At 38.2% G+C, this 72,089-nt stretch overlaps 3 protein-coding genes and 1 non-coding gene across 4 annotated transcripts; 2 read left to right on the forward strand and 2 right to left on the reverse strand.

Annotated features, from left to right (window-relative positions):
* Positions 1-21,434: 21,434 nt before the first annotated feature.
* LOC144631758 (sodium-coupled monocarboxylate transporter 1-like) lies at positions 21,435-37,274 on the reverse strand. The gene is made up of 15 exons (XM_078490310.1): positions 36,824-37,274; positions 35,157-35,222; positions 34,124-34,175; positions 32,917-32,984; positions 32,239-32,393; positions 31,201-31,341; positions 30,346-30,475; positions 29,606-29,694; positions 28,812-28,921; positions 28,146-28,216; positions 26,816-26,902; positions 26,256-26,494; positions 24,091-24,191; positions 22,719-22,858; positions 21,435-21,901 (listed from the first exon to the last, which is right to left on the reverse strand). Exons 1-15 carry the CDS (start codon positions 37,163-37,165, stop codon positions 21,833-21,835), a joined length of 1,860 nt encoding a protein of 619 aa, XP_078346436.1. The 5' UTR covers positions 37,166-37,274; the 3' UTR covers positions 21,435-21,832.
* A 1,182-nt stretch (positions 37,275-38,456) lies between these two features.
* Positions 38,457-51,212, reverse strand: LOC144631751 (sodium-coupled monocarboxylate transporter 1-like). The gene is made up of 15 exons (XM_078490299.1): positions 50,658-51,212; positions 48,045-48,110; positions 47,733-47,784; positions 47,326-47,393; positions 46,343-46,497; positions 45,843-45,983; positions 45,118-45,247; positions 44,604-44,692; positions 43,957-44,069; positions 43,305-43,375; positions 42,775-42,861; positions 42,046-42,296; positions 41,527-41,630; positions 40,494-40,639; positions 38,457-39,276 (listed from the first exon to the last, which is right to left on the reverse strand). The coding sequence occupies exons 1-15, from the start codon at positions 50,997-50,999 to the stop codon at positions 39,145-39,147; spliced, it is 1,947 nt and encodes a 648-aa protein (XP_078346425.1). The 5' UTR covers positions 51,000-51,212; the 3' UTR covers positions 38,457-39,144.
* A 680-nt stretch (positions 51,213-51,892) lies between these two features.
* On the forward strand, positions 51,893-51,967 carry Trnat-ugu (transfer RNA threonine (anticodon UGU)). The gene has a single exon. It is a non-coding gene; the product is annotated as a tRNA-Thr (tRNA).
* Positions 51,968-68,612: 16,645 nt separating this feature from the next.
* LOC144633131 (uncharacterized) lies at positions 68,613-69,449 on the forward strand. The gene is made up of 2 exons (XM_078491927.1): positions 68,613-68,630; positions 69,009-69,449. The coding sequence occupies exons 1-2, from the start codon at positions 68,613-68,615 to the stop codon at positions 69,447-69,449; spliced, it is 459 nt and encodes a 152-aa protein (XP_078348053.1).
* Positions 69,450-72,089: the final 2,640 nt, after the last annotated feature.

A 72,089-nucleotide genomic window follows, 5' to 3' on the forward strand; every position in this document is an offset into this window, starting at 1 on the left:
CTTCAAGATTTTAACTCCGGTTAACTCCGGTTGACTCCCGTTAAAATTTTGAACTTCAAGATTTTGACTCCCTTTAAAATCTTGAACTTCAAGATTTTCAATCCCGTGAAAATCTTGAACTTCAAGATTTTGACTCTCGTTAAAATCTTTAACTTCAAGATTTTGACTCCCGTTAAAATCTTGAACTTCAAGATTTTGACTCCCGTTAAAATCTCGAACTTCAAGATTTTGACTCCCGTTAAATTCTTGAACTTCAAGATTGTGACTACCGTTAAAATCTTGAACTTCAAGATTTTGACTCTCCTTAAAATCTTGAACTCCAAGATTTTGACTCCCGCTAAAATCTTGAACTCCAAGATTTTGATTCCCGTTAAAATCATGAACTTCAAGATTTTGACTCCGGTTAAAATCTTGAACTTCAAGATTTTGACTTTAGTTGAAATCATGAACTTCAATATTTTGACTCCCGTTAAAATCGTGAACTTCAAGATTTTGACTCCCGTTAAAATCTTGAACTTCAAGATTTTGACTCCCGTGAAAATCTTGAACTTCAAGATTTTGACTCCCGTTAAAATCTCGAACTCCAAGATTTTGAATCCCGTGAAAATCTTGAACTTCAAGATTTTGACTCCCGTTAAAATCTTGAACTTCTAGATTTTGACTCCCGTTAAAATATTGAACATCAAGATTTTGACTCCCGTTAAAATATTGAACTTCAAGATTTTAATTTTAGTTATCTTCAACTTCAAGATTATGACTTCTGCGAAAATCTTGAACTTTAAGATTTTCACTCCCCTTAAAATCGTGAACTTCAAGACTTTGACTCCCGTTAAAATCTTGAACTTCAAGATTTTTAATCCCGTGAAAATCTTGAACTTCAAGATTTTGACTCCCGTAAAAATCTTGAACTTCAAGATTTTGACTCCCGTTAAAATCTTGAACTTCAAGACTTTGACTCCCGTTACTTCAAGATTTGGACTCCTGTAAAAATCTTGAACTTCAAGATTTTGACTCCCGTTAAAATCTTGAACTTCAAGATTTTCCTCATGGCTACAATCTTGAACTTCAAGATTTTGACTCCCGTTAAAATCTCGAACTTCAAGATTTTGACTCCCGTTAAATTCTTGAACTTCAAGATTTTGACTACCGTTAAAATCTTGAACTTCAAGATTTTGACTCTCCTTAAAATCATGAACTCCAAGATTTTGACTCCCGCTAAAATCTTGAACTCCAAGATTATGATTCCCGTTAAAATCATGAACTTCAAGATTTTGACTCCCGTTAAAATTTTGAACTTCAAGTTTTTGCCTTCGGTTAAAATCTTGAACTTCAAGATTTTGACTCCCGTTAAAATTTTGAACTTCAAGTTTTTGCCTTCGGTTAAAATCTTGAACTTCAAGATTTTGACTCCCGTTAAAATCTCGAACCTCAAGATTTTGACTCCCGTTAAAATCTTGAACTTGAAGATTTTGACTCCCGTTAAAATCTCGAACTTCAAGATTATGACTTCTGCGAAAATCTTGAACTTTAAGATTTTCACTCCCCTTAAAATCGTGAACTTCAAGACTTTGACTCCCGTTAAAATCTTGAACTTCAAGATTTTGACTCTTGTGAAATCATGAACTTCAAGATTTTGACTCCTGTGAAAATCTTGAACTTCAAGATTTTGACTCCCGTTAAAATCTTGAACTTCAAGATTTTGTCTCCCGTTAAAATCTTGAACTTCAAGATTTTTACTCCCGCTAAAATCTTGAACTTCAAGATTTTGACTCCCGCTAAAATCTTGAACTCCAAGATTTTGACTCCAGTTAAAATCTCGAATTTCAAGATTTTGACTCCTGTTATATTCTTGAACTTCAAGATTTTGACTCACGCTAAAATCTTGAACATCAAGATTTTTACTCCCGCTAAAATATTGAACTTCAAGATTTTGACTACAGTTAAAATCTCGAATTTCAAGATTTTGACTCCTGTTAAATTCTTGAACTTCAATATTTTGACTCCGTTAAAATTTTGATCTTCAAGATTTTGACTCCCGTTAAAATCTTGAACTTCAAGATTTTGACTGCCGTTAAAATCTTGAACGTCAAGATTTTGATTCCCGTTAAAATCATGAACTTCAAGATTTTGACTCGCGTTAAAATCTTCAACTTCAAGATTTTCCCTACGGCTACAATCTTGAACTTCAAGATTTTCACTCCCGTTAAAATCTTAAACTTCACGATTTTGACTTTAGTTGAAATCATGAACTTCAAGATTTTGACTCCCGTTAAAAACTTGAACTTCCAGATTTTGACTTTAGTTGAAATCTTGAACTTCAAGATTTTGACTCCCGTTGAAATGGTGAAGTTCAAGATTTTAACTTCCGTTAAAATCTTGAACTTGAAGATTTTGACTCCCATTAAAATCTTGAACTCCAAGATTTTGACTCCAGTTAAAATCTTGAACTTCAAGATTTTGACTCCAGTTAAAATCTTGAACTTTAAGATTTTGACTCCGGTTAAAATCTTGAACTTCAAGATTTGGACTCGCGTTAAAATCTCGAACTTCAAGATTTTCACTCCGGTTAAAATCTTGAACGTCAAGATTTTGACTCCCGTTAAAATCTTGAACTTCAATATTTTGACTCCGTTAAAATTTTGAACTTCAAGAATTTGAATCCCTTTAAAATGTTGAACTTCAAGAATTTGAATCCCTTTAAAATCTTGAACTTCAAGATTTTCACTCCCGTTAGAATCTTGGACTTCAAGATTTTCCCTACGGCTCCAATCTTGAACTTTAAGATTTTGACTCCCGTTAAAATCGTGAATTTCAATATTTTGTCTCCCGTTAAAATCTTGAACTTCAAGATTTTGACTCCTGTGAAAATCTTGAACTTCAAGATTTTGACTCCCATTAAAATCTTGAACTCCAAGATTTTGACTCAAGTTAAAATCTTGAACTTCAAGATTTTGATTCCAGTTAAAATCTTGAACTTCAAGATTTTTACTCCGGTTAAAATCTTGAACGTCAAGATTTTGACCCCCGCTAAAATCATGAACTTCAAGATTTTGACTCCCGTTAAAATCTTGAACCTCAAGATTTTCCCTAAGGCTACAATCTTGAACTTCAAGATTTTGACTGCCGTTAAAATCTTGAACTTCAAGATTTTGACTGCCGTTAAAATCTTGAACCTCAAGATTTTGACTGCCGTTAAAATCTTGAACTTCAAGACTTTGACTCCCGTTAAAATCTTGAACTTCAAGATTTTGACTGCCGTTAAAATCTTGAACCTCAAGATTTTGACTCCCGTTAAAATCTTGAACTTCAAGATTTGGACTCTCGTTAAAATCTCGAACTTCAAGATTTTCACTCCGGTTAAAATCTTGAACGTCAAGATTTTGACTCCCGTTAAAATCTTGAACTTCAATATTTTGACTGCGTTAAAATTTTGATCTTCAAGATTTTGACTCCTTTTAAATTCTTGAACTTCAAGATTTTGACTCACGCTAAAATCTTGAACTTCAAGATTTTCCCTACGGCTACAATCTTGAACTTCAAGATTTTGACTCCCGTTAAAAACTTGAACTTCAAGACTTTGACTCCCGTTAAAATCTTGAACTCCAAGATTTTGATTCCCGTTAAAATCATGAACTTCAAGATTTTGACTCCCGTTAAAATCTTGAACTTCAAGATTTTCCCTACGGCTACAATCTTGAACTTCAAGATTTTGACTGCCGTTAAAATCTTGAACTTCAAGACTTTGACTCCCGTTAAAATCTTGAACTTCAAGATTTTGACTGCCGTTAAAATCTTGAACCTCAAGATTTTGACTCCCGTTAAAATCTTGAACTTCAAGATTTTGACTCCTGTAAAAATCCTGAACTTCAAGATTTTGAATCCCGTTAAAATCTTGAACTTCAAGATTTGGACTCTCGTTAAAATCTCGAACTTCAAGATTTTCACTCCGGTTAAAATCTTGAACGTCAAGATTTTGACTCCCGTTAAAATCTTGAACTTCAATATTTTGAATCCGTTAAAATTTTGATCTTCAAGATTTTGACTCCCGTTAAAATCTTGAACTTCAAGATTTTGACTGCCGTTAAAATCTTGAACGTCAAGATTTTGATTCCCGTTAAAATCATGAACTTCAAGATTTTGACTCCCGTTAAAATCTTGAACTTCAAGATTTTCCCTACGGCTACAATTTTGAACTTCAAGATATCCACTCCCGTTAAAATCTTAAACTTCAAGATTTTGACTTTAGTTGAAATCTTGAACTTCAAGATTTTGATTCCCGTTGAAATGGTGAACTTCAAGATTTTAACTGCCGTTAAAATCTTGAACTTGAAGATTTTGACTCCCATTAAAATCTTGAACTCCAAGATTTTGACTCAAGTTAAAATCTTGAACTTCAAGATTTTGACTGCCGTTAAAATCTTGAACGTCATGATTTTGATTCCCGTTAAAATCATGAACTTCAAGATTTTGACTTCCGTTAAAATCTTGAACTTCAAGATTTTCCCTACGGCTACAATCTTGAACTTCAAGATTTTGACTGCCGTTAAAATCTTGAACTTCAAGACTTTGACTCCCGTTAAAATCTTGAACTTCAAGATTTTGACTGCCGTTAAAATCTTGAACTTCAAGACTTTGACTCCCGTTAAAATCTTGAACTTCAAGATTTTGACTCCTGTAAAAATCCTGAACTTCAAGATTTTGACTCCGGTTAAAATCTTGAACTTCAAGATTTGGACTCTCGTTAAAATCTCGAACTTCAAGATTTTCACTCCGGTTAAAATCTTGAACGTCAAGATTTTGACTCCCGTTAAAATCTTGAACTTCAATATTTTGACTCCGTTAAAATTTTGAACTTCAAGATTTTGACTCCCTTTAAAATGTTGAACTTCAAGATTTTCAATCCCGTGAAAATCTTGAACTTCAAGATTTTGACTCCCGTTAAAATCTTGAACTCCAAGATTTTCCCTACGGCTACAATCTTGAACCTCAAGATTTTGACTCCCGTTAAAATCTCGAACTTGAAGATTTTGACTCCCGTTAAATTCTTGAACTTCAAGATTTTGACTACCGTTAAAATCTTGAACTTCAAGATTTTGACTCTCCTTACAATCTTGAACTCCAAGATTTTGACTCCAGTTAAAATCTCGAATTTCAAGATTTTGACTCCTGTTAAATTCTTGAACTTGAAGATTTTGACTCACGCTAAAATCTTGAACTTCAAGAACTTTACTCCCGCTAAAATCTTGAACTTCAAGATTTTGACTTTAGTTGAAATCATGAACTTCAAGATTTTGACTCCCGTTAAAAACTTGAACTTCAAGATTTTGACTTTAGTTGAAATCATGAACTTGAAGATTTTGACTCCCATTAAAATCTTGAACTCCAAGATTTTGACTCAAGTTAAAATCTTGAACTTCAAGATTTTGATTCCAGTTAAAATCTTGAACTTGAAGGTTTTGACTCCCGTTAAAATCTCCAACTTCAAGATTTTGACTCCCGTTAAATTCTTCAACTTCAAGATTTTGACTCCCGTTAAACTCTTGAACTTCAAGATTTTGACTCCCGTTAAAATCTTGAACTTCAAGATTTTGACTCTCCTTAAAATCTTGAACTCCAAGATTTTGACTCCCGCTAAAATCTTGAACTCCAAGATTATGATTCCCGTTAAAATCATGAACTTCAAGATTTTGACTCCCGTTAAAATCTTGAACTTCAAGTTTTTCCCTACGGCTATAATCTTGAACTTTAAGATTTTGACTCCCTTTAAAATCTTGAACTTCAAGTTTTTGACTTTAGTTGAAATCATGAACTTCAAGATTTTGACTCCCGTTAAAATCTTGAACTTCAAGATTTTGACTCCCGTTAAACTCTTGAACTTCAAGATTTTGACTCCCGTTAAAATCTTGAACTTCAAGATTTAGACTCTCCTTAAAATCTTGAACTCCAAGATTATGATTCCCGTTAAAATCATGAACTTCAAGATTTTGACTCCCGTTAAAATCTTGAACTTCAAGTTTTTCCCTACGGCTATAATCTTGAACTTCAAGATTTTGACTTTAGTTGAAATCTTGAACTTCAAGATTTTGACTCCCGTTAAAATGGTGAACTTCAAGATTTTGACTCCCGTTAAAATCTTGAACTTGAAGATTTTGACTCCCATTAAAATCTTGAACTCCAAGATTTTGACTCCAGTTAAAATCTTGAACTTCAAGATTTTGACTCCAGTTAAAATCTTGAACTTTAAGATTTTGACTCCGGTTAAAATCTTGAACTTCAAGATTTGGACTCGCGTTAAAATCTCGAACTTCAAGATTTTCACTTCGGTTAAAATCTTGAACGTCAAGATTTTGACTCCCGTTAAAATCTTGAACTTCAATATTTTGACTCCGTTAAAATTTTTAACTTCAAGAATTTGAATCCCTTTAAAATCTTGAACTTCAAGATTTTGAATCTCGTGAAAATCTTGAACTTCAAGATTTTCACTCCCGTTAGAATCTTGAACTTCAAGATTTTCCCTAAGGCTACAATCTTGAACTTTAAGATTTTGACTCCCGTTAAAATCGTGAATTTCAAGATTTTGTCTCCTGTTAAAATCTGGAACTTCAAGATTTTGACTCCTGTGAAAATCCTGAACTTCAAGATTTTGACTCCCGTTAAAATCTTGAACTTCAATATTTTGACTCCGTTAAAATTTTGAACTTCAAGAATTTGACTCCCTTTAAAATCTTGAACTTCAAGATTTTGAATCCCGTGAAAATCTTGAACTTCAAGATTTTCACTCCCGTTAAAATCTTGAACTTCAAGATTTTCCCTACGGCTACAATCTTGAACTTTAAGATTTTGACTCCCGTTAAAATCGTGAATTTCAAGATTTTGTCTCCCGTTAAAATCATGAACTTCAAGAATTTGACTCCCGTTAAAATCTTGAACTTCAAGATTTTGACTCCCGTGAAAATCTTGAACTTCAAGATTTTGACTCCCGTTAAAATCTTGAACTCCAAGATTTTGAATCCCGTGAAAATCTTGTACTTCAAGATTTTGACTCCCGTTAAAATCTTGAACTTCTAGATTTTGACTCCCGTTAAAATATTGAACTTCAAGATTTTAATTTTAGTTATCTTCAACTTCAAGATTATGACTCCTGCGAAAATCTTGAACTTTAAGATTTTCACTCTCCTTAAAATCGTGAACTTCAAGACTTTGACTCCAGTTAAAATCTTGAACTTCAAGATTTTGACTCCCATTAAAATCTTGAACTCCAAGATTTCGACTCCCGTTAAAATCTTGAACTTCAAGATTTTGACTCCCGTTAAAATGTTGAACTTCAAGATTTTGACTCCCATTAAAATCTTGAACTCCAAGATTTTACTCCAGTTAAAATCTTGAACTTGAAGATTTGGCTCTCCTTAAAATCTTGAACTCCAAGATTTTGACTCCAGTTAAAATCTCGAATTTCAAGATTTTGACTCCTGTTAAATTCTTGAACTTCAAGATTTTGACTCACGCTAAAATCTTGAACTTCAAGATTTTCCCTACGGCTAAAATCTTGAACTTCAAGATTTTGACTCCCGCTAAAATCTTGAACTCCAAGATTTTGATTCCCGTTAAAATCATGAACTTCAAGATTTTGACTCCCGTTAAAATCTTGGACTTCAAGATTTTCCCTACGGCTACAATCTTGAACGTCAAGATTTTGACTCCCGTTAAAATCTTTAACTTCAATATTTTGGCTCCGTTAAAATTTTGAACTTCAAGAATTTGAATCCCTTTAAAATCTTGAACTTCAAGATTTTGAATCCCGTGAAAATATTGAACTTCAAGATTTTCACTCCCGTTAGAATCTTGAACTTCAAGATTTTCCCTACGGCTACAATCTTGAACTTTAAGATTTTGACTCCCGTTAAAATCGTGAATTTCAAGATTTTGTCTCCCGTTAAAATCTTGAACTTCAAGATTTTGACTCCTGTGAAATCTTGAACTTCAAGATTTTGACTCCCGTTAAAATCTTGAACTTCAATATTTTGACTCCGTTAAAATTTTGAACTTCAAGAATTTGACTCCCTTTAAAATCTTGAACTTCAAGATTTTGAATCCCGTGAAAATCTTGAACTTTAAGATTTTCACTCCCGTTAAAATCTGGAACTTCAAGATTTTGACTCCCGTTAAAATCTTGAACTTCAAGATTTTGAGTCCCGTTAAAATCTTGAACTTCAAGATTTTTAGTACCGTTAAAATCGTGAACTTCAAGATTTTGTCTCCCGTTAAAATCTTGAACTTTAAGATTTTGACTCCTGTTAAAATCTTGAACTTCAAGATTTTCACTCCTGTTCAAATCGTGAACTTGAAGATTTTGACTTCCGTTAAAATCTTGAACTTCAAGATTTTGAGTCCCGTTAAAATCTTGAACTTCAAGATTTTGACTACCGTTAAAATCGTGAACTTCAAGATTTTGTCTCTCGTTAAAATCTTGAACTTCAAGATTTTGACTCCTGTGTAAATCTTGAACTTCAAGATTTTCACTCCCGTTCAAATCGTGAACTTCAAGATTTTGACTTCCGTTAAAATCTTGAACTTCAAGATTTTGACTCCTGTGAAATCTTGAACTTCAAGATTTTGACTCTTGTGAAAATCTTGAACTTCAAGATTTTGACTCCCGTTAAAATCTTGAACTTCAGGATATTGACTCACGTTAAAATCTTGAACTTGAATATTTTGACTCCGTTAAAATTTTGAACTTTAAGACTATAACGAGCCACAAGTAACCGGAAGTTCAAAAATTCGCACGGTCTGGTTGCTATGAAGTGACGTCATAGGCCGGCTCAGAAGCTATCATCGCATGTGATTTGTGGTTTTACCGGCCGAGAGTTTTAACACTTTTGTACAATCACACGTGAAGCGGCTGTTGTCGCTGTTTGGAGGCAATCCCGTTTATTTCAAGCGGCTGGATTGTTCTTTTGACAGCTGTTGAGATTGGATTACAGATTTTCCTGACAAAGCGCGCGTTAAATTTGTCTTCATTTCGATCGAGTCCTGTTCAGAATGGATTCTGCAGCACTCCGACGAGCAAATCATGGAAATGTTACTGATTCCCCTGAATCCTTAAATATTCAGTGTTCCTGTGGATAACTTCATATGGCACATCGATTTCAGAAACCTAAAAAATGGCGGGCTTTTCATCGACACGTACACAAGAAAGAGGTATCTATAGCCTATTAATTCCCTCGGCTTTGTTTCTAAGGCCCTTTTTTTGACAGAAAATAAAAAGACACCGTCTAAAAGAAGCATATTTGGCTGGTGGACAAAACTAATTGACCGAAGATCGGCCAAAATTTGACGAACAGCGACGGCAGCCACAACGATACTAGCGCCGATCGTTTTGGTAAAACAAATACTAGGAGCTATGCAGGGTAACATTGTTGATGTATTACCAGCATACAAAATTAATATTCTACAGTAAGAAGAAAAATCCATGAGTAACAATAGTCAGGTTTAATATGTTTTTTTCTGGCTAAACCAGGATTTGATATGGAATCATTTTGGAGAAGTGTAACTTGAAAAATTATGCGATCATTATATATCCTGTCTGGTTTGCTCATCATTGCATTCCTAAGTGATTCTGGGACATACAAACTTATTTATTATATATTGATTCGTACATGATATCAAAGCTTAGGCAAGTGTTATATATCCTCCTTGGCTTGGCAAACTTAAAGTCCAGGTAACACTGCCTGCCTAGTATAAGTGTTTCCAAGATTTTGAAATTTATTTAATATTTTGATTTGCTCATAAAATCTAAGCTTTAGCAAGTATTATATATCTCCTTTGGTTTGTCCAGCTTGGAGTCCTGGCATCATTACAGGCCTGAGTGCTTCAGAGATATATAAACTGATTGAATTTAATATTTTGATTCGCACATGACATCGAGGCTTAGGCAAGTGCTATATATCCTCTTTGGTTATTCCAATTTGGAGTCCTGGCATCATTGTATGCTACCCCACTCGGGAGCCTGTTCGCAGGCTATGTATGCCTGAGTGCTTCAGGGATATATAACCTTTTTAATATTTTGATTCGCACATGACATCGAGGCTTAGGCAAGTGTTATATATCCTCTTTGGTTATTCCAATTTTAAGTCCTGGCATCATTGTATGCCTGAGTGCTTCAGGGATATATAACCTTTTTAATATTTTGATTCGCACATGACATCGAGGCTGAGGCAAGTGTTATATATCCTCTTTGGTTATTCCAATTTGGAGTCCTGGCATCATTGTATGCCTGAGTGCTTCAGGGATATATAACCTTTTTTAATATTTTGATTCGCACATGACATCGAGGCTTAGGCAAGTGTTATATATCCTCTTTGGTTATTCCAATTTGAAGTCCTGGCATCATTGTATGCCTGAGTGCTTCAGGGATATATAACCTTTTTTAATATTTTGATTCGCTCATGACATCGAGGCTTAGACAAGTGTTATATATCCTCTTTGGTTATTCCAATTTGGAGTCCTGGCATCATTGTATGCCTGAGTGCTTCAGGGATATATAACCTTTTTTAATATTTTGATTCGCACATGACATCGAGGCTTAGGCAAGTGTTATATATCCTCTTTGGTTATTCCAATTTGAAGTCCTGGCATCATTGTATGCCTGAGTGCTTCAGGGATATATAACCTTTTTTAATATTTTGATTCGCACATGACATCGAGGCTGAGGCAAGTGTTATATATCCTCTTTGGTTATTCCAATTTGGAGTCCTGGCATCATTGTATGCCTGAGTGCTTCAGGGATATATAACCTTTTTTAATATTTTGATTCGCACATGACATCGAGGCTGAGGCAAGTGTTATATATCTTCTTTGGTTATTCCAATTTGGAGTCCTGGCATCATTGTATGCCTGAGTGCTTCAGGGATATTTAACATTTTTGTAATAGTTTTGATTTGCACATGAGATCGAGGCTTAGGCAAGTGTTATATATCCTCTTTGGTTATTCCAACTTTTAGAACTGGTATCCGGCATTGCATGCCTGAGTATTTCTGGGATATACAAACTTAAAAGCTTAGGGCTTCCCCAAGTTTAGCCCTGGTATCAACATCAACATTAACCAATCAAATGACTAGTATTTCGACTCTAGACGAGACTCTACTCGCAGTCCTCGTGATTCATTCATTTGAAGTGTAAAGGAAAACTTTAAAGTAAAATGAAAAACAAAACATTTAAAAATGTATAAAAAGCGCAAAAATTGGTAAACGCGCGCCAAGAAGCCCTTCAATGTGATGGCTGCAATAAGTGGCAGCACAGGACGTGCAACAGTACGTTACAGACTGATTCAGGGGAACTTTAATATTGTTCGATCAATACAGTAGTAGGAACATCAAGAGGGGAAGAAGAAAGCGAAGCCGTTGCTGAAATCCTGTTCGCGGCTCGTTTGTACAGCTGGTGTATAAAATAAAGCATATCCTGTCTCCGGTCCAGCAGCACTGCCCCCAAAACGGCTCTTTTACTGATGAGCCACCGCGCCCTGCTTTCGTCGTTTTGGACGTTTGAAGGTCGCTAAAAATGGCTCTTTTAGGAGCCGCCAGATCTGCACAAGTCATGATCAACATAGGTTGTGTACTTTTACATTGTAAAGATTGTTATTTCTCCGCGAAAAATATGGGCCATGCATTCACATCAATAAGTTGTTTTATAGTGAGATCAGAAAAACATCAACGAAAGGATAAAAATCTAAAATTCGATCTTTGTTTAGAAATGCCAGTAGATGAAATTTCTCACCGATGAACTTCCTCCGTCAAACGCTTTGTGCTATGGGCTGCGATATTTGTTGAGAAGTGTGCAATTCGGTGTAGAAGCCTTACATGTAAGTATGGAAAACGCTTGGATAGGTGTTTCGTTCGAGTATTCTTAGAAAAACGGTAAGAAATTCTGACTGCCGAGTACGTATATAGCGCTGCCGGGTATCTAGACACAACTTGAAAAATGCATTTCTAAAGAGATAAATCCGTACGCGAGCAGTTAAAAATGAGAAAATCAAAGAGTTCGTTCAAGAAGTATTTCGCTTTTAAACTTTTTAACTCGCTCCGTGAAATAACTGGAGTAAAAGAAGACCGCTCGCATTCTGCCCAAACTAAAACTAAACGTGCCAAATATATAATGTTCCGGAACATCAAACGCCTTGTATTTCTCTGAAGCTTTTTTATGACAAAAATAGAATTTTTACACACTTTCACGTTTCAGGATTATGACACATTCGCGCTAAAGTTCGCACATTTAGTAGAATAGAAACGATTAAAAGCAGGGATATTGTTTCAATGGAATGCTGCAAGCTACTGGACTTCACGCTGAGATAGAGGAGTAAAAAACCTCTACCTCTGCGGGATCCAGAGGTCTGTTTTCGGTTGCTAAGAACTTGCGGCTCGTTATATTTGACTCCCTTTAAAATCTTGAACTTCAAGATTTTGAATCCCGTGAAAATCTTGAACTTCAAGATTTTCACTCCCGTGAAAATCTTGAACTTCAAGATTTTGACTCCCGTTAAAATCTTGAACTTCAAGATTTTGACTCCCGTTAAAATCTTGAACTTCAAGATTTTGAGTCCCGTTAAAATCTTGAACTTCAAGATTTTGACTACCGTTAAAATCGTGAACTTCAAGATTTTGTCTCCCGTTAAAATCTTGAACTTCAAGACTTTGACTCCTGTGAAAATCTTGAACTTCAAGATTTTCACTCCCGTTCAAATCGTGAACTTCAAGATTTTGACTTCCGTTAAAATCTTGAACTTCAAGATTTTGAGTCCCGTTAAAATCTTGAACTTCAAGATTTTGACTACCGTTAAAATCGTGAACTTCAAGATTTTGTCTCCCGTTAAAATCTTGAACTTCAAGATTTTGACTCCTGTGTAAATCTTGAACTTCAAGATTTTCACTCCCGTTCAAATCGTGAACTTCAAGATTTTGTCTCCCGTTAAAATCTTGAACTTCAAGATTTTGACTCCTGTGAAAATCTTGAACTTCAAGATTTTGACTACCGTTAAAATCGTGAACTTCAAGATTTTGTCTCCCGTTAAAATCTTGAACTTCAAGATTTTGACTCCTGTGTAAATCTTGAACTTCAAGATTTTGACTACCGTTAAAATCGTGAACTTCAAGATTTTGTCTCCCGTTAAAATCTTGAACTTCAAGATTTTGACTCCTGTGAAAATCTTGAACTTCAAGATTTTCACTCCCGTTCAAATCGTGAACTTCAAGATTTTGACTTCCGTTAAAATCTTGAACTTCAAGATTTTGAGTCCCGTTAAAATCTTGAACTTCAAGATTTTGACTACCGTTAAAATCGTGAACTTCAAGATTTTGTCTCCCGTTAAAATCTTGAACTTCAAGATTTTGACTCCTGTGTAAATCTTGAACTTCAAGATTTTCACTCCCGTTCAAATCGTGAACTTCAAGATTTTGACTTCCGTTAAAATCTTGAACTTCAAGATTTTGACTCCTGTGAAATCTTGAACTTCAAGATTTTGACTCTTGTGAAAATCTTGAACTTCAAGATTTTGACTCCCGTTAAAATCTTGAACTTCAGGATATTGACTCACGTTAAAATCTTGAACTTCAAGACTTTGACTGCCGTTAAAATCTTGAACTTCAAGATTTTGTCTCCCGTTAAAATCTTGAATTTTAAGATTTTGACTCCTGTGAAAATCTTGAACTTCAAGAATTGACTCCCATTAAAATCTTGAACTTCAAGATTTTGACTCACGCTAAAATCGTGAACTTCAAGATTTTTACTCCCGCTAAAATCTTGAACTTCAAGATTTTGACTCCCGCTAAAATCTTGAACTCCAAGATTTTGATTCCCGTTAAAATCATGAACTTCAAGATTTTGACTCCCGTTAAAATCTTGGACTTCTGAATTTTCCCTACGGCTACAATCTTGAACTTCAAGATTTTGACTCCCATTAAAATCTTGAACTTCAAGATTTTGACTTTAGTTGAAATCTTGAACTTCAAGATTTTGACTCCCGTTAAAATGGTGAACTTCAAGATTTTAATTTTAGTTATCTTCAACTTCAAGATTATGACTCCTGCGAAAATCTTGAACTTCAAGATTTTGACTCCCGTTAAAATGGTGAACTTCACGATTTTAATTTTAGTTATCTTCAACTCCAAGATTATGACTCCTGCGAAAATCTTGAACTTCAAGATTTGGACTCGCGTTAAAATCTCGAACTTCAAGATTTTCACTCCGGTTAAAATCTTGAACGTCCAGATTTTGACTCCCGTCAAAATCTTGAACTTCAATATTTTGACTCCGTTAAAATTTTGAACTTCAAGAATTTGAATCCCTTTAAAATCTTGAACTTCAAGATTTTGAATCCCGTGAAAATCTTGAACTTCAAGATTTTCACTCCCGTTAGAATCTTGAACTTCAAGATTTTCCCTACGGCTACAATCTTGAACTTTAAGATTTTGACTCCCGTTAAAATCGTGAATTTCAAGATTTTGTCTCCCGTTAAAATCTGGAACTTCAAGATTTTGACTCCTGTGAAAATCTTGAACTTCAAGATTTTGACTCCCGTGAAAATCTTGAAGTTCAATATTTTGACTCCGTTAAAATTTTGAACTTCAAGAATTTGACTCCCTTTAAAATCTTGAACTTCAAGATTTTGAATCCCGTGAAAATCTTGAACTTCAAGATTTTGAATCCCGTGAAAATCTTGAACTTCAAGATTTTCCCTACGGCTACAATCTTGAACTTTAAGATTTTGACTCCCGTTAAAATCGTGAATTTCAAGATTTTGTCTCCCGTTAAAATCGTGAACTTCAAGAATTTGACTCCCGTTAAAATCTTGAACTTCAAGATTTTGACTCCCGTGAAAATCTTGAACTTCAAGATTTTGACTCCCGTTAAAATCTTGAACTCCCAGATTTTGAATCTCGTGAAAATCTTGAACTTCAAGATTTTGACTCCCGTTAAAATCTTGAACTTCTAGATTTTGACTCCCGTTAAAATCTTGAACATCAAGATTTTGAGTCCCGTTAAAATATTGAACTTCAAGATTTTAATTTTAGTTATCTTGAACTTCAAGATTATGACTCCTGCGAAAATCTTGAACTTTAAGATTTTCACTCCCCTTAAAATCGTGAACTTCAAGACTTTGACTCCCATTAAAATCTTGAACTCCAAGATTTCGACTCCCGTTAAAATCTTGAACTTCAAGATTTTGACTCCCGTTAAAATGTTGAACTTCAAAATTTTGACTCCCATTAAAATCTTAAACTCCAAGATTTTACTCCAGTTAAAATCTCGAATTTCAAGATTTTGACTCCTGTTAAAATCTTGAACTCCAAGATTTTGAATCCCGTGAAAATGTTGAACTTTAAGATTTTGACTCCCGCTAAAATCTTGAACTTCAAGTTTTTTGCCTTCGGTTAAAATCTTTAACCTCAAGATTTTGACTCCCGTTAAAATCTCGAACTTCAAGATTTTGACTACCGTTAAAATCTTGAACTTCAAGATTTTGACTCTCCTTAAAATCTTGAACTCTAAGATTTTGACTCCAGTTAAAATCTCCAATTTCAAGATTTTGACTCCTGTTAATTTCTTGAACTTCAAGATTTTGACTCACGCTAAAATCTTGAACTTCAAGATTTTTACTCCCGCTAAAATCTTGAACTCCAAGATTTTGACTCCCATTAAAATATTGAACTCCAAGATTTTGATTCCCGTTAAAATCTTGAACTTCAAGATTTTGACTCCCGTTACAATCGTGAATTTCAAGATTTTGACTCCGGTTAAAATATTGAACTTCAAGATTTGGACTATCGTTAAAATCTTGAACTTCAAGATTTTCACTCCGGTTAAAATCTTGAACTTCAAGATTTTGACTCTCATTAAAATCTTGAACTTCAATACTTTGACCCCGTTGAAATTTTGAACTTCAAGATTTTCACTCCCTTTAATATCATGAACTTCAAGATTTTGACTCCCGTTAAATTCTTGAACTTCAAGATTTACACTCCAGTTAAAATCTGGAACTTCAAGATTTTGACTCCCGTTAAAATCTCGAACTTCAAGATTTTGACTCCCGTGAAAATCTTGAACTTCAAGACTTTGACTCCCGTTAAAATCTTGAACTTCAAGAATTTGACTGCCGTTAAAATCTTGACTTCAAGATTTTGACTCCCGTTAAAATCTTGTACTTCAAGATTTTGTCTCCCGTTAATATCTTGAACTTCAAGATTTTGACTCACGCTAAAATCTTGAACTTCAAGATTTTGAATCCCGTGAAAATCTTGAACTTCATGATTTTAACTCCCGTTAAAATCTTAAACTCCAAGATTTTGATTCCCGTGAAAATCTTGAACTTCAAGATAATGACTCCCGTGAAAATCTTGAACTCCAAGATTTGGACTCTCGTTAAAATCTTGAACTTCAAGATTTTCACTCCGGTTAAAATCTTGAAATTCAAGATTTTGACTGCCGTTAAAATCGTGAACTCCAAGATTTTGAATCCCGTTAAAATCTTGAACTTCAAGATTATGACTCCTGCGAAAATCTTGACCTTCAAGATTTTCACTCCCTTTAAAATCTTGAACTTCAAGATTTTGACTCCCGTTGTTATCGTGAACTTCAAGATTTTGACTCCGGTTAAAATCTTGAACTTCATGATTTGGACTATCGTTAAAATCTTGAACTTCAAGATTTTCACTCCGGTTAGAATCTTGAACTTCAAGATTTTGACTCTCGTTAAAATCTTGAACTTCAAGATTTTGACTCCTGTAAAAATCTTGAACCTCAAGATTTTGATTCCCGTTAAAATTTTGAACTTCAAGATTTTGACTCCCGTTAAAATCTTGAACTTCAAGATTTTGAATCCCGTGAAAATCTTGAACTTCATGATTTTGACTCCCGTTAAAATCTTGAACTCCAAGATTTTGATTCCCGTGAAAATCTCGAACTTCAAGATAATGACTCCCGTGAAAATCTTGAACTCCAAAATTTTTGACTCCCGTTAAAATCTTAAACTCCAAGATTTTGATTCCCATTAAAATCTTGAACTCCAAGATTTTGACTCCAGTTAAAATCTTGAACTTCAAGATTTTGTCTCCCGTTAAAATCTTACCTGAACTTCAAGATTTGACTCCCGTTAAAATCTTGAGCTTCAAGATTTTGACTCCGGTTAAAATCTTAAACTTCAAGATTTTCACTCTCGTTAAAATCTTGAACTTCAAGATTTTGACTCCCGTTAAAATCTTAAACTTCAAGATTTTCACTCTCGTTAAAATCTTGAACTTCAAGATTTTGACTCCCGTTAAAATCTCGAATTTCAAGATTTTGACTCCCGTTAAAATCTTGAACATCAACATTTTGACTCCCGTTAAAATGTTGAACTCCAAGATTTCGAATCCCGTTAAAATTTTGAACTCCAAGATTTTGATTCCCGTTAAAATCTTGAACTTCAAGATAATGACTCCCGTGAAAATCTTGAACTCCAAGATTTTGACTCCCGTTAAAATTTTGAACTCCAAGATTTTGATTCCCGTGAAAATCTTGAACTTCAAGATAATGACTCCCGTGAAAATCTTGAACTTCAAGATTTTGTCTCCCGTTAAAATCTTACTTGAACTTCACGATTTTGACTCCCGTTAAAATCTTAAACCTCAAGATTTTCACTCTCGTTAAAATCTTGAACTTCAAGTTTTTGACTCCCGCTAAAATCTTGAAATTCAAGTTTTGGCCTTTGGTTTAAATCTTGAACATCAAGATTTTGACTCCCGTTAAAATGTTGAACTCCAAGATTTTGAATCCCGTGAAAATCTTGCACTTCAAGATTTTGACTCCCGTTGAAATCATGAACTTCAAGATTTTAACTCCCGTTAAAATCTTGAACTTCAAGATTTTGACTTTAGTTGAAATCTTGAACTTCAAGATTTTGTCTCGCGTTAAAATCTTGAACTTCAAGATTTTGACTTCAGTTGAAATCTTGAACCTCAAGATTTTGACTTTAGTTGAAATCTTGAACTTCAAGTTTTTGACTCCCGCTAAAATCTTGAAATTCAAGTTTTTGCCTTCGGTTAAAATCTTGAACTTCAAGATTTTGACTCCCGTTAAAATCTCGAACTTCAAGATTTTGACTCCCGTTAAAATCTTGAACGTTAAGATTTTGTCTCCCGTTAAAGTCTTGAACTTCAAGATTTTGACTCCTTTGAAAATCTTGAACTTCAAGATTTTCATTCCCGTTAAAATCTTGATCTTCAAGATTTTGACTCCCATTAAAATATTGAACTCCAAGATTTTGAATCCCGTGAAAATCTTGAACTTCAAGATAATGACTCCCGTTAAAATCTTGAACTTCAAGATTTTCACTCCCGTTAAAATCTTGAACTTCAAGATTTTGACTCCCGTTATAATCTTAAACTTCAAGATTTTGAGTTCTGTTGAGATTTTGAACTTCAAGATTTTGACTCCCGTTAAAATTGTGAACTTCAAGATTTTGACTCCCGTTAAAAGTTTGAACTTCAAGATTTTGACTTTAGTTGAAATCTTGAACTTCAAGATTTTGACTTTAGTTGAAATCTTGAACTTCAAGATTTTGATTCCCGTTAAAATCTTGAACTTCAAGATTTTGACCCCCATTAAAATCTTGAATTCCAAGATTTTGACTCCCGTGAAAATCTTGAACTTCAAGATAGTGACTCCCGTTAAAATCTTGAACTTAAAATTTTTTACTCCAGTTTAAATCTTGAACTTCTAGATGTTGTCTCCCGTTATAATCTTGAACTTCAAAAATTTGACTCCCGTTGAAATCTTGAACTTCAAGATGTTGTCTTCCGTTATAATCTTGAACTTCAAGATTTTGAGTTCTGTTGAAATTTTGAACTGCAAGATTTTGACTCCCGTTAAAATTTTGAACTTCAAGATTTTGACTCCCGTTAAAATCTCGAACTTCAAGATTTTGACTCCCGTTAAAATCTTGAACGTTAAGATTTTGTCTCCCGTGAAAGTCTTGAACTTCAAGATTTTGACTCCTTTGAAAATCTTGAACTTCAAGATTTTCATTCCCGTTAAAATCTTGATCTTCAAGACTTTGACTACCGTTAAAATTTTGAACTTCCAGATTTTGACTCCCATTAAAATATTGAACTCCAAGATTTTGAATCCCGTGAAAATCTTGAACTTCAAGATAATGACTCCCGTTAAAATCTTGAACTTCAAGATTTTCACTCCCGTTAAAATCTTGAACTTCAAGATTTTGACTCCCGTTATAATCTTAAACTTCAAGATTTTGATTTCTGTTGAGATTTTGAACTTCAAGATTTTGACTCCCGTTAAAATTGTGAACTTCAAGATTTTGACTCCCGTTAAAAGTTTGAACTTCAAGATTTTGACTTCAGTTGAAATCTTGAACTTCAAGATTTTGACTTTAGTTGAAATCTTGAACTTCAAGATTTTGATTCTCGTTAAAATCTTGAACTTCAAGATTTTGACCCCCATTAAAATCTTGAATTCCAAGATTTTGACTCCCGTGAAAATCTTGAACTTCAAGATAGTGACTCCCGTTAAAATCTTGAACTTAAAATTTTTTACTCCAGTTTAAATCTTGAACTTCAAGATGTTGTCTCCCGTTATAATCTTGAACTTCAAAAATTTGACTCCCGTTGAAATCTTGAATTTCAAGATGTTGTCTTCCGTTATAATCTTGAACTTCAAGATTTTGAGTTCTGTTGAAATTTTGAACTGCAAGATTTTGACTCCCGTTAAAATTTTGAACTTCAAGATTTTGACTCCCGTTAAAATTTTGAACTTCAGATTTTTGACTCCCGTGAAAATCTTTAATTTCAAGATTTTGACTTTAGTTGAAATCTTTAACTTCAAGATTTTGACTCCCGTTAAAATCTTGAACTTCAATATTTTGACTTTAGTGTTAATCTTGAACTTCAAGATTTTGATTCCCGTTAAAATCTTGAACTTCAATATTTTGACTTTAGTTGTAATCTTTAACTTCAAGATTTTGACTCCCGTTAAAATCTTGAACTTCAATATTTTGACTTTAGTTGTAATCTTGAACTTCAAGATTTTGACTCTCGTTCCAATTTTTTGAACTTCAAGATTTTGACTCCTTTTAAAATGTTGAACTTGAAGATTTTGACTTTAGTTGAAATCTTGATTTTCAAGATTTTGTCTCCCTTTAAAATCTTGAACTTCAAGATTTTGACTCCCGTTAACCGTACCACATTCCTTTCTGAGCCGAGATCAGCAGCATGATCGAGAAAACGACATAGTCGTCGATACCGAAGCGATCATCAACCATTTCTTACGCAGTTTAAAACTCGCTTGTGACCAAATGAAGTTTTCAGGGCTTAATTTTTTCAGTTATATACCTTGAGCTAGGGTAATAGAACACCCGAGGGCCAAATTCCATAGAACTTTTAGTTTAAAAATATCCACACGCGACATGTGACAAGTGGTATTAAATTATTCCACAGTAACTATGTCTTTATAGTGACGGCGAGTGATGAATTAATTCGAGACTTTGTGAGACGGCGAGACTGATATCTTTTCTGCTAGCCCGAGAATTTCTGGGCCTTTCAAAAGAAATGAGAAAATGCGTCCCGGAAAAATTCGAGACAACGAGACCCCTGAAACTCAGGGCTAAAATTCTGTAAGACACGTATTTCTTAAGGACCGTTGACTTCCCCTGTATTTGGGTTTGATTAATCCTCCTAAAAAGTGCGCAATGGTTTCTGGAATAATTTTGGCGAACAGTAAGTTAATGCAGGAGCACTCTGTTTAGTGTGCTTAAGTTATTTTCTCTCTTTTTTTGTCGAAGCCTGTTTCTTGACAAAGTTACAACTTTGGAGACAATCTTTAGCTAAGCATTGCAAAGGTAATGAGCCGAGGAATCGATACTTAAGCCTTGTTTCCACTTGCAACGCAAGCACAAGCGCTAGCACAGACGCAAGCAAAACAGCTCTTATTTCACCGTAAAAAATGTAAAATGTAATTTATTTACCCACGTAACACCGAAGAGCTTAAAGCTCGTTGAGACATGTACGTGCATCGAAGATCGAATTGGAATTTGGAGTGTTGGTTTTTGTGGAGGGAGGAAAACCGGAGAACCCGGAGAAAAACCCTCGGAGCAAGGACGAGAACCATGACACCGAACCGGAATCGAACCCGGGCCACATTGGTGGGAGGCGAGCGCTCTCACCACTACGCCACCCCTGCTCCCTAAAACGGCCTCGGCGCAAGCATAAGCACAAGCACATGGAAAAGTGTCTTCGTATTGCCCTGGCTACACTTGTTGAATGTATTTTATTTATACTGGCTAGGTCAGGTAATCTTAGACGAAGCTAGTCATTTAAACTGAAATTAAAAGAAACAAAAAAATAGCCAAGAAGAAAATGGGTGGATTAAATAGAATAGAATAATCCCATAAATTGCTATGCTGAATAACTTTATTTGACAATCTTTGTTTAACAGCATTTGCTAGAGAACAGACGGAAAACTTGTGATCGTTTGTTGAAACCGACTACTTAAATGAACAGGGTTTAGCTACAACTTTAATATTCATGTGGCCTTTTAACTCATTCAGGACCTTTTAAGCGTAGATCACGACAACGGACAACTGATTACAACTCAAATGATTACACATTTTTAGCGAAAGACATAAGATACATTCGATAAAAAAATTTGCGTCGGGCTTGCACCTAGCGTACTTTAATATTGACTCAATTGAAATAATACTGCAAAGATTTCATCACGGTTTTCTTGAATTTCGCCAGTACGTTAGTGAATGCCATGAGACAATTAAAGATTTGCACGACTACAAGTTCTGTTACAATTTTGTCTCCTCATTTGACCTGGCTTCATTCACTTGGTCCTCTGATACTCTGTCCGGGGTTTTCTGAAACAAATTAAATCAACAAAGATGTTATTTAGAAGACGGCTGCCCCTCCCCTTTCAAAAAGAGAGAAAGCTGTACTTTTATCCTTTACTGGCTGGAAGAAACGCAAGTGTACAGTTTTCTTAATGCGATCGATCTAATCTAAGTTTGATTCCAAATGGTAATAAAGCGTGTGTTCTTGTACACACGATTGATCTTCTGCACAGATCTTTCCCTGCCTGCTTAGGTTAACAATTTTGCTCAATGTCCCAGCTTTCTTTGCGCCATGTTCTTTTACGTGATGCTACCTTTCAGAACTTTCAAACCCTTGCCCCTTTTATGATCATTACTGCACAGTCCCCTCATTCAGCAATTATCGTGTTTCTCCGGTTTATTGCTGTTATTAAAAACTAGCCATGGTATATTGCAATTCCCGAGTTCTGATTGGTTTATAGGCCATGGTATATGATTTCATATACCATGGACCACAAATATGGTTGATGCACGCGTCAGCAAAAGCAGCCGGGAAGCTAAAATATTGCAATTCTTTGGGTGTTTTTAATAAAACAATTATTCCATTCGCGCTTGTTGGATATGAGATAGCTAAAGCCAACTCGACGCTACGCGCCTCGTTGGCTATCTACCATCTCATATCCAACGCGTGCTCATGGAATAATTGTTAAGTATAGATCAGGGTGGAGAAAGGCACTATGAGAAGATAAACCGGTAATAACGACTGGGCAAGAACCTGCTAACCATTAGATTCTGTGCTTCCATTATTTACGATTGCAGTGGCTCATAAATGAAGTCATTAACAGTTATTAACTCCTTGTTTTACCTGCCAGATATCATTTTCATCGTTGGCATCATTTTCCTCTTCCCAAGTAAATTTGTGACCAGGCAAAAATCCTCGTAACCAAGCCTTTATCGGGAACAGTAGCATGTGATCCACTTTCTTAAGTCGATCTTGTTTGGTTTCTTTAATGAGACACATTAAGAATGGTTATATATAGAAGTTATGGGGTAGAATGGTGGGAGCTAGCACAACCAGATGATTCTAAGAAAGCTAGCCGTACTGAATTGAGAAGTGCGCCTACAGTGAAATCTCGATTTCTCAAACCCTCGACTTCACGAACGTCTCGTGTAGTCGAGGGTTTGAGGGTTTTAAAGCGCTGAATGGCATGGCACCACAATACTTAGTTAATCTACTCCAGCACTATACTCCGACCAGGCAACTTAGATCATCATATCATCATCAATGAATCTGTTGGTTGTACCGAAATCAAACCTTAAGTCTTATGGAGAAAGATCTTTTCAAGTTGCCGCTCCCAGACTATGGAATACGCTTCCAAACAAACTAAAATCTACTAAATCACTTGACGTTTTTAAAAAAGAACTTAAAACATTCCTCTTTAGAGAGGCCTTTTTAAATTAATTATATTTTGTTTTTTAATCCAAAGTAAATTGTAAATTATTTAATTAACATTCTACTTTCAAAATTGTCAAGCACCTTTGAACTTATAAATGCATTGAAATGGCGCTATACAAATGATTGTTATTATTATTAACGCCTCGATAACTCGACCCAAAAGTGGTCACCCTTTCCTCAGTCGAACGGTGCAGGTTTACCCCTAATTTCTCAAATCAACTTTTGTTTCCCTTGAAGGCTTGAGAAGTCGGGAATCAGTCAGTCAGTCAGTCAGTCAGTCAGTCAGTCAGTCAGTCAGTCAGTCAGTCAGTCAGTCAGTCAGTCAGTCAGTCAGTCAATCAGTCAATCAGTCAGTCAGAGAGTCAGTCAATCAGTAAGTCAGTCAGTCTGTTTGTCTGTCTGTACATGTCCGTCTGTTTGTCTGTTTGTGTTTTCGTCCGTCCGTCCGTCCGTCCGTCCGTCCGTCCGTCCGTCCGTCTGTCTGTCTGTCTGTCTGTCTGTCTGTCTGTCTGTCTGTCGGTTGGTTAGTAAGTCGATTTGCTTTGCAATTTCAAGAACTAACTACACATTATTTTTTAGAGAACTTAAAAAAAATAAATTGCGTAATTTGTGGGAGGATGATTTTCACTACAATAGCGTGGCCACGGAGTCAAGCTCGAGGCGTCATGCAAACCGGCATGACAAGAACTCAGTCAAACTCCAAAGCAACTTACAACGAAGTAAAATGACGTTTACAGCGATCAACGCAGTTAATTATATCTAATTAGTCAAATATAATTACCAAGGATCAAACTTGAAATCAGTCCAACAACAATCGCTGCACCAAACGACACGCCAGAAATCCACAGATACGACAAACTGTAGAGATCAGCTAATGGTGTGCTAAAAAAAAACAGCGTCATAATGGTTTAAAAGTGCATTTGAGACCAGATTTGGAGAAGTAGCTTGTGATATTATTCGTGTCATTAATTTGTATTATTGGGCGAGACAATTTACATTCAGAATTACACAAACAATTACTATTTGGAACTGGCGCATTATCAATGCAATTTGACTGAGAGACATACTGAGGTCAGTAACTTGGGATAGAATGTGGTCCCTTTAAATGGAAGAAGTATTACCCAAAGTTGCTTTATGCTATAGATACTAATGATAATTTCTCACACTCCTCACTCGTTAAATCCTCTTTAGATTTGAACAGATTCGGACACCTTAGGTATAAGGGACGGACCATTAGAAAAGTGGAATATGTTTAAAAAGAAGTCGAGCAAAAGGTTACCCCTACAAAAAAAATTCCTGCACAAGCAATGTGCGTAAAACAAATTCGAGCAAGCCGAAAATCCCCCACCCCCTATCACTTTTCTGATGGTCCGTCTTTAATACAGGCACACCCACCCACTCCCAATAGGCGGGCAAAATGCATAGATAATTCTCATGGCATGCAACCGAGATAAAAGCCGCCTCTTTAGCTTGGAGTACTACCAATCCATACTACAGTGTTATAGATCGTCAAGTGGGAAAAGTGACCGCGATTTCACAGCAGTCAAACACAAAAATCAAACACCACTTCCGGTTAAAGCCGCCTGCAAGTTTGCAAGTGTTAAAGACAATACAGTAAAAACCCGCGTATAAGAACCTAGGTTTTTTTCAAGTTAGCCTAAACAGGTTCTTATATAAATGGTATTTAGGGTAAAATTAGGCTAACTAGATTCTTAATTAGGTTCTTAACTTTTGTTCAAGAAAAAAAGTAGAATTGTTAAATGATCTGTCTTTAATGTCCAATAACAGTATTCTTGGAGGCTTCGGTAAGCAAAATACTATACTATTTTAATCTGATTCTGTTAAAATCAAACCTATACTGTAACCTTCACTGTATATTTTTGAGAAGATTTTTTAATTCTATATTTTTGAGAAGATTATTTTTTCTTAAGAACCTGTTTTAGAATTTTAGCCTAAAATGGTTCTTATGTGAAGGGTGGTTAAAAATGAAATTTTAGCCTAACAGGTTCTTAAATGTTAGGTTCTTATACGCGGGTTTTTACTGTATGTGCCTGCAAGACTTCTTAAAGAAAGCGTTATACTGAAAAACAGTAGTGGAAAGCAATATTACCATTCCGATGAACTACGAGCTAGGAAGGCATGCAATTATTACCTAATTCTCTAATCATACTAGTCGCATGTGACGTATAAAGCTTAACTTTCAGATGAATGTCTTAGCTGTTGTATTGAAAGCGAAGGATTTCAGAAATTCAAGACGTTTGTAGGCTATGATTTTGGACTGCGCGCACGCGATAAGGTTGGGACCATATTCCATGCAAATTTGTCAGTAGTTGCTACCCTTAATCTAGTTTAAGCTTGTGATAGGACTTGCTGATAGAACGGACATTCCCTGACCGATCGGACGCCTGGGTTGGTATGAGGTGAATAGAACATCGAACTAATGAACCGGGGGGGGGGGGGGTACTCCCTATAATGGCCTATACTGGGAGGCTCCGCCCGAAAGGGGTACCTTTTTCAGGCTTCAGGTATATAAAAGGGTAGGGATTTCACAAGTTTAGGTATACGAAAGGGTTTGGAAATATGTCATTTAGGTTTTTGAAAGGGCCTTTAATCAAAATATTTCGAACAGATGCAATTTATGGCTATATTATTTCAGGTTATTAAGCGCTACTTGAAAATGTCATGAAAACGTCATGTTTTTAAGTCTATACCATGACTTTCAGGTATATGAAAGGGGTAACTTTTTTCATTAAAAGGTATACGAAAGGGGGTACAATTTCTGCCAAAATGGTATATAATATAAAAGAGTAAGGGGTCAGACCTCGGGGCGGAGCCTCCCCGTACAAAACGTTTTTAAGTACTAAACGGGCTTATGAACAGCCATGCCATTCTCGCTCAATAATTCGATTTATTTAGGTAAGCAAAACTGCCGAAGTCTATTTTTACCTTGTGTATGGCTTGTAAGGGTTCTGGAGCAATCCGTCACCATACTTGGTCAGAATCACTGACCTGTTCATATATACACCATTTACACTGGAACCGTTAGCTCCCTGCAGAACATCCTGATAGAACGGACATTCCCTGACCGAGCGGACGCCTGGGTTCGTATCAGGTGGATAGAAAACGGAACCAATGAACACCCATGCAGACAGCGAGAAACCAGCAAAGACTCCGAGGTAAACGCCCTGCGTGAAAAGGTTTAAAATAGCCGTGATATTAATAAGGCTTACAACCACCTAAGTTCGCCCATACGACAATTTCCTCCAGCCCCAACAGAAATTCAGTCAGTTTCCTATTTGGAAACCCCAGCGTTACTACAACTTTCTCCGGTTAATGCAACTAACTACCACCTTTTGGAGACCAAACTAATATTCTCTTTAACAATTATTCTGCTCGCGCTTGTTGGATATGGGATGGTAGATAGCCAACGAGGCCTCGTTGGCTATAACTATCTCATATCCAGCAAGCGCACGTGGAAAATCAGTTTATGAGGACGATTCTTTTACCTTCGAGTTAACCCTTGGCACAAACATTCCGAGTGTAATTGCTGCAAGCATGGCTCCGCCGCAGATTCCAGTTATGCTGTAGGCAAGCTAAAAAGACAAAAAGGTATATTTACTTGTAAAGAACCCACTTATTCTCAAACAAAAATTAAATACTGCTGGCTTCTTCTTTGAAAAAGAGCATTTATACATTAATATAGTGACGGAACTGTCGAAACAAAAGTGTGGCTATCAACGATTATAATCCACCAAAATTTTTCGCGCGTGCGAAGTAACTTGTAAAATTAAATAGAGCTGAACTGAACAACACTACTGAAAAGCGAGTTCGGGCGAGTGTTCATTTCAGATACTCGATCGAACCTTCTTTTGGCATCGCTGTTTCTTTCGGCAGCTACTTGTTTTTAATTGTCGTGACAACGATGCAGATCAAACTAATAATGTTCAATTTCTCAGAAGATACAGTTCGGCAGTATTAGAACATAGCCCAAGTTTTGGCAATTGTTTTAACATCGGCCGAATTGATCGAGATCAAACGTCAGATATTAGATTTATTAGATGTCCATTGTCAATAGATCCTCTGGCGAGAAAGCGTACTATGGTAGTCCCTGACTTTGTATACTTCTCTCTTCGCACGTTACACGTGTTATTTCTCATCCTTCGCACGATAAGTGTGCATTGACACGGTAATTCGCACGGTAATCGTGTGTTTTTTCGCACGGCTACCGTGATTTTTTCGCACGGTAAGCATGTGTTTTTCGCACGGTAAGCGTGCTTTATTCGCACGGTAAGCGTGCTTTATTCGCACGGTAAGCGTGCTTTATTCGCACGATAGCTTTTGTTTTCGAGTACTGACACGGACCATTGTCTAGTCCTTTGTTTTTACCGTGTTCTAAAAAACAAAAGGAAATTTTAATGAGGGATTAACTGAACACGGTTGTTCCGTGTTAAATCGTGTCTCTTTTGTCTTACCGTGCGAGCGTGTCGTGCGCTTGTCAACACCAAAGTGACCAAAATCCCGTGGAGGGTCACATTTTTTAACAGACCAGCGCGCAACATTTTCTAACGCCGACAGAATTACTTTGACGTTTTAAACCTTTGAGAAAAGTTCTCCCATAATGAGCGACCCTTCGTGAGAGTATTTGAAGGATAATAAACACAATATTTTTCAATTGGCTTCAAAAATATGCACTGACGTTTGTCCTTTGACATGATCTGTTCCTCAAAGATCACAGTTCACTGTTCACTTCTGGGAACAGATAATGTCCGCGAAAATATACCAGTACATGTTTTTTGCGCCAATATGCATCGGAGTTGACTGAGGTCATGTTATTACCTGAAGGACCATTGTACCAGTGTATTTCACGGCAAACGCTCCCGCCATTACGACTCCACCAAATACAACAGCTGAAAATGAATAACACACGAATACCAATTAGATTCTTTATCATTTGAGCCATTTTGGGTTTGAGAGAGAGACTTGAAAAAGGTTGATGAGATGGTTTAGGTTGGTGCTCATATGATCGGCCCGATCTTTTCTATCGCATCGATTGTTTGCAAATATTGAGAGGATTGTAGGCGATCGAAGCGATCGGGGGTTCTCATATGATCGTCCCAATCGCCTGGTATGAGCGAAGGCCTACGAAAAACAATTATTTTAGCCTTAGATCCAACACAATGGCAGCCTTCGATGAAAGAGAAAAACTCATGTCCTCCTATCCGGCTTTTCAGTTACAATTACATTTTTACGGCGAAGAAGGGAAAGAGAAGCTAAAAGAATGGAACACGGACGATCAAAGCGATCGTGATCGCCCCAATCTCCGCAGACGTTAGCGATCGCCTGTGTAATGTTCTCATATAATCGCCCAGATAGCAAAAAAATTTTCAATTGACAAAGATGATAAAAACAATCGGGGTGATGATATCAGTGAGAACCAGCCTTAAAGAAGTAGAGCTGGCAATATAAAACAGTTGTTAGAATTTGCATTTGATTTGTGCTCACCCAAGATTTTACTGATTTTAGTAGCCTCGAGATCAGTCAGTGTCACCTTCTTCTTAATGATGTCTTCCAAGGTCACTAAGGCCATGGCATTCAGGGCGGATGATATTGTGCTGTAAAAAAAAATATAAAATATGTTTAACAAACTCACAGCACTTAATCAGTTTTGCATGACTGGCTTTTCGAAGATGATGGATAACATAATAATGATAATCAATTTATATAGCGATTTTTTATTTGTTTCCTGTCCTTTTTTTTTCCGGGTCTTCTTTTGTTTTTTGTGGGCCCCCGTCAGTAAAGGCGTTACTCTGCGAGCCAAGGGACGGGGATGCTTGTCGAAAAATTTGAATCAAACCCCTTAATGAAAAAATCAGCTTCCGCTGACCCCTAGAAGAGACCATTTTTTCTAAATCGCCAAAACAGTATGAAAGCACTTTTATTCCTCCATGTGCAACGCTGAACGAGACCTTGATGGCTTAAAATATGAGCGAGTTCTGTCCTGTACCTGTACACCCTAACTGAGACTAAAATCCGTAAATTACACCGCTAAGCAAGACGACGAACGTCCTAGTTCCTTTCATATGGGAGTCCCTCCCGGTAGTGTAGCAGCTCTCGTCAGCTTGTAATTTTACTGGTCCTTAAGCGAAGCATTTGCTATTGTTTTGGGTGCTAGCGGCATTGTTCCTGTTGTTTGTTCTATTGTTTTCTCGGAGGGTAGCGAACCATTCATGTGAGACCTGGCGACAGTTTCTACATCATCCGTCCCTCCTCCCTCCGACCCGGAAGCCAGACTGTACCTGCATGCAGCACAGTAGAGACAAGCGGTAAACATTCCGGGCAAGCCTTTCAGATGTCCAAGTTTGTCAATGACAAAATACGGAAGAACCTGCCCAAAGAATTCAATACAGAATAATCAATATTTAGTTTTTCTTACGATATCGACGAATTTTTAAGGAGACAGAAGACTAGAATTAAAAAGTTGCTCAGAAGCATGTGGTACTCCCTTCTTCTTCTGTTTATTATGCTGTACAAGGTGGTTATTCTGAAACCCTAGTGTGTGACCATTCAAATGAAAGCTACTGAGCAGTACTTTCAGGAACTTCACGAACTGTTTATTATGCTGTGCAAAGTGGTTCTAACTTTTAAGTCTGTGGATGAAACTCTAGTGTGTGACCGTTCAAATGAAAGCTTGTAAGCGTACTTTCATGTGGTACTGTTTATTATGCTGTTCAAGGGGGTTCTAGCTTTTACGTCTGTGGATGAGGCCCTAGTGTGTGAAAAGCTGTTGAGCAGCTCTTTCGTGTTTTCGGTTTGTTATTTTTTTGAGCAATACTTTTTGTAGTACTGTGCATTGTGTTGTTCAAGGTGATTCTAACTTTTAAATTTGTTGATAGAACGATTAACCATAATGTGTGACCATTCAAATGAAAGCTACCAAGCAGTACTTTGCAAAACCACAATTTCCATTTTGACTTAGCCGATATAAGAAGTGTAAACGAAAACAAAACTTTTAAACAAACTCGCCGCCGTACTTTACCTGGTCTCCTCTTGTGATCTTTCCTTGTGCTTTTAAGTCACAACCCGCATAAGTTGCAAATATCACCATTCCGTCCAATGTGCAGATAGTTATCACGAGAAACAGACCTGGAATGTTCAGCCACAGCGCTCTAAGAAGCATGCAAGAGACGGCTAGCGTTAGTATCAAAACCCTTTTCTCCTATTCGCCTACGTATTTTGAACGAGCTTCTAGCTCACTAGTCGTTACGTGGTTAAATGATTGATTGGTTGAGTAAGTTTTTGAGAGTATTTTATTGCATGTCCAAACACCAAGGAGAGAGTCGAAAATACGACGCGCAGCGGGAGTATTTTTGACGAACTTCCAGGTGTTCGGAAATGTGATGTACTTTCTTAAGTGTTTGATACGTCTTCTCAATTGAAACTAATAATATAAATGAACGGGGAAAAAAACAAAGAAATAAATTGAAACCGTAAAAATCTATGCTAAGTAAGATCACAATAGGCCATTACCTAGTTACCCTTTGCCTCTGTTTTAAAACGAGTCTACGTGCGAAACCATACAAATGAAAATGTGTTTGATTTGCATGAAAATGGACCTGTTGGTGAAACTCATTTTCATATGATCTGAATGGTTTTGCACGTAGACTCGTTTTGAAACAGAGGTAAAGGGTAACTCGGAAATGGCCTATTCAAACCACAGAGACAGTTCTGATCAATTCTCGTTCCCAGAGCCCGCGTCCCCCGAGACCAGTTTTGTTTTAACTTGATGAATTATTTCGATTTTGAGAAGAACATGTATTTAAACTATTTCACAGCTAGGTCAAAGGATAAACATCGCTTAAAAAATTGTATTCCCAGCAGTGACAAACCTTACTTCTTTGCATCTCTGAGCGTCTTCACTGCAAGATACCGCTGAACAAAATACTGAGTTGTGGCCCAGACGGGTAGCAAAGCGATAGTCCCTCCCATGGTCAGAGTCCAGAAAGTGTTACGAACTCTGGGGTCTGGGTTGAAACTGTTAAAAACAAAAGCAAAACAAATCAAGTTAAGGGTAATTCCTCTGTATTGCATTGCGCATCCTGTATTGCGCATAATTTTACGCGTGCTTAGCGTGCGTACATTAAGAAAATGGCGGCTTTTTCCTATACGGCTTGGCTCGCAAGAGAGATAAATCGTCGTTTTTGCGTAAACGAGTACCGGGACTTATCATTTTTGTCCACCCCTCTGAGTCCAGCAATCACCTTCTTTTTACAACTAAATAAATATAAACAAACTTCTTTTGTAGAAAAATAAATAATAAACGGAAATGTGAACTTAGCCAGTACTCGTGATAATAAAATTGCTGATATTGTAAAGAATTATGGGGTATATTCAAGGTCTTCCTGCTCCTAAACGAATACTGGGACCCCTCTTTTTTATTTCAAAAATAAAGTTCTCTTAGGATGAGCAACCAGTAGACAAAGTTTGAGCGAAAATCTATTGTCAGATCTATTTCTGTGGAATTACCTTAACTTGCAATGTCAGCATACAAATTCCCCCTTTTGCCTCCATTTATGATCATTTATTGCATATTGTGCTTCTTGGGATAGGGATCGGGGAACTTCAATAGTGTCGCAGCTCTCGTAATCTTGTAATTCTACTGGTCCTCTAGTATAGCATTCGCTACTGTTTTTTTTTGGGTTGAGAACATTGTTACTGTTGTTTGCTCTATTGTTCTCTCGAAGGGTAGCAAGGCATTCATGTGTGATCTTGCGAGTGCTGTTATTAAAAACTCGGTGATGGAACAGAACATCTCTTAGAACCTCTGCCGATAATTCTAGCTAGACTGTATATCCTCGTGAATTAACTAGAAAAACCTATTATTATTTATTTGCCAGGATGGAGATATTTTGGCAGTCAAGCTAATACGTACTCAAAAAAGTTAATTCGAGAGTGGTTCTTATTGATCTCCCAGACTTTCTGTAGACCGCCTACTTCTATACTTCCATAAACAGCTACGATGATGAGGCCTGCCAACATTATCACCGACTGGAACACATCTGTCCAAATCACTGCCTTAAGACCACCCTAGATAAGAACAAACATACATTTAGATGGTAAATCTAAAGGAAACCACTGTTGGTTTCTAGTTATCGGATGGTTTGAGAAATCGGGGCTTCGAGAAATCGGGATTGCATCCATGAAAACTGCAAGCGAACGGTTTTATAAACTAGAGTGAATTACCAGGATTTCTCTTGCTAAGAAATATCACTGCATCTCTACAATGTTAAAGATATGATATCTTTCACATGTGAAGATATCGATTTCGTCACGTGTACTGACGAGTTTGCCATGTTTCAATGCTGAATGAGCCAAAGTTTACCAATATTAAGTCGAAACATCTTCGGATCTTCAGTCCTAAGCAATCTTCGGAAAATGTTTGGAAACATTCGTATGACTTTCGGACAACATGTTAAAAATCTTTGGAAATCTTCGGAAATGGTCGGAAATCTTCGGAAAAAATCGTCAAAAATCTCGTTATTAGTAGGTTTATAAAAAATAAACAAAATAATACATGGTTGCTGTTTCTCCGTCATTAAATATATCTTACCAGAGAAGTGTAAAACGTGCACACAGCGCCAGTAGCCAGGATAGAAACAGTGAGTGGAACGCCTGCAACTAAAATAAAATAAAAGTAAAATCATACGAGTGGTCTCTCTTGCTAGCGAAAAAGTTGGTTTTTTAAAGCGCGCATAAGCAAGCAGCGAAGCAGCGACAAGAGCGGCGCAGCCGGAGTGGTAATAATTATATTAGTTCATTTGCTTAAGGAACAAAAGTTTGGTTATTGGGTGGATTTACTAGTCCAGTTTGTAACTAAATCCCTCTACTCTGCCCTACTTAGGGAGGCGCGGTTGTCTAATGGTTAAAGCTCTGGACTCCAGATCGAGCAGGCCGGGTTTAAGCCCTGGCGAACTGAAGTCGCTGCGTTGTGTTCTTAGAAAAGAACACTTTACTCTCACAGTGCCCCTCTCCACCGAGGTGTATAAATGGGTCTGGCGATCTAACCTAAGTGATAGATCTAGACTAGCATCCCATCCAGGGTGAGGAGAATACTCCTGAGCCGGGTTGTTCGAAAGCCGACTAATACTAACTCAGGATTATAAGTTGATTGATAGTTTAATTTCTCTCGTATAAAAGTGTTATTATTTGTGAAGCTTGAGATTAGTCGACGTCAAAACTAGAACACAGAAAATTTAAACAAAAAATCCCCCCAGAAAAGTGAAAAAACTCAAATAAAAATTAACGCTAATCCTGGATTAGCTTAATCGCGCTTTGAACAACCCGGCCCTGGTCGCTTCATACTACTGAAACCAAAGCTAAGCACTGACCTGGTGTCACTAAGCTCGAACGTAAACTTTACTTAACTTAGCTTCCCTTCTACCCCGCCCCCCCCCCCTACTTAGGGTTTGAAGCTATTTACGGCAGGTTGACGGGTTTTTGAAACTGGATAACTGTTAGTCATTTTGCTTGCTGTTAGAGCAGTTTTCAATGAGTGTCGTAAAACCAAAACCAAAGTATTACTCTGGCCAATCACAGGACCCAGACAACCCAGTGAACCAATCAGAACTCGAACCAAATACATGTAGCTGGACGAGCGGGGACGTGCGCGAGCGAGTCACGATTGGTTTGGTTTTAGTTGATTGGCTGAGAAAGTGGTGCGAGATTTTAAGCCAATCACTAAGCATAGTAATGCAAAACCAAAGCAAACGCAATTAACTTTCGACACTCAAGTAAAAACCGCTCTATTTCTCGCTTACCAGCCTCCAGTGCCAGCGATGGAGCAAACAACGCCACGAACAGGTACAAAGTCTGCGTGAGAATAAGTAAAAGATAATTAAAAACATAGCGATGACCTGGGGACCCGAGGGAAGAAGAAGAAGAGGACGACCAAAGACCACCCGAGGGTGCACAGTCGAGAAAGAAAGGAACTTAATGGCGCGAAATCTTGGACTGAGGTACGAAGAGCAGCAGAAGACCGAGAAGAATGGAGGCGCTCTGTAGAGGTCTTATGTGACACCTAGTCACCATAGTATATCAGGCAAGTTTGGTCGAGCTATGGTTCGTATTAAAATACCCATGGCGAGACCAAACGAGCCTGATATGCAATGGAAGCGTACCAAAAAGGTACGATTAGGTATAACATGTAATTAAAAGTATTCCGGGACATGATGCAGTTAACTGGTCAGTTCAGTCTCTTGTGAGCGAGCTAGAAACTGGCTTTACCGCCTATTCCTTCGTGTTTGTTTCCTTGCGTGCATGGTGTTTTTCACTCGTTCTCCACAATTTGGGAGAAAAGAACAACATGTTTTCGTTAAAGGTGCGATGTACAAAATTAGCTTCTACTCGTACTAATGAAAACCTTTTAAAATATTTCAATTATGAAGAAGAACACCAAACAGGTAATGACAAATCAAAAAGAGAAAAAAGATGTCTGGACAGAATTACGAACTACGAACAACGAGTTTTGAAATTTAATTAGGCTGAATCTGTTACCCTTCACATGTGAGCAAAGTTTGCTATATCCGACGTTTTCTGTTAGATGCGTTAGGTGAGTTGTGAGCTAGTAAATCATGGTAAAATGCGAAAAATTTTACAATACATTTTGCAATTAGGAGAAGGGAAATTATCCTCTACAAGTCCGACTGTGTTAATATACTAAGTTTCACTATAAACGTGAAAATTTCCCGTTCTGAACTGACGGTTGGTTACTACAAGGTGTGCTTTATAAGCAACAATTCCACTGCAGAGAGAGAAAAGCAATTCATAGCAGTAGCTTGCGCAGATACGTACCACTGAAAGTAAAAAGAAACCACATCCCAGCATTCTCACACCAACGGAAAAACGTCGTTCAAGGTACTACGAAAACAACAAAACAAAATGAATGATAGGTTAGTGAGTTACAAAGAATTACAAAATGGCTCGGTTTTCAATCTCTTAAAGGAGATGTCTCATTAATTATTCACTGGGAGGAGATCGCGTGTTTTTAAATTAATTTTCATTCTTTTTTAGCCAAACCTAGAATACGGTTTCGTTTTCCTAATGGGACCATACTAGCCCTGGAATTGTAGGGGCCCTACAAGGGGTGTCGAATGGTCTTCTTTGCGAGCACGAGCATTGACAAAAGTTAGCCTTGCGAGCAACGAGCACTTTTCATAAACCTACATCCACTAAAAACTGAGCATGCGAGCACTTGTAAAATTATGTGACCACGAGCAAACGAGCACCCACTAAACTTTTGCGAGCATTCCGAGTAAAAGCCGAATTTTGCGAGCACTGCAAAATTTTGAATGACCATTCCTGTCGCCTCCTACAGTTACTGGAAGAAGGACTTTAAATCAAAAAATTTCGGTTGTCAATCAGTCTTCACTAGTAAATTCCTCTGAGTGTTCTAAAACATGTTTTGCATTGTTTTCTTTTGAAACATAAGAGGTACTCTAAAAGTCTAATCGTGTCGCTCGTCATGGAATTCTTCCTCGGGACGGAAAAATTGCGTTACTGGGACTAGCCTGCGTGCATGCAAGTTTACGCGTTCTCGATTCGGGAGATGGTGCGTGATGACGTCAGTGGACGTCTTGTGTTCAGGAAGGAAATTGGTGACTTTTGCACTTAGGCCAAGGGAGCTACGAGAGATTTTTTCGGAGGGGGGGGGGGGGGTGGGGGTTTGGAAGCTATATAAAACTGGTGAATGGATACTTTCAGGTTGGTTTTACATATTCGTGAAATTTGTGATAGGGAATTGTTTTATCCTCTTCACTTTTTGAGGGAGGGGGTAAGGGGGTGAATAGGATTTGCATGTGCTGTGTTTTGGATAAATATGAAATTACGGCTTTATTAGCAACTCCTAATGATGGAAAAACATACATTGTCCCGATTTTGTCGATTTCACCCTGTTGGACGGCTTTACATCGCTATCTTGCTATCTGTGGAAGGGGGGGGGACTCGCTAACTCTGGAATTAGAGGGTAGGAGGGTACTCGAAAGTTCTCCTAGTATTGAGTAAGAGTATGGTTTTCACGCTAAGTTTTAGGAGACCTCTTTTAAAAGGTCAGTTGGCCATTTCGTGAGGTTGATATTTATGAATATGTATATATGAAGCCCTTCTCAAATGTTTACCAAACGCAAACCATTCCTGGGTAGCTGCGATCATGTATCAGACAGACGTGTGTTCTGATATAGGATATCAAGTTCTAGGTCAGGTCCAATATGGACATGTACAATAATATAATTATTTGGGTCTATAGCAAGGTATAAATGGTTCAAGGAGAGCTAGCGCGCCAAACCCCTGCCAAGAATTTAAGAGGAATGCCCTCTTTCTTTCCTTACCGAGGGACGACCTTTTCATTTATGTGTCAAGTTTTCTTCTTGACGCTGAATTTTGACACTGTTTGAACATTTGGGCAAAAGGGTCACAACGATAAAAGTACATGCGTGCAAAAATTACTAAAAATATGTCCATACCTCGTTCACAGAAATGATCTTAATCCTTCTGAACATAGGAATGTACACAGTGCTTGTAGCTGCGCAAATCAAAACGTAGCTCACAACAACTAAGTAAAACTGTGTACCGTAAGTGTAGATTTCACCTGGCAAGCCCAAAAGGGTTATGGCTGAGAGGAACGACACCAAAATTGATACCGCAACGGGCCAGCTTTTCATTCGACGGTCCCCCAAAAGATATTCGGCGGTTGTCTTTTGTTTTCCTCCGGGTCCACAACCATACCATATTCCGATCAGAGCCGAGATCAGCAACATGATCGAGAATACGACATAGTCAACGACACTGAATCGATCGTCAGCCATGTTTTAGCTCGATCACGGCCGCGACTCAAGGACGAACGTGCTGTTCAAAACAAAGAGCACGATTATAATAGTAACAGAACACCCCGGGTCACATTCTCGCGAAATTGAATACAGTGTGCCTCATATACGTTGCATGACGAATTTTAATTAATACTCAATTAAATATGACAGATTGTAACAAGTTATTTTGCTGGGATTATATAAGGATCAGTGGATTTACGAAATGTTAAAGTGCCGCGCCGCTAGGCATATTAGCATCAGTGCTCACTATGAATCTAAAATTTGTTGGCAGATCTGTCGCCTAAAAACCCCGAGGGCTATTACAGCAGACGTGACGTCGATCTAATCCTAGTCTCGCGTGACGCAAGTTTCCTTCTCTCCGCTGGCTTAAAGTAAGTTACGTTCAGGGTTTGATGCAAAAGGCATTTACACGCACAATGACATTGTCATTGCCAACGTCCCCACACCTCTTTCCCAAAACCGTGACAAATTTCGCTTCGATTGAAAACGACTTTAATTGAATAATTCAGCGATTTTAAACGCTCGAATTAACCGGGACTTCCTCAACAGAATCGAAAGGCGATCATCATTTTAGCACCATATATACCCGGATTTGGGGGGGGGGGGGTACACACCGTATTAGGGCTTATAGGGGGTGGCTCCGCCCGATTGTGGTACTTTAGTTCATTCTTCTGGTATATAAAAGGGGAGGGATTTCACAATTTTAGATGAAAGGGCAGGGATATCGGTCATTTAGGGCTTTCATTAAAATATTTCGAACAGACGCACCTAATGGCTACATCATTTGAATTTATTAAACATTACAAAAAAGGCATCAGGACTTGCTGTTTTAGGCATATGTCATGTCATGTCGGTATATGAAAGGGGTACTTTTTTCAGTAAAAGCCCTGGGAATGAGATTGGTGCCTTTTATGTCAAAATGGTATATAAAAGGACAAGGAGTTAAACCTCGGGGTGGAGCCTCCCCGTACAAAACTTTTTTGAGTAGCCCCCCGGGCACATATATAATGGTCATTTATTTCGTTCCCTCAAAAACTAAATCTAGTAAATCATACGTCTCTTTTTAATCATTTCTTGCGGTTTGTTGGGGCTGTCTCCTTCTTCCAAATCTATGATAATCTTCAGTTAAAACTATATGTAGCTCTACTTTTCTGTTTCAAGTGAGTGAACGTGACCAGAGCAACGAGCCTGGGACCCAGCCAAGTCTTCAGAAGAAGAATACAATACGCTTAAGAGATATTGATTTCAAAGACGAGAGGTATATACTCACTCAGAAGAAACGAAATTATATTCTTTATTCCAATGATACAACAAATTAAAAGCATTACAACATTTACTGAGCCGCTTATAAATGGCCCGTTCACACACGATTCCCTTCCCATCCATGTACAAAAGAAAAATGTACACACACAAAACAAATCAGACATCATATAATTAAGACGTCATTATCTCATAACACAACAAATCGAGCAACTAAGCTAAACAGCGCAATAACTATAGCATATAACTCTTTCAAAGGGGCTAGGTCACAGTATTTTAGGTAATTCTATTTATTTTAGTTGCTCTAAACTTCAAATTGGCAGGGCAAAAGTTTTATTGGCAAGTTCACGGCTACATAACAAACAACGATGATTTTCGAGCATTGTAAATGACACTTTCATACAAATTGAGATAAACTTGAAAAAAGTCGGGCTGACGTTTTTCAAGTTTACCCGTTTTAGTCTTCTCGAATTTTGCCTATCCATATCCCCTTTTGACTTTTCTGCGTTTCTTTTGAGTTCTTCTATAGTTTTAAGCAGTTATTGTGATATTTTAGTTAATTTCTATGACCAGTTGTTCAGTGCCGAAATTGCCTAAAATTGCGTGACATAGCCTCTTTAACCAACTGACTTGTTTACATCTACAAATGAAAACTAAGCCTGCAAGATGCGTGAAAAGTAAGTTTTCGCACGAAACGTTTAGAACCGTGTTTCGCCATGTTCGGTCACTTCCTCATCGAGGATACTGTGTCCGCGACGCTTTTTACGCTTTCCTTCCTCTTTGTCATGTTCGTACAAGGGACGATCGTCAAACTCGCCAATCACGACTTCCTGAAAAAAAAAAAGAACCAAGGAACCAATTTTATTTTTACGTGTCTTGACTACAAAAGACTATCGTAAAGCTCCTATAAAACAAACTAACCAAATCATTATGACATCTAGTGCAATACCGTACATTCCGGCTATAAGCCCCTCCCCCCTCACTTATAACCCTCCCCCCTGGCTATTGGCCCTTTTACCTATAAAAAGGGGGAATTGGCAGACAAATGGACCCTTTATCCCGTGTGGTAAACGTGCTGCGGGATTTATTACGAGGAAAACTTTGACTTCGAGTGTCAACGCAAAGCCTTTGTTTGCCTTGGAGACACGAGAGAACAAGCTCTTGTGAGAATTAAACATGCCTTGCAAATTTATAGTGGACGGGCATAAATTAAAGGTAGATGAATTATGCAAGCAAAAAATGTAATTGCAATGTGTTACTCTTAATAAAATGTGTTGTGTGACCTACAGTTTTGTGACCGTTCTTTACGTTACCGACCAATCACAAGTCCCCATATCAAATTTTTGTTTAATAAGCAATAGCCAATCACATACGACTAAATCCACCAATCACAACAAAGCCCGCCAAACATTTTTCAAATTTAATCCACGACTTAATTCACCAATCACAACCAAGCCCGCCAAAAAGCCCGCCAAAATGTTTTAAAATTTAACTGTCAATGTTCATCAAAATGAGCTGATATTACTACTAATTTCAAGCGACTTTTTGGGAAATTTCATGCATCTCTGGGACAGCCCTAATTATTGTACCCCGCTAAGCGGAATTGGATAACATGTTTGTACAACTGTAAGCATATTAAAGTGATAAATGATCATCGCAGTGAATTTCCAATTTAAGCAATTGAAATGAAGAAGCCTGAAAAAAATTCAGGGCTTCAACGGGATTCGAACCCGTGACCTCCGCGATACCGGTGCGATGCTCTACCAACTGAGCTATTGAAGCCACACATTGGGAGCGAGGTCAATTGTGAGTTCATATTTTCTCGTGAGAGGAGTGAAATGATGTAATGCATATGAAATGATTCATATATGAACTGCGGATGTATATGAAAGTGATAAATGTAAGCATATTGTAAGCCTCTGAAAACCATGCTTAACTCAGTATGCATGGCAGTTAAATCGAGACAAAAAATAAACTGTGTCAATTTTATCATCTTCAAACTAAAAAGTGTTGGTGGAATCATTTCGTGACATTTTATATACAGTACCCTTTTAGCATAATCGTTCAGTTCAGCGGGCTCCTTTTCGTCGATACCCCAACTGAACGAATGATCTGGCAGGAACCCATAAAACCATTCCTTTAGCGGGAAGAACAGCTTGGGATCGATTTCTCTTTCACGATCTGCTTTGGTTTCTAAGGAGAGAAGAAAATCGTAAAATGCTTATCAATGCTTTTTTTTTTTTGCGCTTGGACACATCACGATACGCTAAGGACCTCTTTATATGAGCCCAGTAACCAGGCTGACTCAGCTCGGTTACCAGGGAAAATTTTGTCGTCTGTTCATTTTTTTATGTTTTTTTTTATATCGTTCACTTCTATCGTAGCTTTGTCGACTCTTGTTCCTTTACCTATAAAGCTAATACGCATACCGTGAATTTGAAGTGAAAATACATACATGGCAAATTTATGCCATTTTGACCGCCCTGTTGCGAAAGCGAAGCTAATTTGTCAAAAATGTTTCATCCCAGTTTCCCGGGCAGGAGTGTTCATATGGGAACATTTTTAATCCCGGGTGCCGCTTGTAGAAACCGAGATCTCGCAACCGGGCTGACCCGCTTTCTCATATGAACACATCAAAATTTTTACAAAGGAAATAGGAGTGATGAGAGATCTCGGAAACCCGGCCAGCCCGTTCAACAGGGGTCATATGAACAGGGCCTAAGGGTGGATTTCCACTGACGCGTAATTTTTTACGTGCGTGGAAAAATTTAGAGACAATGTATGAACGACCGGTAAACGTGTACGAAAGTCGTTCATACTTTGTCTCTAAATTTTTTCATGCTCGTAAACGCACGTAAAAAATCACGCGCCAGTGGAAATCCTCCTTAAGTCATTTTTGGTGACAAACAAAATCAACTTCATATTGAAGAATGCCTAAAAAAGAAGAGTTTTCTAAAGTAGCAAACACAAAAACAGCATAGGTGGATAAGGCTGGATATGCGAGAGACGGCTTATAAACGCCAAACTGAAAAAAAAAAAAAAAAAAAAAGGGCTATGATGATTTTTGGAACAGTACTCACCAAACGCAAAGCTCACCAAGACTCCCACCACAAAGGATGTTAGCACAGAAATAGCGCTGAACCACAAATACGAGATGTGGTAGAAATCATCGGCGATAGCAACGCTGTGGATAGAATATTGAAATAGAACGGTTTTCAGTCCAGTGCCGTAAAACCAAAACCTAACTAGTTGCTATGGCCAATGGTAACAAACGAAAGTAACGCACTGAACCAATGGAAACACAAAACAAACGCACGTGGCCGGCAACAAGCGCGGGAAAACGCGTGCGACCAAGTCGCCAGGATCTTTGATTTTTTTTTTGTAGTTCCTTATTCTTTAACTGACTCGTCGAACAAAGTTCTAAGAACTAATGTATCTTTTCACATTTGTGAATTGTATCGCCACGTGACGCTTCTTTCCGAAAACAGAAGCTGGCGTGACTTGCCTTGCGTAACGATTCAAATAACGGCTGATAAGGGGACAAAAACTATTGAATGACAACCTACTTTCACCAACTGTATTTTCTATGAACTTCTTACCCGTGTGGCTCATGAGGATTGTAGATGTACCCATCTCCATACTTGTCGAGTATTGCCATCGAGTCGTTATACTGTTTAGCAGTAACATTCACACTCGCAGAAGCGTTTGAGGTGTAATACACTGCATCTTTATAAAACTCGCAGTCCCTGACCGAGGTGGTGCCTGGGTATTTATTAGGAGGGTAGAAAACTGAACCCAAGAATACCCAGGAGGTCAGGGCGGCCCCAGTGAAAACACCAGCGTAGGCTCCCTGTGGAAGAGTTTATGAAAAAAGTAGGCAGACTGTTAGCTTGAGTACAACAGACGAGTCGCGGCGGAAATTCGACAAGAGCAATTCCGCGCAAGTGACAACCAATCAGAGACGCTAAACAGATTTTTGTTGAGTTATAGTCATCAAAAAGGAATTTTCTATCGAGCGAGGCAAGAATTAAGAGCGCGAAGAGAGGCTTGTATACTCTGTCAGAGGATTTAAATTGGCAGTTTCAATTTTTAAATCTCTCCGTTGCTTTTCATTCCTTATCCGTGATTTTTTATTCGAATTAACAGCCTGCTTTGAAGACGACAAAAAGTACAAATTTAAATTGACACAATTTTATATCGTGATCTGCTGCAGTTTCCACAAAAGCAGCGTACTTGTATCTGTCATGCCATCAGTCGCTCGTGCTTTAATATTTCCCTGCTTCTGATGTTTCGCTTTAATGACACTACCTTAGCTCGTATCAGCTCACCTTTGAATTTGCTCGACGCACAAACATTCCCAGCAGAAAGATGCCAAGTAGTGGACCACCACAGATGCCAAAGATGCTGTAGGCAAGCTGACGAAATAATAATTATTAAGAACAACACATTCACTGTGGCGTAACGTTAATTATTAGACAACAAGCGTGAAGCGAAATAAAGCACTTGTGGATAAATGGTCGCGCAAAATCTGTGGATAAACGCGCGAAAAAGGATCCGGTGTCTTTTCACCAGATTCCTCGACGCTATCTATCCATAAGTGCTTTATTTCGTTTCACGCTCACCAGACCAAGGAAAAAGGGACTACTTATAGTCTATAACGTTGTTTGACATTTCCAGTATCACTAACGTCAGGGTCATCTTTCCCAGAACGCAGTCTTTTCTTAAAAGAAAGTCGTTAACCAACCTGTAGACAATATGATTATTGCTACTCCCCCTGTAGGAATACGAATACTAGTCCATTGTAGTTACCCCCAGACCCGACATTTTAAAAGTCGGTTAAAAAGAATTTTACGCTCACCTGCAGAACCATAGTTCCAACATACTTGACAACAAATGCTCCAGCGATCACGATAACACCAAATACCAGCGCTTTGAAGAAAAAAAGAACAAAGTCTCAAACCCCAACATTTTGTTAGGTTGCATCCAGTTAGATCTCGATCGCGCGCCGCCGGCAGAAATGCAAAGCCTGCTTTTCAGTAGCGAAGCAAGCACAAGCGCAAGCATAAGTAGTTGGTGCCAAGTGAAAACGAACGTCGACATAAGCATAAGAACACGATGTTTTCTAGTTACAAGGCTTAAATGCTCTAGAACGAGTGTTTTAAGTGGGCAGACACGGCCAGGCGTCGTAAATTCCCTTGTGCTTATGCGGTATTTCGTTTTCAGACGGCATAACGCACAAGGGGGCCAACAAGTATAGAAAACGAAACGGTTCACTTGGCCTTCTTTCTCCCTGTGGAGAGAGGAACTATGAGAGTAAAGTGTCTTACTCAAAAACACAACATAGCGACCCTGGCCAGGGTTTGAACACGGACCGCTCGATCCGTAGTCCAGTGCGCTAGCAACTAGGCCGCCGCAACTCCTATTATAGATCATCCAGTAGTTCCCGCCCCCCCCCCCCCATTATTAAAGTTCAGTTCTGGTATATAGGTGTTTCCAATATAGTGACTTACCAATGATCTTGCAAATTTTAGCGGCATCTGAGTCAGTAAGGTCTCTCACTCTCTTCTTGATGATGTCTTCTAGAACAACTAGTGACATGGCGTTTAAGGCAGATGATCCAGTGCTATGGGAAAACACCAACATATAGATTTGTAGGTTTGTGAGTTTCAGTTTTAACCTGCAGTTTGGACTTGAGTGTTTTTTTCTAGTTTTTAGTAGACGGATTACAGTATTCTATCTATGCATATTATTATTGTAGCCTTCCAAGCAGACAGTATTTAAGCTCGTTACAAAATCTGTCGACAACCACCACCCCCCTCCCCACGCGCTTTGTTAGAGAAAGATTGTGTGACGTACGGATGACTGACCATTAAAAGTGTTTCTGTAATTCAATCAGGGACGGAACCAGCCTTCGTCATCTCTCTACCTTTTCAGTCTGTCCCAGACCGCCTAAACAGTCGCCTTTTTAAATTCTCACTTAAACATTGGGACTGACGCAATCTTTACTTCTGGTGTGCCCAATACTTTTGACGACGAATTAACGACACAGTATTGTGTAAACCTTCTCCCCCCACTTCCAGGTAAGTGAAAAAAGAATGAACCATGGACAGAAATGGATGCCTCACCCCTCTCATCCGCCACTAAACAGACGCATTACCTCAGAGCTCCTGCATATAAACAGGCAGTGAACATCCCTGGCAGACCCTTCAGGTTGTGCAGCTTGTTGATCACAAAGTATGGCAACGTCTACGACATAAAAGGCACAATATTTTACAAGGGAATTGTAAATAATTCAAAAATGTTCTTACGCAAATCGGTAAAATGGCACGAGAAATTCGCGTCAGGGCCGTAACCAGACCTTTGGCATAGACGAGGCAAGATCTTGCAAGGAGGTTCAGGGGACATGTACCCCAGAAAATTTGGAAACCTAGAAGCTCTGAAACTCTTTCTTCAACATTTTTTTATGAGGCATTTCTTGCAAAAAAATACTCTTGTTCAACTTGGGATTATTTTCCCAACTAAACATATTTTCTTTTTAATAATGGGTTAAAATCTAGACGAGGCAAGTGCCGCGTCTTGCCTCTTGCTAGTCACGGCCCTGGCGGGACTTAAGTTTGTTTCAAGAATCAATCAAGAACATCTTCTTCACTGAATGCCACTGATATTTTTACCTGGTCATTGCTGGTAATTTTCCCGTCCTTTATCAGATCACATCCAGAGTACACAGCGAAAATAACCAGCCCGTCCAAACAACATAGAGTGACAATGAAAATAAGACCAGGAACGTTCATCCACACTGCCCTAAAACACAAAGATATGCTCCTTCAAACAAATTTACTGAGTAACAATTGAGGTAATTTCTTATTATCTTAGGAACAGTCATTTTTTTCTTTCCACGTTTTTTCCAAAATTAAGATGACGGCTTTTTGGACCTTCAGCCACGATTTTTGATTTGAATGCCCGGGAACAGCTGGGGACGAGCTTCCTTGTTCACAAGCATTATGAAAGGGGGGGGGGGGTTGGTTCTATGTCTAAGATCCTACGGCTTATTGTTTATGCCCTTACAATATAGATTCAAACACCAAATATCTGGAACGATTTCCGAAGGAAACCGAAGACGTTAAAAGATTCCTGAAGGTGTTCGCAAAATTTCTTAAGGTTTTCGAAGATCACTCGAGGACGTTCAAAGATTTTCGAGAGGTATCGAGAGGAATAAAGAGGACAGGAAATATTTCTGGCATTTTTTTAAAGATTGCCGAAAATCACCCGATATAATTATCACTCTAGCGATTGCATGTTTCCTTGTAAAATTCTGATTTTTGGTAACCAGTAAGGTAGGAGAAAGGCACTATAAACTTCCTACTCAGTTGGGAGGCTGAATAGTATTCGTTGTTACCTTTTCGCGTCTTTCATTGTTCGTATGGCAAGAAATCGCTGAACAGCTGTCTGACTAACAGTCCATACAGGCATGGCAGTGAACGCTCCGCCGATGGTCAAAGTCCAGAATGTGTTTCGTACTTTGGGATCTGGATTAAAGCTAAAAAAAGAGTACATAATTACTTATTTGTCATGCCGTGTATAGGGATATTTTTGTTTTCGTGGTTTTCAATTGAGTGCCGTTAAACCAAACTAAAGTAATCACTCTGGCCAATCACAAAGGAGACACAGACAATCCAGTGAACCAATCAAAACTCCAAGCAAATTCATGTAGCCGGTGCGAAACGCGGGAAAACGTGTGCGAGCGAGTCACGATAGGTTTTGGTTTTACTTCTGATTGGATGAGAAAGTGGCGCGAGCTTTTAACTAATCACGAAGCGTAGAAATGCAAAACTAAAGCAAATGTGAATAACCTTCGACACTCAAGTGAAAACCGAGCTAAATATCAAGTTTACTTACTCAAAAAACGTAGTTCTGTTGAAGTGTTGGTTGATTTCCCACACTTTACTCAATCCTCCGACTTCGACGCTGCCAATGACTGCAACTGTGATGAGGCCCCCGACCATCACCGCCGACTGAAACACGTCTGTCCAGACCACGGCTTTCAGTCCACCCTAATCAAAAATCAAAACAGTCAACAGCCTTAAAAGTGTTAAATTTTACTAACTATAGTGCTCCACTAGACAGAGTTAAAAGGAAGTCAAGCGCGAAAATGTCTCAATACTCCCCCAACCCCATTGTTCAAGACTACTGATATTCGACCCGAAAATTCCATACTGATGACATGGCGCAACAAAGATCCGTCAAGTGACCCTGATTGGTTGTTTCTCGCGCGCGAGAATTCAAAAACTAATCCGGGCACTGTAAGTATTTCTGCAAAGGTAAGAAATCAGTGTGGACATTTTTGGTTCGAATTGATACGTCTTTGAAGAAACATGTCTCAGTTTTAATTTAGACTAGTAGTGCACTAAGCAAGGACACTATCAATATTAAAATCTTGCTTATGTGTGTTCATGGCTTTTGTCCGGGTTGTAGACTTGACGCGTGGTCTACAGGAAGTCCAAATCGATCAGAAAAAGGAAGACGGTGCGTAACCATGCGTTGGGCGTAGGGCAGAGGAAGCCTGTCAACGCCATCCGAAGTTTAGAGCAAAGGTGACGCTTAGTGAGTCTGTAGTTAGACTGGTGGTCTTCGACCTCTATTGTACCCAAACAAAAACTCATAGTGAAGTCAAGCATTTTTCGAGCTCTAGCTGAACAAAAACCCCAAATTTCTCAATGCTGATTTCTTCCACTTGCAAAAATGTCGTCTTGTCGTGAACCCTGTTTCTTAATCATCAGTATGCATTTCCTAATGTCAGTCGTCTATTCATTTCTCAAACCAAGTCTACAAACCGGACAAAAGCCATAACCCGATAACTTGTGGTATAAATAATGACTTACCAGACTGGTGTAAAAAGTACAAACGACCCCAGTGGTGAGGATAGAAGCCGTCAGTGGAATACCAGCAACTGAAAGAAGAAAAATGTAAACTTGCGAGAAAAACCCGATGACAAAAATTGATTTCTTCTTTTTCAGAATTAAAATAGAAATAAATGTATTGCAATCTGTAGAGAGCACGGCTTACATATACGAGTAAGAACGCTTTCAAAATTCTTGCTCTGCCCGCAGCCACTGTGTTACGTTTTTGAGCAAAATGCCTCTCTTCACCCAGGTGTATAAATGGGTACCCTAACCGGCAAATTTAACGGCGGGGGTAACCCTGCGATGGACTAGTATCCCATCTATCCCATTCTACTGAGACCGGAATAAACTCTAGAGTTATAAAACCTTTGAACAAAGGAACTTACCAGCCTCTAAAGCGAGAGAAGGTGCGTACAGAACCACAAACAAGTAAAGTGTCTGTACAGAACAAAACAAGACAAAATATGGACCAAGTTTAGCTACATCATCATGGATTATTGCTCAGTAATTTATTGCCTGTATATTGGCTTATCCTCGGTGTAAAAATCTGTGAAACTCAAAAGTGACCGACACAACAAAGAACTTCGAAACAATATAGCAGTGAAACAATAGCTCTAGAAACAAAGACAAATTTCACAAGTTTTTTTAAACCGAGGTAATCTCTGTATATAGAAAGCCAGGAAGTTTGAGATACTTACATATTCTAATATGAAGAACACACAGCCAACCATTCGTACTCCAACACTGAACCGCCTTTCAAGGTACTAACAAAGAATGAGAAAAATTATTCACTCTTTTGAAGGTTTAGTCTCCCTGCGCAGCCGTTTTTAGTGTCGTCACGCAACACTACTCCAGTGGGAGGAGCGTTGCGTGACGAAACTAAGAACGGCTACGACGGCGACTATTGAAGGTAAGGTGAACCTTGTTTTGTTTTTTTTGCTCGCGCTCTTGAAATAGAATCATCTAAAGGCCGACTTGTAGGGTTTGACCACAACCTTAAAGACAATCAGAAATCTTATAGATAGGGAAGCCTCTGGCACTCAGCCCCGAAACCAAAGCACTCGCCCAAAAATTTCCGCCAGCTACGTAGGCTTACGCTGAGGGCCATCCAGGGGGGGGGGGGTGGTGGGGGGAAGGTACATGTTCTCTTGTTCCCAACAAAATTTTCCTCGTGTTCCCATGTTCCTTAAAAAATATTCCTTCGATTTTGGTGTTCCCCTTTCCCTTAAATATGCTCTTGTTCCCATGTTCCTAGTTTTATTTTAGCCTGTTCTATTTTTATTTTTTGTTCCCGTGTTAACTGAAACCCCTGGGAGAGCCTCTTTTCTGAACGGGTCAGTCACATTTTGTTCCTTAACGTCGTTTTGAAGCCTAAAACAGTGTGAAAATAAAAAAAACCGTGGCAAGACAGCAAAGACAAATTCCAATTCACAATTTTGAAAAGGACGCGTGGAGAAAGGTCACACTCAGGTCACGGCTTCCAGGGTTGTCACGCAGCAACATTTTCTCTTTTTTGCGGGGCAAACATAATGAAAAAATACTTTTATTTGCTACCTTTTTCTTTCCTAGAAGAAGTCTTTATTAACTGTAAAATGCGATGTTTGTTGCAAATAAAAGAGGCATAATAGAAAAAACAAGGCATCGCAATGATACATGCAGGTAGAAGTTGCCGGGGAAAGTTGGAATGGCCAACTGTGTAAATATTTACCCTGCGCATAAAGATGAACAAAAGACTATCCTTTTAGTATTGACGTGACGTTCTTGCAAAACAGTAAATACAGTCGAAGCTCTCGTAAGCGGACACCCTCGGGACGCGAAAAAAGTGTCCGTAACTGGAGCTGGCCGCTTACAAGAATGGTTCTCGTGAGCGGCCACTAGAGGTGTAGGGGATAGATGGCCACTTAAAGGAGCTTGCCCAGCTAAAAATAACTGGACGGACGTGGATGACGGCAAAACAAACACTGAAATATGGTGCTGTAATTACTGCAAAATCATTGTGACGAGCGGCGATGTGATGTTGATGGACCCCTCCGCCGCGAGAAATTAATAAAAAACAAGATACAGAGACTGTTAACAGGTTTTTCTTTGGTTGTCCGCTTACGGGAGCTTAAAACAAAGACAAAGTCTAATGGTGGATTTCCACTGACGCGTAAATTTTTACGTGCGTGAAAAAAATTAGAGACAATGTATGAACGGCCTGCGTAAACGTGTACGCAAGCCGTTCATACATTGTCTCTAATTTTTTCACGCAGATAAAAAATTACGCGTCAGTGGAAATCCACCTTAAGTCGTAATCTCTGAAAGTGTCCGCGGCCGCTTACGGGAATGTCCGCTTACGAGAATGTAAAAATACAGAGTTTGTACGGGAGTTAAAACGGGGTTTCAAACAAGGCGGCCGTAAGTATAGCTGTCCGCTTACGAGAGTGTCCGTCAAATATACGGAACGATCGTATGACCGATGACCTTCACCTTCTAGTCACAGAAATAGAAATGGAACAACAATGAGCATTGTTATTCTAACAACTGGAAAAGTATAAAATTTCCCAACTGTATACGACAATTATTAACCGTCCATAACTAAAATTTAAAAACCACTTACATTTAAAAAGCAGACATTCCCAGCATTCAGACCTTCCAAACATTTCTCTCTTCCAAAAATTATTCTGATAACATTTTGTCGTGCAGCGAGAGAAGATTATTTTCACACTGTGAAGTCAACGGTCAAGCGACCGTCTCAAGAGCTGCGATTTCGGCAAATGGGGGGAGCTCCTAGGACGAAGATACACCGACTACAAAACAACCGATGTATAACACTTCACTCCCTCGACAAATCGCAGCGCACTCGTATGTGTTCTTTGCTGTATAGGCACCTAGATCTCTGGCTAAATCTATTGCCGTTATGCAGCCGGGGTAACGCAGGGCTCTGGAAACTTTTTGCATGCTCACGACAACTTAGAAAAATTCCAACATAGTCAAGAATATATCCGCCTCAAAGCTTTAAACGGGAAAGGCGATTTTCGGATATCTCGTTAAAGCACTAGGTAAGATCTCCCTGCAAAACGCCAGTTCTGCTGCAGGCCAGCCGCCTGAACGTTCTAACACCGAAACGCCCATGTACGAGAGTCGGAGCATTCGCGCGCAAGTTTCACTTCAATTAAATCTTAGCCTGCAGAACAGGCGGTTTATTTTTTGCGGGGTTTTTTTTGCTTCGCGCTCGCCCCCACGCGACCCGCAAAATTAAAACTCGCACTTCGCGCTTTGACCCGCAAAATAAACCGCCTGTTCTGCAGGCTAATTAAATCTAGACTAACCTCGTTAGCACATGTGATATTCACTCTCCTAAACATAGGCACGAAAATGACGGCCACAGTGAAGCAGATGATAAAGTAGGAGATGATCAACACATAGTACTGGGCTCCATACGTGTATATCTCGGACGGCACGCCGAGCAGGGTTATGGCTGAGAGATAAGACACCAGAAGGGATATCGCGACCGGCCAGTTTTTCATCTGTCGGTCCCCCAGTAGATATTCGGCAGTTGTCTTCTGCTTTCCGCCAGGTCCACAACCATACCATACTCCGATCAGAGCCGAGATTAGCAACATCACGGAGAAAACGACGTAGTCGATGATGCTAAAGCGATCGTCCGCCATTGTGTTTGTATTGAACACCGACTCCCGGGACCGGCAGTGACTCTATTAATCTACACCTAGTAGTCTAGATATGCAGGGAAGGATACAGTACCCTATGCGAGCTAAACAGCCAGCAATGCGCCTCGTAATTTTGTTTTCACGATCGCCGGTACGTAGAAGCGTTGGCTATAATCTTGTGATTATATTCCAACTGCAAAAACACTCGCCGACTGCTTAAGGTCGCTCAAGTGTCGCGCCTATCTACAAAGGTGTCAAATTAAAAACATTGTTTGGTCAGTTAATATGTGTTAATATTTCACATATTAGCTCGAGTCATGTTGAACACTTCATCTTCATTATTTATTACCGAGCTTAAAATTTACCATCTTTATTATATTACTACAAACTTGATCAATTCGACATTGCTGATCCTAGCAGTCCCGGGGGGCTACTCCATATAATGGCCTATACGGGGAGGCTCCGCCCGAAAGGGGTACCTTTTTCAGGCTTCAGGTATATAAAAGGGTAGGGGTTTCAGAAGTTTAGGTATATGAAAGGGTATGAAAATCCGTCATTTAGGTTTTTTAAAGGGCCTTGAATTAAAATATTTCGAACAGACGCACTTTATGGCTGTATTATTTTAATTTATAAAGCGCAACATGAAAATGACAAGAAAACGTCCTGTTCTAAGTTTATGCCAAGTCTTTTAGGTATATGAAAGGGGTACCTTTTTTCAGTAAAAGGTATACGAAAGGGGTACAATTTCTGTGAAGATGGTATATAAAAGGGTAAGGGGTAAGAGCTTGGGGCGGAGCCTCCCCGTATAAAACTTTTTTGAGTGCCCCCCCCGGGCTAGCAGTATGCAGGACGCGTGTCACTTATCAACCTAGTAAAAATGCCCCAGCTCACAACGAGTCTCTGGTAGCTCAGTTGGTTAGAGCGCCCAACCTGTATCTGGGAGGCCATGGGTTCGATTCCCGTCGGGGACTCAGAATTTTTCTTTGTCCCATGCTCGAGTCATGTTGAACACTTCACTTCAGTTAATGCAATATAGAGTCCGATTTCATTACTGCCTGTTCCAGGCTCTCGGTAGTTATGGGAGAGCAAATAACGTGGGTGAGCGAGGAAAACAAATGAGGCGGAGAAAGCTTTCTCCTTCAACTACCGAAAGCCTGGAACAGGCTACTACAAACTGTCAATTTGGTGGTCTGAATAAACTGCCAGCAGCGTCGTTCATTATATGCACGATGGTTGTGGATTTTGATCAAACAATAAACTGATCTACATTTTATTGCTGTATTACTTAAAAAAATCGGTCATTTAAAAGATATTAAGGACTGAATTTATGAGATCACCCCGTCTCCGTGCTTCGTGCGTGCCGCTCGCTCTTCGCGCACGCGCTTACGTCGGGCTTCGCGCGCGCACGCGCTTGTGTCGAACTTCGCGCTATGTCTGCTAAAGCACCTGTTCTGTAGGGGTATATTTATGATGTCAATGTGTATGGTGGTTAACGAAGTGACCATTGTCTCTTCACTGCTTAAAAATAACTCCTCTTTTGATGATCTGCCCTGATGGACCACCTAACCCTAAGTCGAGTTGGAAGCCTTATTCCATTGTCTAAACGGATCATGTGTACTAAAGGTAGTCTCGGTCGATAGTCGACCGACAGTTGACCGATATATCGGTCGACTATCGACCGTTATAGTTTACCACTAATTTTTCTCCGATTCTGATTGGTTTAAATTGAACACGTGACGCGATAGTGCCCGTCCGCCGGAGGGCACTATTTTAACAATAGAGTGTTTCTGTCGAGGAACTATCGGCTGATAGTTGCCCCGCGGAAATTTGATGTTCTTAAAACAAATATTAGCCCGAGAAGCGAAGCTTCGAGGGTAAATATGCTAGTTTTAAGAACATCAAATTTCCAAGGGGCAACTATCAGACCGATAGTTCCGAGAGAGAAACACTCTATTGTCTTTATTGTTCACCACTAAATTTTCTTCCGCGCGCACATACAAAAAGAAGTATCGTGAATTATTTTTACTACTTTTAAAGGGCAACTCTCGGGAAATTTACCCCAATTTTTTATTTTTTCTATAAGTTGTTTATAGCAACAGGAATCTTTAGCAGGTAATTTTTTAAAGATATCGGCCAAAATGAATTTACTACGAATTTTCTTTTACGCCAATTTCGCGGCCATTTTGAAAACGTTCGGATTTTGGTACGTCACGTGATGCTACGTCACAGGTGTGGAAGGCAGATTTGCTTTTGCTTCCGATAAGAGGAAAACACGCCAAGCTTCTCTTCATAAATGAGAATCACAAGGAGAGAAAGACCCTATGCTGTTCAATGATGTCCAAGATAAAAAAGGTAGTGCTTCAGTGCTTAAATATGAAAGGAAATAAACTGAAATAGACTAAATCTTGGGTTTTTGTGAAACGAAACAAATCCGTCAGATCGATCGGCCTTCTGAGGTCAGGAAATGTTCATAGATTTATACTACAATGCATCCTCCCCTGCACCATATCATGATAACGATTCCTTTCGTCTGGAGTAGATAATAAATTGAAAAGGGTTTGCGAGTGCTGACTCCCGTAATTTGTCAAGAATCTTTGCATTTGTAAGCAGGAATAGCGTCTATGGTCGTCTACATGGGTCTATATTAGCGAAATCCACGCGTTCGGAAAAAGACAAATATATTTCGGTTCTAATGTTGAGAAATCTGCAGCCACCCCAAGATTTCTCCTGCTGTTAATTGGCAAAAATTAATAGAAAGCAATTCTCCCCAGCAAATGAAGTCTTTTAAAAGTCGCAGCCTTCGAAAGGCGTGTATGATTGCGTGCAGGTCAGTATTGCGCAATACGAAGGCATACAAATTCACAACCCCACGCGCCAGCAGAGGCGCTCTCGCAGGGTATAAAATCGTGCGGAGAAATGGGGAATTTAAAGCAAATATAAAACAATATCTGAAGTAATTAAACAGAAGAAGATTGTGTTGCGTGTAGTACTTATTCTGTGATTGCTTTTGAGAAGCTATTGTTGTAAATAAAAGCAACTTGTGGTGTAGTACAAAAGCATGTCACGCTTTCCCTTCTCTCCCCTAGCCTGACCACGAAACAGTTTCGTGTGTGCAGATGTTAGTTTACGACATAACTTTAGAAAAACATGCCAAGGCTGTAAGACACGTACAGTGTAGAGCAGTTACAGCAAAACGATGATCTCAAATGCAAACCATGAATAAAAACGCACGCAAGCAAACGCGAATATTCTTAGAAGAGAAACAGCGCGGTCATATAGAGCCAGGCAAACCACAATTTTCGTGGGGGCATTTTTCACAAAAAGATACGAAATTGCAAAATATAAACATGACAACTCAATTACACCGTAAAGTGTAAATATCACGCACTGTAGGGTCGTGTAATAGTCCCGGGCGGGAGTGATAGTCAGTTTGCAAAATCTTTCTACACAAGCACGTCATGAACAACCTTGAACAAAGTTCCCTCGAGGCGAGTTGTTTCAAGTACTACATAAAGCGAAACTCCCTTCTTCCAACAAAAGAAATAAGTTGATACAGTTGATAGCGATTGAGCAGTCCACCATCCCTAAGAGACCCAGCAGAGTTTTGTCCACATTAAAGTTCTGCAAACCCGAGTATGTCAGGTATGTTCTAAATATATTCTGGCACAGAATTTCGAGCAAAGTTTAGTTTCGTTAGCTGGCATTCCGCCGGGAGAATTCTTCGCTTTTGAGCAGAATTCAGAAAAATCGGTATCACAAAGGATGTAGCTAGCGTTTTGGTATTTGCAAGCTTTCAAACGCACAATGTAGATAGGATGCATTAGGCTAAAGCTCAAAAACCCATTATGACAAACATGAGCAAAAATGTTTGACGACCGAATGTAAACGGCAAAATGTAACAAACAGTTTGGTCGTATAATGTTTAATTAAGCTTCTAGAGTACATGTAAATAATCATAAGGCTTTTCAGGTTTGACTTAGTACACAAATCAGTGGCCGAGGTAATAGAGAAAGATTAGAAACTGTACATTTAGGACTTCAATTCACTCACCATTCCTCGCTGTCGAAATCACAGCGGCGGTGAGAAGGTTCGATATTTTCCTCTCTTTCTCGTGTCTCGCTGTTTTTCTCTGGAGGCTCAAAACGCTAGGGTTGAAATACCATAGAAAATTCTAAATCATCCCCTGACATATCCCCTCCTATAGCTCTCTGAAAATCAGTGAAATCGCTAGCAGAAGTTGAGCTCTCACTGCTAGAATTTGAGTCGGCCATGTTCGTGACTTGCTGTGGTTCCACACCTGTGACGTATCACATCAGGTGACCACAATCGAAGCGTTCATGACGAGATGTCACGAAAGCGGCAAAATTTGAAGTTTCACGTTAAAATTAACCGGTAAAAAAGCTTCTGAAGTCAAATTTTTTGCTTTCTGTATGATTTTGAGAACATTCGGAAGCTTTTAATGAAATATAGTTTTCTAGCCGAGAGTTGCCCTTTAAGGATAAAAAACTCAATTGAAAGCCGAAATTTAACAAACGAAACAAAACCAGACGAGAAACCCACTAAATGCAGTAAATTTGGTTGGGTTTTTTTGTCTGCAGGCAGCTTGTTTACAAAAAAACAGTCACGGGCGGGCACTATCGATCCGGGCATTTTTCACGGGAGGGCACTATGGGCTGATAGTGCCCTCCGGCGGACGGGCACTATCGCGTCACGTGTTCAATTTAAACCAATCAGAATCGGAGAAAATTTAGTGGTGAACTATAACAGCCCATAGTGCCCTCCCTTGAAAAATGCAAGGATCGACAGTGCCCGCCCGTGACTGTTTTTTGTAAACAAGCTGCCTGTAGACAAAAAAACCCAACCAAATTCACTGCCGGTTAGTGGGTTTCTCGTCTGGCTAGTTTCGTTTGTTAAATTTCGGCTTTCAATTGAGTTTTTTATCCTCAAAAGTAAAAATAATTCACGATGCTTGTTTTTGTATGTGCGCGCGGAAGAAAATTTAGTGGTGAACAATAAAGACAATAGAGTGTTTCTGTCTTGGAACTATCGCTCTGATAGCTGCCCCTTGGAAATTTGATGTTCTTAAAACTAGCATATTTGCCCTCGAAGCTTCGCTTCTCGGGCTAATATTTGTTTTAAGAACATCAAATTTCCGCGGGGCAACTATCAGCCGATAGTTCCTCGACAGAAACACTCTATTGTTAAAATATATCGGATATGCCCTATTTCTCGAACCAGTTTTTGCTTCCCTTGGGGGTTCCAGAAATCTAGATTCCACTGTATGTACAAAAATAATTTGGGTCAAAAGATACCAGCTCTATTTGATTGTTATAGTCAATAAAAACATTTCACGATCGTCACCTAAAAATCTCAGTTTGTGGCAATTTCTGCCCTCAAGAACCGACGGCACTACTGACACCTCAACTTGTGGCGTATCTGCTTTGAGGAACCAGTAACTAGACCTATGCTCTTTGTCGAATTATATTAGAAGCGTTATTAATTATTTTAACTGTCGAAACTATCGCAATGGCAACTTATCGCTATACACTGTAGCTATTTAGCAAAAAAAAAAGTTTTTCGCTTTGCATAGAGATAAATGGGTCACTAAAAAGATACCCTGTATCCCAACCTACTGGATTAATCAAAAACTTATTTATGAGATGACAGCTACCGAAAACATCTTAGCTTGTGGGAATAGCTTGTGGCGTGAAGAGCCATCGCCAGCGGCTAACCGTAAGTCGAATTTAAAGCCTGCATCTAGCATGAAATCAAGTTTTATTGCTTTGTATACAGATAAATGCATTGTTCGCTAAAAAGATACCCTGTATCACGCCATACTGAATAAATCAAAAACTTTTTTATGAGATGACAGCTACAGAAAACATCTCAACTTGTGGGATTCTGCCCTGAAGAACCAGCACCAGCTTACCGTACACGAAAAAAATTATTGCTTTGCACGGCATAAAGTAGCCCCCCTCCACTTATTTTTCGCTTTCCGTTTTTTTTTTGCGCTGCCCCTCAACCAACCAAACGCTTACATGAAACGGGCTATACATAAAGAGTACCTCAAACCCTATTGCCTTATTCAATCAGAGCATATTTATGAGATCAGCACTAAACTCTCAACCTGTGACGAATCTGCTCTGAGGTCTTTGTCAATTTAGAAGCGTTATATTTAACTGTTGGAACTATCACAGAAAAATAGCAAGAAAAATCGCTAAACACGCTTACTGCATGAATTTAATAATTATAATAATAACATTTATAGTGCGCAAATTTCATAAAATGTTCAGATGCGCATTACAAGAAAATTTGGCACGAAATTAGTTTTATTCTTTTTTATGAAAGAATTTGAGTCACTAAAAAGATACTTTAATTTGTCTACGCTCTAAAGTGTTAGTCAATCACAGCATATATATATGAGAACATCATTCCTAACTTGTCGCAAATCTGCTCTGAAGAACCAGCGAGCTCTTTGTCGAATTAGAAGCGTTATTCAACTGTTTGAACTATCACAGAAAAATAGCAATGAAAATCGCTATACGTGCGCGCTTATTGCATACATTTAGCACGAAATCAAGTTTTATTCCTTTCAATGTAAAGACTTAAAGTCACTAAAAAGATACTTTAATTTGTCTACGCCTTATTGTGTTAGTCAATCACAGCATATATATATGAGAACATCATTCCTAACTTGTTGCAAATCTGCTCTGAAGAACCAGCGAGTTCTTTGTCGAACTAGAAGCGTTATTTAACTCTTGGAACTATAGCAGAAAAAGCAGCAACGGCAGTCGTCATGCACGCTTATGTTAACTTTTATTTACTATATACGAAGCTAACCTTTCACTGCTATGTGTCAAGAATTTTGGTCACTAAAATGATACATTGTTTCACGCGCCAATGCATTGATCAATGCCAACATATTCCTGAGGTCATCACTAAAACATCGTAACTTGTGGCAAATCTGCTCTGAAGGACCAGCGAACTATTTGTCGTGCAATTGCAAGTTACCAGAAGTCTTTATAAACCAAATGTCTCAACTATCTACTGAGTTAGTATTAGCTGCGACATTCGCAAGGTTTCTGGATCGAATTCGTTACTCAACATATTCTTGGCTTTTAATTTCGCTTGGTAGGTAAAGAAATTGGTTCAATTTGTATGATCTTGGCGAGACTGCCCTAAACAACCATTCCTATATAACTCCTTATCGACCGAGAGGTCGGGCCTTATATTTATATTTTACCGCGGCAAGTCGCGTATTCATTTCAGAAAATACACAGTCAATGTTCCCACAGAGTTTTAAATTATGTTTATTTTTATAACTCGTATTAACAACAGTTTTCTTTTGTCTTTGTTGCATAGAAAATCGTAACCGAGTGGAATCAAGACCTTCAGTCAGATCGGCAGAATGAATACTGCAGCAAAAGTAAGTAAACGTTTCAAATCACCCACGTTAGTTAAAGCGTGAAAGCCAAAGTCACTGTATACTTTTAACATTCTGCCTTCAACTTAAAAGTTAATAAAATTGTTGTAAGAAGCAAAAGCTAGCGAAAAATACGATACAACAAATGTCGAGAGTATTTTTAATTAAAATTAGTTGCAAATATAAAAGGCAATTCAGCCCAAATGCCGTGTAAAAAGTTAGATATCGTAATAAACTTCTTAACTAAATAAACCTCTCCTCAAATTTCAGACGCAGAAACCCTTTCAAAAATAAACCCTCCCAAATATGCGACCATTGGTTTAAATCCAGCCATAGCTTCTAAACACATGTATATATAGAGCAGTTTTCAATTGAGTGTCGTAAAACCGAAACCAAAGTAATTACTCTGGCCAATCACAAAGGACACAGACACTCCAGTGAAGCAATCAAAACTCGAAGCAAATACATGTAGCTGACGCGAAGCGCGGGAAAACGTGCGCGAGCGAGTCACGATTGGTTTTGGTTTTAGTTTTGATTGGCTGAGAAAGTGGCGCGAGATTTTTAACCCAATCACTGAGCGTAGTAATGCAAAACCAAAGCAAACGCAATTTACTTTCGACACTCAAGTGAAAACCGCTCTATAGCTTTTCAGATTATAAGCCTCTTATTGTATAACTTATTTTTTAATTGTTTTGTACGTTGGAGTACACGCTAGGGACCTGTAATTTTCAATGAACGGCTAAAAGACTTTTTTAAAAAAAATCTTTATATTTAGACAATATTAAGATGTCCCAGTGGTATTCTTGGATGAATCTTAAAATTCCCAGACGTAGTGTTCCTTTCAAATGTCAACCCAATCAATTAAAAAAAAACAAATTTGCGTCTGAAAACAACCTCCCCCCCCCCCTATCACCTCCCGTATATAACAAAGTTATTAGTTTCTAAATATTAGTTTTAAGTTTCTTAATTTCATCGGGAAGTATGCACAGAAGTTATGATAGTTATGTTTCCTCAGGTTCAGTGGCATGCCTGTACACTAACTATCTCGTTGAGATATGAAGCTAAGTGTATGACCACTATAAACATATATTTTTTTATTTTATTTTAGAACTAATTATAGTAAACATTAAGTGAATTTTGGAGGAATTGATACCTGGTATAATTTAGCAGAGTCACTGAAAATGAAAATAATTGCAGGAAAGAATATCACGCACGACTTTCATATAAAATTAGGCCGCATGATACTCAGATTGCCAGCTAGACGGCTACCCAGTGGATTACTTATCACATGTTCCTTTCTCTCTCACCCTCTCTGTCTTCACAGCTATGACTGCTCGTAATAATAGGGCTGTTTGTGGGGACGCTTCCATCAGCCGATAGCGCCACCAAAAACAAGTTCGACGACCCTGACTTCCTTAAAGGGCAGTGAATACAATGAACGCTACATGGCCATGGACGACGCAGACTTTCGCTCCAAAATCAACCAATCACCGTCCCAGAATTAAGACCACGTGAGCAAACAGAACCTAACCAAGATATCGATCGATAAGATCACCGACCCACCACCATGGACGTATCAGACGAGTTACGTTTGGCTAGACTTGGGCCGAAATTTTTACCCTCGTCACGTGAGGTCAATCACGTGTTCGAACAACAAGTGTTGGTTTGGACACTTCCAATGTCGACCGAAGCATCACAAATTCACAGTGTTGCGTGGTTTCTTCTTAAATAAAAACCACGCAATTTGGATTCAAGATTCAAGTTTGCGCACCACAGTAAAGACAGACTCAGGCTCGTCCAGCACAGGGATCCCACGATTCCAGGACTATTGGGAAATGGTTGATAAATATGTTGCTGTGGCCTGCCAGTGCCGCCAGCCCATCTGATGTTAAATGGAAGATACTAAATTAGCTTATCCTGCTTGTAAAATGATACTGAAATTATTAAACATTTCATTGAACTCATTAAAGCGTGCTGGTCGCGTGACTTATCCCTAGAACCCCATCGATGTTCACTTGCGGATACAAAATTAATTTATTCCATTTGGGATATGATAAATTATTAGACTTTTTATTGAAGTCATAATCTTTTAAATATGCTTGTCGTCTGACTTGTCCCTAGGACTCCAATTAAATTAAAGAAAACTTCAGCCAGACAAAGATAAATATTACACAGCGAGATTGTTTTGTTTGTACCAGTCCTTACACTGACCTCTAAAAAAATAAATAAAACAAATCAATCTTTTTAGCACTGCTGTGCTAATTGAGGACACTGTAAATAGATAAACAAATAGTATAAATCGGTCAAAAGCTTGTTCAAAACCCCAACTGCAGTGCCGTAGCAAGGGTAAAATAAGTGGGGGGGGGGGCACACGAGCGCCGGAGGCGCGAGCCGCTAGGGGGTTGGGGGCTGCCCCCCCGAAATTTGAATCTAGAGGCTTGGAATGCTAATTCCAGCGTTCTCTAAGAGCTATTTGTGATTTACGTATATCGCAAATGAGACTTTTTGAGACATTTTGACTTTTTTGTGACTTTTGAGACACTTTTTCACATTGTTGTCACGATTTCTATTTGTTTTAGTTTTTGGCTGTTTAATATTGTTGTGCATCTTCCTATGTACAGAAAATAAAAAGAAGTACAAATGTTATTGTTTCACTTCTCGGAGATTATATTTTTTTTCAACATTTTATACAGGTCTGTTTTTACTTTTTGGGAAAAAACTGGGGGGGCACGGGGCCCCCGGCCCCTCCCCTTGCTACGGCACTAAACTGGCAGGAGGCTGACCAGTTGGCTATTTACAAAGCGTAGGGGAATTGAATTCGGGACGACCAAATACTTATCCATCTAGCGGCAGGAAGGAGGATTTGAACCCGGGGCCTCCGGATTACAAGTCAAGCGCCCTAACCACAAGGCCACGCTGCCTCCTATAATATCACTCATCACAGAGCCCATGCCAGTGACCGACTATTAGGTAAACGCGCAACCAGGGGCGGAGGGGGAAGCAGCTAAGCCTTTTTGGCGCCTGAGGGGAGCTACAGCGGTGCCTGGATACGCAGCGTGTACAGAGGCACCAAAGTGGTTGCTCGCCGAACATGGAACATCCCTCCTCTATTGTGCAACATCAGAAACCCATAAGGGTTGAAAAGTGTAACGCGCGCGCACAGCGTTTGAATATTCATTTTGCTAAGTACCATATTTGGAAACACGAAGAATTTGTACGCGAATGCTTTATACGCGTAATGACGCACGCAACATAATTTTTGGTTTTGCGGTAAGTCATTTTGAATTTCGACCTAAACGCCGTAAATTTCTTACAGAAACTAAAGATATTCATTAAGTGTATCGAAGCGTAGTTTTCCAGACTACTTCATAAAGATGAAACAGGAGAATTTAACCAAATTTAACTTTATTCAACCAAGCTTGTTCAAAACAAGATTCCAAATATAGTAATTTTGATTGGTTAAATGTTTCTCGTGATTTTCCAAATATGGTAATTAGTGTATACGAATGTGCAAACGCTTTGTACAATGCGAATCATAGGGAGTTATACGTTTCAACCCTTATGGGTTTCTGGCAACATCTTAAGCACTAATTTAAAATTCTGTTTGTAAAGACGACGACCTTGGCATAAAATTGAGTAAAAGCCAAGTATTGTATCTGCAGAAGGCAAAATTACCGTATCACCTCCTACTTTATTTGCATGCATCCAGTTCTTTAGTAAAAAAACAATATCCCAAAACCAATTTTTACGACTTTTATGCTGCCTTTCCAAAATTTCCAGAGAGAGTGGAATCCCTATTACTGGGACTTCCAGTGGAAACGAAAATGTTTTGAGAAATCGTGGAGTTAGAGATATCGGGGAAAAATTGCAGTGTTTGACTGACTGAAGCAAATCCTTGGGAAACGACTATTGGTTCGAGTTATCTGGAGATTCGAAAAATTCGGGATTTCACTCTTAACTTAGCTAGAGAAAAAAACAAATAGTGTTTAAGAATTGTTATACGAAAATGTTTTCATTGGCCTCGGTGTTTCTGGGCTTCAACATAAGTCCGGTGCGAGATGATAAAACGGCGATGTCCTTCTTAACAACAGGTTAATTGGCAATAGTTCGTCACTGTACATGTAATAACTATCCAATTGTTCCCTTGTTACTGTAACACCTACAATTTTCAAGCCAGTAACCAGAAAGGAAAGAAATGCTGCTTATATCAAATGAGAAATAAAAAAGGGTTTCCCCATTTTATTGTTATACTTTTCCAAAATAGCTTTGTATTGTAAAAATTTTCGATTCGTACCAGTGGCATTGTAAGCAAATAAACGGTTGTCAACGTAATCAGATTCACGTGAAGCTCAGCAGTTTGGTACTGAATGTACGACTATATTGGATGTTAGGTAGGGACTTTCTAATCCATATTGTATTATATCTAATTTTTTCTACAGTAACTGGTGTTCTAGCTAAAGATACAAACCTTCAAAGCTAGACTAATGACGTCAAGAAAGAGCTATGAACGGTTGGTTCGAAACTCAGTTTTGTTGACGTAAAACATTTTTTTGAAATTACATTTAATTGCCTTTTGTCATACGCATCACTATTTTAGCCCCTGAGCATCTAATAAAATATTTGTTCTAGGAGATTGTAACAGGTAACCAACACTTGCAATTGTGCATTAAAAACTTAATGTCGCCGATAAAAGTGAGCAATATTTTTTAGAACAAACGGAGAACCTGACTTTTAGAACACTGATGAGCTGTGCCATGTCTTTTTGTTGCGATGTGCGAAATTATCTCAAAATAAGATCTGCGTAGAGTAGAAAACACAAAATAACTAATAATAACCCAAAAAGAAAAAAAAAGAGATTTTATTGACAGAGAGGGCGAACTTGGTTTCAAAATACGTCATCTTTAAATATGACGTAGCATCTTTCATTAGGGACGGACCATTATTTTTTTGGAGGGGGGATGAAAAATATTGAAAAAAATTGTTTGCAGGGCCTGGAAAGACAAAATAAATTGTTTGCAAACACGATATGTATAACAAAAAATAGTAAGAATTTCGAAAAAAAAATGTTTGCAGAGGTGCATAAACTAAAAAAAAAAAGTTTGCAGAGGAAAATTTTTCATCCCCCCCCCCCCCCCACCCCCTCCAAGAAAATAATAGTCCGTCCCTTAACTATGTTCCAAGAGTTCCTGGTTATTTGACTAACCTCCAAAACTACAGTATCAAATATCCAACTGATTGTAAAGTTCTTCACTTTCTTGCAGTTCACCTTGAGGGCTGACGCTAATCTTATTTTAAAACGATTTGAAGATGATTTTTATACTTTTCCATTCTTAATTCATTTCTTGGCATTACTGGATTGGTCTAAGCATGGTCTAGTCCCCCACCTACATGAACGGATGTTTAATCAATTCCCTCCTATTTTTAACTGCTCGGTTTAATTTCCTCAATATGCACACCGCTTAAGCAAGGAGACACGCTAATCATCCCTCTGCACATTAAATTTTATGACATCATTAAGGAAAGCAAATGTTAACCCACCGTAAACTATTAGGTTTAACAAAGGGTAACATCCCTACTTTGTGAAACAGTGGTTTTGAACTTCTTCGTCTAAAAACAATAGAAATTATTATGAGAGAGAAAAGTTGCCACTGGGTTTTGGTTTTGATGGGCAACAAATGTGAATAAAGAGTTCTTATTTTAAGATTCTGCGAAATTTTTACTGATTAAAAAGAGATCGATTCGAATCCAAACTACTGGGCCACCAGTAAATTTTTACCCTCTTTAAATAAATTTTTTTTTTTTTTTTTTTTTTTTTTATATCCACTCGCTTGTGGGTGTAGAAAGCCTGGGGGTTTAAGTTGATCGAGACTCGACAAAGTGCTTAGCCAAAAAAACTTGCTTCTTTCTGCTCAGTGAACTGAGCTGAATGAATGACCTAGAGTAGTTTTATAAGAACTAAATTTTTTTGCATAATTTGTTGACTTAAAAATGTCACAAAACGCGTAACAATTAGATTTCTCGTTGGTGGTCAAATTTCCGCACTTTAAATATTGATAATATTTTCTTCCGCAAATACCGTAAAATTCCGGTTATAAGCCCCCCCCCCCCCCCCTTTTTCCCCCCTTTTCTTAAAAAAAAATTTATCCCCCCCCCTCTTTTTTTTTTTTTTTTCTTTTTTTTTTTCTTTTCATACTTTCTTTAGTTTGCTATAAAAATCTCACGTGGGTGAAAATAAAACCATTATATTAATGTAAACAAACCAATAGCTACTGCGCTCATTTGTGCACAGCCCTTTAAACGTCAAATGCGCATGCGCATCAAAAATGTGTACTTTCACAAGGTTTGGAATTTATTTTATTTTCTCTTTTAAAAAAAAAAAAAGATGTCTTATTCTTGTCGCATTAATTAGGAAAACTAGTGAGGATCGAAGCAAAACGAGACGGAAGCAAAGATAAGATTTTTAAAAATTTTTGTTGTACATTTTTCTAGTGTTGGGAATTATCTTACCGAAAGTAATACTAGTGTTCCGTTTACGTCAGTGCACGTGGAAAATATACTTAAGAAGAAAATTAGAAATGTAGGCAAAAGAGTGCTTTGGTAGTTAATCATTTTAAATCAATATGTAATACACGTTGAAGCAAAATTAAAAGTTATTAATAAATACGCCGTTTTCCAGTTACCTCGACAATGCTTCAGGTATCGTTCCATTAAAAAGGAGAATGATATTTGTTAGGATATTAATAGCTGTTCTTTGGAAAAAGAAAAAATGCGGGAATTGTGACGTCATACAGCGTTAAGCACTTTATTAGATGACGTTAATATCGACTGAATTTCATAAATGTTGAACTTCAATTGAATGACAAAATATCGCCGAATTTAAACTCTGAAACGACGCCATATTTGTAATCAAGCTATCGTTACGTTTTCTTTGCTAAAAGCTGTGCTAAACAAAATTAATTACTAGTGTTAAACGTTTTAAATCTCTGTTGCTGGGAAATCCTAAAAGAAACATTCTTTTTTCATAGAAAATATAAGTATAGACCATCAGCTAAAAGAAAGATTATCATTTTGACTGTTTGTTTAATTTAATTATTCAAACTTATTTTCGGGTGTCTGTTTGTTTTTCCAATGCGCTTGTTGATGTTGTAATGTATCTTACAAATCGAGAAACCGGTGAATTAACATAAAACTCCTCAAATATTTACCTTAGTTAGTTTCCCTATCGAACTGACGGCTTTTAACACAGAACGAAAGGCAGAGTCTTGAATTGGACTTCTTTAAAATTACTTTATGACAAAAGCGGCTTTAAATGGCAAAACATTGAAAAATATAATTTGCTAAGTTTGACATAATTCTGTCGTTAAGTCGATGGTAAATCAATTTCACTTATTGCGGCGAACGCAGTGTTTCTATTTTTTTCTTTCCGGTAATCATTGATGACTAAATGTATATAGCTGAGCCGTCGCTTCCGTATGACGTCACAATTCCCGCCATTTCTTGTCCGTGTTCGGATAGAACCTTGCTTGGCAGCAATTTGCCAGAAGAAACCAAAACACTGCATGCCAGTGTCAGCTGATGTGAATTCGGTTGACTTGATTTTTATTTTTGTCATTTCTAACAAAATTCGGTCGGCTTATCTTAAACCAACAGAATAGTGGCTCGTATATCTCCCACACAGTACACATTGAAGCTAGCCAGAGTAAACTCTTCAAAGATATGCCTACACAGCAGACATGATGTCACAGAAAAAAATATTGGGAGAGAAAAATTTGCTGCTGCAATTCATTGAAAATCTTCCTTTTAGGACAATAAATTTTGTTGTTCAATATAATAACACATCTTAACTTCCGTTTGAGTCACTTCCCCCACGTTGCAAGGCAAGGAGATGACTCGGCTTCAGTATGCGCACGCGCATGAAGAGGCCTCGGTGCGTTGTAATGCAGTAACTCGCACGCGGTTTTTTTGCATAATGCTGTGTTGTACCCACGCGAGCTTTTAATAGCAAAGTAAGCAAACTATTAGCGGAAGAAAAATATTGAAATATCTTCTAACCAAGGACAAATCTAATACGCTACGCATTTCAGCTTATTTCAGCCTATAGTATTTAATGCATTTCCAACAAAAATAGGGAAGTTCAAAAAAGGAATTTTAGCAAATCATAGTTCTAATAAAGTTTCTTAGTGGTATTTCTTTACTCATATTAGCTATAGCAGTAAGAAATATATTCTTTATACACTTGAAGGTAGTTATCGATTTGCACTTCCAAATCCCTTGCTTTGTATAAGATAGTTGATGTGGATTCAAATCCGTTCTCCATCTCGAAAAGGTTCAGTTTCTTTTAAAAACATGAAAAAGAAAACTGACTGTTTTTCACATTTTTTTTCATCAGCAACATAAAAAAAAAACAGCTTTTTTTTCTCTTTTCTTCTTCAAGCATGTTTCCGACTTTACAAACTATTATTAAACTGTTCTGAAAAGAAGAGCCAAGGTATTTACCACACAAAGTAAGAATACGACACTTCGTTAAACGTAGTGAATAATTTTACGGTGGTTTAACAGTTTGCTTTCTCCAGTGATGTCATAAAATTTCATGTGCACACGGGTGACTTGTGTGGCTCCTTGCCTAAGCGGTGTGCATAGAAACGAAATGGAAGTTAAAAATAGGGAGAACTGATAAAACTTCCGTTCATGTAGGTGGGGTCTAGAACATGCTTCGTCTAGCAATAGAACGGAATAAATTAAGAATAGAAAAGTATAAAAATCACCTTCCATTGGGCTGAAGCTATGTTGAGTTGGATACTCGAAGGCAAACTACAAAACAGAAAAGCAACTATATTCCCCAACTTTGGAGGTGAGTAGAACTAATACAACTCTAGGAACACGTTAAAAGAAATACAGTCACAATACAATTAGGGAAACTTTCTAAGTTTCTCGGTAGTAAGCGTCCAGAGAAGACGTCTGAAATTCAGGTTATTTCCAAATATTTCTTTTTTCTTTTCGATATACTGTTTGTCCTGTGTCGTTTTCAAAAACTGCCTTATATTGAAGTTTTCCGATTTAAACGTCATTTCGTCCATCGCCATTAAAACCTCGTAATACCATAGGAACATTTCCTCAAATTAATAAATGTGACTAAGTTTCCCATTTTGCACTTCAAATATTAATTGAGATCGGTGGAAGTTTTTATTAAGATACACTTCTCACCATTTTTGTTTTCCTTTTTAATTTACAAGTAGCCCCCTTCTGGAACCGAAACGTTTCAAATCACTTCGTCTTAAAATAGCAATGCAAGCAACAAGCAGCATGTAGAATTAAATCATTGCAAACTAAAATATGTTTTACGTCAAAAACGTAGACTTTCGAACCGTTCGTAGCAGTATTCATGTTGTCGTTATTCCATCTTGGATGAAATGTAAGCGAAAAAACACCAATTACTGTAAAAATTGCTTGTTCTGAAATTTAATAACTACAATTCAATGAAGTTCTAAAACTTTTGAAACCATTTAAAGTCAGTCGTAGCTCAAAATATGTAGTGAACAAAAAGTTAAGCTTCCATTCCCTTGCACCTGATAATGTCAGGGTCTTTGCTGACACAGTCAACTGACACTGATCAAAAATCTTGATAAAAGAGAGCTATTTTTGAATGTTAATTCAAGGAAAGGAGGAAATCGCCTTTCTTATTTGAATTTTTTTAAGTATATAAGCGGCATTATTTCTCTTTTTAGTTGAATAGAGGTTGTAAATTTGTAGGGGTATTCATGTTGTCGTTATTCATCTTGGATGAAATGTAAGCGAAAACACCAATTAAGTAAAAAGTGTTGGTTTTGAAAGCTAATAATTACAATTCAATGAAGTTCTAAAACTTTTGAAACCATTTAAAGTCAGTCGTAGCTAAAATATGTAGTTAACAAAAAGTTAAGTTTCCATTCCCTTTCACCTGATAATGTTAGGGTCTTTGCTGACACAGTCAACTGATACTGATCGACAATCTTGATAAAAGAGAGCTATTTTTGAATGTTAAAGCAATGAAATGGGGAAATCGCCCTTCTTGGTTGAATACTTTAGTTATATAAGCAGCATTATTTCTCATTTTTAGTTGATATAGTGGCTGTTAATTTGTAGGAGCTACACCACACGAGTAAACTGCAGAAACTTTCACTGAAGACAAGACCTTCAATCAATTGACTTGCAGGATGAACATTGCAGTAAAAGTAAGTAAACATTTCAGTTTATAAGACAAGTCGGATGCAAGATTACTGTAAAAACCCCTATGCTGCAGCAATACCTATTTAGCGACACAGTTAAAGCTCGTTACAGCCCCTCTCTTTAAGTAGCTTGGCTAATAAAAACGTGAACGTAAGGACAAGCGGTGAAAAGTTTAACTTTATTTCAGCATTTGTCAGTTTTTTTCTATTTCTTCGCGATAAAGTAACAAAGCAAACAGTTTGAATCGCGGATAGATATTACGAGAGTGTCACAAACTTTGACATGCAAGCATTTCCTTCAACGATCTGTTTACGTATTTCTTTACTTGTTGCACTTACCTCACTAATTCATCCATTAATTTTTTTCTTGTTGTTGTTTCTTAGATGCTAATTTCAATGACGTTTGTCGTGAGCTATTTTAGTCTGGTTTGTGCAAAACCTCTTTTCTTGGAGATGCCATTGCTACGAAGTCAGGTCTTCAACCAGCATTCACAAGCCGAGGAATCCCAACCACAAGGCGATGTCTTTGAACCAGAGGAGAGCATTTATAGCCACGAGGGAAATATCACGAGTGATGTGAAAGGGTTTCTTGAAATCCCGACTGCGCATAATCGTACTGCCAGGAGTACTCATCCGTGCGTTTCAAAAGTCTGGAGAGAGAGAGATTCCTGTAGAAACAGATGGGTTCAGATGGTGCAGTGTGATAGAACACATCCAGCCTGTAATCACGTGATTCCTATATACAGCATACCTAAGTGCCAAACAGTGTACAGCTACTATCATAACTGTCCTTCAATACCAGTAGATTGTAAATGTGCTTCTTGAATTAACCTGAAATGAAATGTTAAGTTTATTTGTTTAGCACTGCATGCATGTAACCGCGCTATTTTAACTTGTATTAAATCATTTTCTCCAGTAAAAGATAAAACACCATTGTATATAAAACCAGTCTTAAGCTTTCTCACAAGTATAGGCGAATATTGCAAACAGCTGGACTGTTTTAATGATAAAGAAGTTTTGAAAATAAACTTGATTCAGAGTCAATTAAACTGAGTACGTGTCAATGTGATATTGCAGTTTTGCTTTAAAGAAATCCTCCTTGGCAAAGTTCCTATAAAATAAACAATTATGAGCATCCCCGGCGTCTCTTTAATATGCGACGGAGTCACCCCACAGGGCTAAAGTAAATCAATTCCCCGTCACTAAATTCATAGGTTTTATGTTAGTAATTTGAAAAAAATAATTCATATTGATTCATAATGAGTATAAAATAATAGAAAGAACGGTCATTAAACAGATTTGGAAGTCGTACTAACGACCAAAGACGCTCCCTCTGAAGACAAACGCAGTTGGGAAGATTATTAAAAAATGCCCGATTACAGCGAGTTCTGAATGCAACTTAATTGATGTCATTCACACATTCAACTTGTGCTGTCGCCTATTAATGATTTTTAAGCCTCATTAAAAAAGGCGTTATAAGTGGGTTGAGAAGGGGAGGGAGGGAAGAGAGGGTAAGGCCAAAATTGATTACCTTCATAATGTTAACTTGCAATATTCACACTGATCTTTTCTCAGAATGAGGAAAAGTTCTTTTTTACCAGGTTTCACTTTTGTTATATTTATTTAAAAAAAACCTTCAGGCGGCTGGTATATTGAAGGATAATTGCCGAGGCTGAAAGATTGTGGAGAAATGAACAGTTGGTCGAGAAGCGAAGCTTTGAGGGCAGCTGTGAAATTTTGAGGACAGTCTTTCAGCCAAGGGCATTATCCTCCTCCTACAAACGCAATTTGATTGGTTTACGTGATTGGTTTACGATTAATCCGTGTGAAAGGCGCGAATACTTTGTTTTAAGAAGTGTCTCAGGCTACCTTTGTGGTTACCCAGGGGGTCCTCGGAAACGTTTTGGTGGGGGTCTTCGCTGGGGGTTAAAAACCCTTACCCCGTCTCAGACCAACAAAAGCTCGATTTGCTACCCCATCTTAGACTAAGGGATTGACCACAAGAAAAGTATCATCAGCAGAGGTCTACAGATATGCCCCTCTTGAGACATAGAAGATAAAGTCAACAAGTTAAGTCACTCGAGATTTCTGACACTGAAAAAAAATTATTTTCACAAACTTTTTTATCGTTGAAACAAACAAGCTGTTTACATAATTTACTTGTAACAAGTTTCAACCTTGCTTGACTTATTTATAGTCGTGTTTTGTTCGTTACTAGTGAAACTGGTGGTGAAAGCGATTGCTTTCTTGGATAAAAATTTCAGATAACGGCAGAGCTGTTGAGCCTGGATGTGCTCTCCGCTTTGCAGCAAGCCGTCCAAAATTGAAAAGTAACCCGCTACAAATTCAGAATAGCTTAGTTCAAGCGGGTTTACTTTCGCGTCCGTTTTGCCGGTACGGGGCTTGAGATAAATAGCCTCGTGGGCGCGAGGTAAAGACTTGGTCTTACCTTGGCCAGTCGTTTCTGAGTCCTTGTCGCCATCCTTGTTCTTCGAGAGGGCGAAAATGGACGATTCCAATTCGTCAAGTTCCTGTGACGTGCCAGTTGGCCAGAGGCTGCGGCACCGCCAGCGCCAGCTGTGGTCGGGGGAGAGGGCGCGGATTGTGCCGTGAGCACAGCTTTCTTTAGCAGGCAGCGTTGAGCCATTGAAAGGTCGAGGCTTGATATAACTTCGGCCGTCATGGCCTTTATGGATTGCATGGTGAGAAATTCCTCTTTGACAAGAGATTTTACAGTGTGGCCAGTGAAGCCATTGGCCTCGCACCACGCCTGAGTTTCCTCATCCATGGATGAAAATTTAAAGTAAAGATCTAGAAACAGAAATCGAGCGAGCTAGTGAAAGGCGTGCGAGGAGAACTGACTGTTTCGCAACGCGGCGGGATAAAACTCATACTAGACAATTAGCGGAAGTACGTCACCGCACTGTCAATTATACCCAGATAAACCTAGTCGTTTTATCTTACACCTAAAATCAATAAAATTTAAATATTTTTTGTTATACAATATAAAACATACATTTCATTTCATTTAAATAAATTCAATCTGCACATTTACAATCTATTGGCAACGTAGGACATTTGTTAACGAACTTAGAATTTCTGTAGCCGTACACTGTTTGGCACTTGGGTCTACTGTGTATAGGAATCACGTGATTACAGGCTGGATGTGATCCGTCACATTGTACCTTCATAAGTTTAACCACGCTCCTTCTACACCAATCGAACTCTCTCACGATTCCTGAAACACATGGATGAGTACTCCTGGCAAAAAACATATATTTCATTATCAAATCACTCGTGATATTTCTCTCTGGCTATAAATGCTCTCCTCTGGTACAAAGGCATCGCCTTGTGGCTGGGATTCAACGCCTTGTGAATGCTGATAGAAGACCTGACTGCGTAGAAATAGCATCTCCTGGGAGAGAGGCTTTGAACAAACCAGACTGAATAAGCTGAAGGCAAATG

This window comes from Oculina patagonica, chromosome 12, assembly GCF_052425735.1.
Source record: "Oculina patagonica isolate OP01 chromosome 12, crgOcupat, whole genome shotgun sequence".
In the NCBI taxonomy this organism is placed as follows: Eukaryota; Metazoa; Cnidaria; class Anthozoa; order Scleractinia; family Oculinidae; genus Oculina; species Oculina patagonica.

Coding starts and splice junctions, on each gene's coding strand:
- LOC144631758 (XM_078490310.1), bottom strand. CDS start 37,165: ATGGCTGACGATCGATTCAGTGTCGTTGACTATGTCGTATTCTCGATC. Junction 35,223..36,823: donor AGATCATTTCTGTGAACGAG/GTATGGACATAT, acceptor TTGTTTTCGTAG/TACCTTGAACGACGTTTTTC. Junction 26,903..28,145: donor CTGGTACAATGGTCCTTCAG/GTAATAACATGA, acceptor TTGTCTTTTTAG/CTTGCCTACAGCATAACTGG.
- LOC144631751 (XM_078490299.1), bottom strand. CDS start 50,999: ATGGCGGACGATCGCTTTAGCATCATCGACTACGTCGTTTTCTCCGTG. Junction 47,394..47,732: donor TTCTCTCGCTTTAGAGGCTG/GTAAGTTCCTTT, acceptor TTCTTCTTTCAG/TTGCTGGTATTCCACTGACG. Junction 46,498..47,325: donor GTACTTTTTACACCAGTCTG/GTAAGTCATTAT, acceptor ATTTTTGATTAG/GGTGGACTGAAAGCCGTGGT.